General features: G+C 39.2%; 1 protein-coding gene across 2 annotated transcripts; it reads left to right on the forward strand.

Moving 5' to 3' along the window:
* Window positions 1–29,660: 29,660 nt before the first annotated feature.
* On the forward strand, window positions 29,661–55,648 carry LOC149160531 (mediator of RNA polymerase II transcription subunit 33A-like). Of its 2 annotated transcripts, none has more exons than XM_089436717.1 (9): window positions 29,661–30,012; window positions 30,299–30,390; window positions 30,507–30,885; window positions 31,131–31,335; window positions 31,543–31,657; window positions 31,923–32,084; window positions 32,249–32,996; window positions 53,351–53,554; window positions 53,678–55,648. In XM_089436717.1, the coding sequence occupies exons 1-9, from the start codon at window positions 29,676–29,678 to the stop codon at window positions 54,790–54,792; spliced, it is 3,357 nt and encodes a 1,118-aa protein (XP_089292843.1). In that variant the 5' UTR covers window positions 29,661–29,675; the 3' UTR covers window positions 54,793–55,648. The 2 variants fall into 2 exon arrangements, with proteins under 2 accessions (XP_089292843.1, XP_089292844.1); XM_089436718.1 differs by having other exon boundaries at window positions 53,681–55,648.
* The last annotated feature ends 16,441 nt before the right edge of the window (window positions 55,649–72,089 follow it).

Consider the following 72,089-nt stretch of genomic DNA (forward strand, 5'->3'; position numbering starts at 1 on the left):
TACAAATCTTCAAGCCTAGCCACAAGGGTTTTTAGGCCTCTCCTAGTTAGGCCGCAAGCTTTAAAAGATTGAAATTTATTGTTATAACTATCCATCTAACCCTTGCCTGTTTTGTAGAGGATTTATATCTTTTTTGAAGAAAGGTTTATCTTTTGTTCTTTGAGGGAGTTCCTTGTTTTATTTGCTAGATCCGAGAGCCATTTTGGGATGCTTATTTCCATTATTACCGTGAGCCTAAAGGGATATTTCTTTCTCTAGTGCGAGGGCTCTTAGGGTCTTAAAATCTGATCTATTTTCCCAAAATCTTTGAAGGCTGAGAGCCTTGAACCTTATTGAATTTCCTTAAATTTTTTTAATAAAATTTAAGCCATTATTAGGAGCTAGTCGTAAGCATATTTAGACCTATTGCTCCTCTGGCCTTGATCATTTGTCTCTGGTGCAAGGTGTTTGGAGGCTAACCTTTTGTTGTTTGGCAGGAGTTTTTTCACTGAAGTTTGGATCATTATATTGTAGAATCTCTCCATATGTATTAGGAGCTTGAAATTCACATGTGTCTGTGGTTTTTGTCTCCTAGGCTGAGAGCCAAAAGAGATGCCCCGACTCCTTGCCTCCTTTGACTGCTGGTGCTTAATTAGTGAATTGGAGCAAGAACTTTAGCGCCATTCATTTGTAGCTCCTTATTGTTTTGTCGTCTCTTAGAGAGGCTCCTCCTATTGTGTGTTTTGGTCTATCTCTTCGAAGATCTTTAGAGCCCTTCTTTTTGTCAAAGGGTCTCTCTTGTAAACTTTTATTAATAAAAGTCTTCTTGTCTTGAGGGAGCTTGGAATTTCATTCCAAGGCATCTTTTTGTTGAAAAGTGTAGCTAGGTTTAGTCTTCATAATTGTTAGAAAATCAGAAAGGCAGAAAGATTTTCTTATATAGATAATTACTTGTGATTCTTTTATCTATATGTTCTTCTTTTATCTTTTAGTTCAACAAAAATTACCAAAATAATAAGACAAGGAAAACAGATGTAGGTGGACAGCTAGGGCAAAACCCGACAGCTAGGGAAAAACCCCTATTTAGGGGAAAACCTAGTGAACAATTCTTCCTTAAATAGTTTCTCGAGATAATTCAAGACCCCTGACCTAGACAAAGACTTCCTCCACACCAAGTCAACCCTAAATCCTTCTTGTAGATGATGACCATTCAATAGCAAGTTCGACTTAGCAGCATCAACTTGCAGTAGCAACTTCGACACAACAACGGCTACAACAACTTCGACTAGACAAAGAAAACTTCGATCTGCCTAGGTACTCCTTAGAAGTGAGAGTTAGATGGCCCAAAATTTTGTTGGAATTTCTAAGTCTAACTGTTAGAAATCCTTCTTGTACTTTCTGATTTATTTCTTCCTACTTGTTCTGTTAATTAACAAGTTATTTACCATGTAAATACTGAAAATAAATACAAGTACAGTCTCAACACATACAGATCATCAACTGAAGGAAAAACAAGCACACAAGTGACACCATTATTTTTGGACTAATGTCCTCGAAAAAACCCAATGCGGGAAAACCGATGCAACTATCTGAGGGTTTTATTATTAAGTAGTTTTAGAATACAATCTGGGTGCCAGAAATGGCTCACCCAACAGAGAATGCCCTTGGCAATAGTACCTCTCAGTCGGAGACAGATATCAGCCCCAATCTGCCCCACGGAATCTCCCTGCATCAACCTTTAGGGTCTGTGTCAGCCTCTCTGGCCCATTGTTAACCTCTCTAGCCCAGCGTCAGCCTTTCATAGCCAATGAGAAGAAGGAATGAAGAGCGAAGTTCTTTGGATCTATTTTTAGCGTTATTTTACTATCACACATGCGAAGGAGAGAGGAATCATTTGCTGTAGGAAAGGCTGGAAATATTGCAGATCTCTAAGGCAACCAAATTCAAGAAGAAGTCAAGCCAAAAGGTAGCCGAGCTAAAGGAAGATAAAGGGTCAAAGTTGGTCAAACACATGTGCTAGGGTTTCTGAAATAGACATAAGGGGTGCAGTACTGAACCAAGGACCAAAAATCTGAAGTATAACCGTGGTACAAAGGAAGGCAAGCGGCTGGATCAAGTATTGACCCGGGCACGAAAGAAAAGCTGCGAAAGAGAACTTGTGTCTTGGTCTTGGAGTGGCAAATAGGTCAAGGGTCATGGTCTTGGTATTCGTCAATTAAAGTCTCTATAAGAAGAAGAATTTGTTCGGTTTTCCTCTCAAGTGTGAGAGGTTTTGGCCCTGGTTGATAACCTATATTATGTGTCTCTTGTCTCTTTATGGTATATGGATTGATAGCTGTTTGATGAAGAATAACACTATAATAACATAAGTAAAAGAAGATCCTAATCTAAGAAGTAAAAAGCATTCACAAGATGTTATCAATAGAAGAGAAATCACCTAACTGTTATGCCCTAGATTTTGCAACATGGAATTAGAGCAAAGGTGACAAAGTCCAGGAAGGGCATCTTATCAAGGGACACTCAAGGATCAAATCTCGAGGAAGGCATCAAAGCGAATTTAGAAGATCATCTTGAAGTCAAAGGAAGTATCAAAACCCCAGATCAAAGAAAGTCTACACCAAAAGAAGTATTGGGATCATCGTCAAGAAAAGAAAGCCAGAACCCTACATCTATTCAAGTTAAAGAGATCTATGAATCAAGGTAAGCTTGGAGCTCATTCATCCAATGGAAGCATTTCAAGATCAAGATCATATCATCATCAATCAAAGAAGCATTCCTAGGATCCACTCTCAATCATTTTGAAGTATTTTGAAAACTATTCATCCAAAGGAAGCTAAATTAAAAGGCGTTGTCATCAAGATTCTAAGGTGACCTCTCTTTCGTTGAAGCAAGTTCCTTACCGTTGAAGACATCACGAAGAAGTCTTCATTGATCTTCATCAACAAGGACATCACCATCAAAGGATCCAAAGGGTTCTCCCTCTGTGGGATCAAGGCTCATTATTGACGAAAACTACCTTTATCAAGGAGAAGTTTTCTATCTTCTATATCATCATCAACATCAAGGAAGCAACAAGAAGAAGGAGCATCCTATCAAGTAAGTATATTTATGTCCACATCTGAATCTGTCAAAATGTCTTTTTGCAAGGAAAGCAACAAATTGGTTGGGGCTTCAAACTATCTTGCATGGAAGAAAAGGACAGATTTGAATCTCATTGAAAATGAGGTTATGGAACATGTCAAAGGATCTATCACAAAATCAGGAAAGGAAGATGCTCAAGCTCTTGCAAATTATATGAAAGGGGAAGTTAGGGCTCAAAGGATTCTCATAGAATCCATCAAGGATCCCCTCATCCCATATGTATCCAAACTCGAAACTTCAAAAGAAATCTATGACAAACTGGTAGAGTTGTATTCTGTAAGCACTGTTGGAGAAGTCATCTCATTAAGGAAAGAACTCTACAAGTTGAAGATGTCAAGGGAAGATGGAATAACCTCATACTTTATGAGGATATCTGAGATCCAAGATCAACTTCAAGATCTGGGAGAAGTCATGTATGGCAGAGAAATAGCTATAGTTGTACTAGATGCACTACCAGAGGAGTGGGGTAACTTTACTTCAAGTATTTATGGGAGAAAGAAGCTACTCCATTCTAGGATCTATGGTCGCTGTGCAAATTGAAGAATCTAGACTAAAGGCCAAATCTGATGTGGGAGCAGGTGAGCAAAATCAAGCTTATGCTACAATGACAAGAAGAAAGGGAAAATTTGGAAAGTCTGGTTCTCAGAAAAAGAAAAGGGACATGGCTAAGATTCAATGCTATGGGTGTCAATGTTGATTTGTGGTAGCACCGGATGTGCTCTAGCCACGAAAATTGGTGGAGAGGCTAAGGCACATAAGATCTCCAAGACTCAGAAATCGTTTGGAGAAATTCTACCCAGATGAGGAGATATTAAAATAATTAATATTTTTAATGAGGCCCTAAGTATAAACTTAGGAAAATTAAAATATTAATGTGTATTAATATAATTTTGGGTTAGAAGATTCCAAGAGACGAGGATCAAGCCAAATCTAATCTTAGCCATTGATTAGCGACCTAATCTTGGTCGTTGAAGACTCAACAGGAAAAGTATAAGAGGAGGCTTGAAATGGGCCCATACTTGTGTTGCAAAAAACATAGTTGTGTAATGAGTTAGCTCAATAAATTCCATCCAACTTTCAAATTCTAAAGTGATAAACAATTTAACAAAATAAGAATTTGAAAATTGAACTTGTTTAAACTTTACCTGACTCATCTACTTCTGTTGCAATCCTTGTTAGGTTCTTGCCAAAGGTACCTATGGCTCTACTGAAGCAAGTGATCTGTCGGTGTATCTCCAGTTGGTCACTCTTCTTATGGACCATGCACTCAAGGCACTCAATCAATCCATCTCTAACCTCCCCAATCAAAGCTTCTACCTCCAGAGCTTTATAATGATACCTTGGGTTTAGAAAAAACCCAGCTGCATGTATAGGGCGATGGAGTTGATTGTTCCATCTTTGATCAATGATTTCCCAAATGGGCCCATACTTAGCCACTCTATCCTTGTATGCTTCCTTTATTTGCTCCTTTGCTTGATCCATAGCCTCATAAATGAAGACCATAACCAATATTCCCCCATCCACCAACCACACCACCTTAGCTATTGGCTCAACAACCTTCACAATCTCTGTTGCATTTTTCCAAAATATTTCTTCATTAACTTTTTTTCCCACATTTTTGCCATCTTGTTTGTGAGCCCATTAACGTTCATTCCATTCATCATTGGAAAACATCCTTTGCAAGTTTCTATGCTGGGAAAGCATAGATTGCAATGTAAAAAAATGAGTTGCACAACTAATGATGGCAGGCCTAACAATATCCTTCGCCCCTGTGTCTTTCCTCATCAGGTTCAAAATCCATGACTGATTGTAGATATATTTTGTTATGCTTTTGGCATGCTCTATAGTGTTCTTGACTCAATCTATTTTACCAATATCCTCAAGCATGAGGTCTATGCAATGGGCAACACATGGGGTCCAAAAGATGGTTTTATGTTTTTCCTCAAACATTTTACCAACAAGAACATAGTTAGAGGAATTAATTTATGATGATATGAACAACATTAGCCACCCCACCTCTTTAACAACTTTGTCCAAAAGCTGAAACAACAAGTGTGCATCTTTCACATTATCAGATGCATCAACTGATTTTAGAAACATGGTTCCCTGTGGGCAAAAGATAAGAAAATTTATGATGGTACGGTTCCTTTGATCAGTCCATCCATCTAACATGATGGTACATCCTGTTTTCGCCTATGAGCTTTTGAAATCTTTCAAATATTCATCAATTTACAAAACCTCTTTTCACAAAAGAGATCTCCTTAACTCATGCATAGTAGGGCCTTTGAAGCCCTTTCTAGAAGCAAATATGTCATCAAAAATAGGTTTCATAATATGGTGAACGAGAAGCATTGAAGGGGATATCAACATCATACCACCATCTAGCTATGTAATCATAGACAATTTCTCTCAATTCTTTCTTCCAATGGTCATCTAAAGTAGGCTGCATTTGACCTCTATTAGCTTGAGGACCATGTGCACTATCAAAGGGAGAGGAGGGTGTGAATGTGAAATAAATTTTGATATCACCCCTCTTTTTAATTTTACCCTTGCCCTTTTCTTGAATAGACTACAAAGAGGGAGGAACATAGCAAAAGGGGTTGGATGCATTAGCACAAGGGATAGATGAAGAACCTTCATAATCAAAATTGGGGTTGGTAGCCATCATGTCTTTTATACTCCTCTTCCTCCCAATTTCAGCCTCTATTTCTTTTTGCCTAGATTTTTCTTCCACAAACTTCTCAATTTTTTCTAGCAACTCCTTCCTAATATCCCTAATTTGTTTTGTTGGTGTTGCACATGGAACAATTTGGCCTCTAATACCAGCCAAGTGTTGTTTCAGCCTATGAATGCCCCCTCCACCTCCCTTAATTCTTTTATGACAAAATTTGCAATGCATTTGATTATCAATTATCTCAGCATATGCCCAAGCAACATCTTTCATTCTAGGAGCCACTTTCTGATATTTGGACTTGGAAATGAATAGACAAAAATCTGAAAATAAAAGGAAAAGAAAACAACTCTTCGATGTTCATTTCTTTTACAAAAATTACTCTTTTCAATTTCTAGATTTGCAAAAAAAAAAACAAGCAAAGGCAGATTTGAGAAGTGAAAAAAAGAATACCTCTAGGCTCTAGCCTTCTCAATGTTGCTCCAACGACTACCTAAGAAGCTCCTCACTGCTGTTCCAATGATTGCCCAAGAGACTTCTCACTACTGCTCCAATGATTGCCCAAGAGACTTCTCACTGCTGCTCCAGAAACCAATTCCAACTCTTCACTGTGTCGTGCTTGTTCTGGTATTTTGCATTGCGTTATGTAATGCTGGTCAAAACGTTGGTTCAATTCGAATTGTGTTAAGACTGTGGTGCAAGTTGTATGTTAAAACTCTAGTGTTGTTTGTGAATTAAGACTGCGGTGCATCCTTGTATGTTAAAACTCTGGCGTTGTCTGGTTAATATGCTGCCTCTGTTGTTAATGCTCCAGGTTAATACACTGCCTCTGTTGTTAATGCTCTAGGTTAATACACTGCCTCTGTTGTTCATTACACTCTCACATGTAATACTGCTCGACAGCCACGGTTAATGCTGTAGTTAATACTCTCTGGCATCCATAATTAATAGTCTCCCACGTTTACTTCACGGTTAATACTCTCCCAATTGTTGTGCGCACTTTGCTCTTCTATCCATAGTGGTCTCCATCCCACGCATTTAATCTTTCGAGCTGTCTTCACTTAATTTTGCCTTCCATGCGTATCTGGTAAATTGATGGTTTGGGTATAGAAACCTTACATCTCATTTCAATTGCGCGCTGCTCCGTTCTGGCATGTATTCTAGGGGAGACAATACCACATTACCCCTCATTTCAATTGCACGCTGCTTTGATACTATTACTGCCCAGAGCCTATGTGTGAGAGCCTCCTCTCTTGCGCGAATCTTTTAACACATTTTTTTTGCCAGGAGAAGTATTTTTTCTCTCAGCAAAAGTATTTTTTCTATCAGCAGAAGTATTTTTACAGCACTCAGATTTTACAATGCATTCAATCATATCTATTGTGGGAATAGTTCTCACTGGCAAGGAGAACTATCCTGAGTGGTCCCGGATGATAAAACACACACCCTCATTTTCAATGAGTTGTGGAAAGGAGTATGTGTTGGAGATGGAGACAAAGAGCCAGAACAACCTACCTTAGACAAAGAGTTTTCCATTTGGGAAAATAAGAACAACAAAGCCTATGCATTAATTGCAGCATCTGTAAGTGAAGAGGTGAGTCGCCATATTTTGCCATTTTCAACTACTTTCGAAGCCTTACAAAAGCTGAAAGAACTCTATGACTCACATTCTGCACTTGAAGTTGTTCAACTCATGATTAAACTCTTCACTCTTGAATTACAAAATAATGATCCTCTTGCTCTTGCATCCGAAGTAAAATCTATAATGCATGATATCAAAGCCACTAAAGTTGAATTGGATATTCCTCTTATCGCTTTTCCCAAGGCACTTTATCCTACTTACTCCAATTATCTTAGTTCATTGCAAGCAAATGGAAATCTCAAAGATATTACCTTTGACTCTCTTGTGAAAAAAATCGCTGAAAGAGAGAGAGCTTTTGGAAACAAGACAACCCCTGAATCTTCTGAAGAGGTTGTGTGCCTTGCTCATAAGGAAAAAAATCTTGCCCAACATTCTTCCAGAGGAAGAGGTGGTCGAAGAGGAAGAGGAAGATATTTTAGAGGCAGGGGGGGCAGACACTCTCAAGGAGAAAAGTAAGATTTGCACTGCATACGCTGCAAAAGAAATGGATCACATGATGCCTCCACATGCAAGTTACTTTGGGACAAAATTGAGCAGCAAAGAAACCAACCCAAAGGTAAAACTAATGACACAGACAAAGGTAAAGCACCCGAATCCGCTCATTATGCTGTAGCATAATGTAATATTGGAGTAAATGAAGATTTATTTAATGCTTCACTTGCTTCTTGGAAAAATGATTGGTTGCTTGATTCTGGAGCAACTTGCTACATGACTCATTAGAAAGATTTTTTTGAAGAATTTACTGACAATGTTGATGGAGCAGTATACTTTGCAGACCAATCAAAACTCAAGCCATCAGAACTTGGCACAATCAGGCTTAAATTGCCTGGTCTTCCAGACTTTCTTCTGCATCATGTTCTATATCTCCCACAATTGAAGAGAAATTTGCTGTCCTTGGTCTACATCCGCCAACAAGGTCACTCCATTCATATGTTTGATGGCAAGCTTGAGGTGAGAAAAGCATCTGACCACTCACTTGTCATGAGGGGGAATAGAAGAAGAAAGGCTTCTCAAGCTGCAGGGTACACTTCCATCAAGTTTATTATGGCATGCTAGATTTGGACATTTGAACTGTGACAGGCCGCTTGTTGAAGAAAAATGGTGTTACTAGTTTGCCTACAATTCCTAGGAAACTTAAGCAATGTGATGCTTGCATTCTAGGAAAGCATAGCAAACAATCTTTTCATGATTCACATTCAAGAGCACATAGAAAACTTGAACTCATTCATTCAGATTTATGTGGTCCAATGCCCGTTCCTTTTGCAAATGGAAATAAATATATGATGACATTTATTGATGACTACACCAAAATGTGTTGGGTTTATTTATTGAAGAACAAATCTGATGCTTTTCAAACATTCAAGAACTTTCATGCATGGATTGAAAATGATGCACAATCTCATATTGGCTCTATTCGCACTGATAATGGAAAAGAATACACTTCAAATGAATTTGAAAACTATCTTCGCCAACATGGGATCAAACATCAAACAACTGTGCCTTATAATCCCCAACAGAATGGTGTAGCTGAAAGAATGAATAGGACAATTTTAAATATGGTGCGCTCCATGATGTTTTTCAAAAATGTAAAATTGATGTTTTGGGCTGATGTAGTTCTATGTGCTGTATATATAAAGAATAGATGCCCATCTAATGCTATTAGAAACAAGACTCCCTATGAAATGTGGTATGGGCACATTCCTTTAGTAAAGCATCTTAGGGTCTTTGGTTCCACCTATTATGCCTTGATACCAAAGGTATATAGAAACAAACTTGGTGCAAGAAGTCATAAGTGTATCTTCCTGGGGTATTCAAACACCTCCAAAGCATACCATCTCTATGATGAAGTCAATAAAAAGTTTGTTGTATCTAGAGATGTAATCTTTCTTGAAACATCCAAAACTGACAATGTTGTTGAGCGGAAACTTGATCGCTTGGATAGATTCGCAAATGCAAAATCATTTCAAGAATTTGATAATTAGATTCCACATCTTGGAGGGGGGATTCGTATACTAGATCAACCTGTGGAATCTTCTTCTGAAGCACTCTCTCCCTTGCATGAAACTCCAACAACGGATGATACTTTAAGTGATGTGGTTGATAGAATTGGGAGACTCAATTTTGATACAGTCCCAACTCAATCAACGGAGCAGCCTGGACCATCTGAGAAAGGTATCCCAAAGTCGCTAACAAAGACACTTGAAAGTGTTCATCCTGATGAGGTTGGAAAGACAGGAACTAGAAATTCAAATCAACAAAATGGAGGTGATGTAGATGACTCTGATTCACCTGTTGATATGGATGTTTCTTATGATTGTGAATTGAATTTGTCTACAAATTTCGAACCAACTTCCTTCAAAGAAGCTGCTTCTCATGATGAATGGAAAGAAGCGATGCAAAAGGAGTATGATGCCCTCATAAAGAATGGCACTTGGAAGCTAGTCGATTCTCCATTAGGAACCAATCCAATTGGCTGCAAGTGGGTCTACAAGAACAAGTATAAATCTGATGGCTCACTTGACAAGCATAAAGCCAGGCTTGTGGCAAAAGGTTTTGCGTAGAAGGAAGGGGTCGATTATGAGGAGACTTTTGCCCCCCACAGCGAAGTGGGCTACCATCCGGACACTCTTTGCCCTAGCAGCTGAGAACGGTTGGAAAGTCCATCAAATGGATGTAAAAACTGCTTTCTAGAATGGAGATCTAAAAGAAAATGTTTTTATGTCCCAGCCTGAAGGATTTGCTGTGAAAGGACATGAACATAAAGTATGCAAACTTGTGAAATCCTTGTATGGCCTCAAACAAGCACCGCGAGCCTGGTATGAAAAACTAACTTTCAAACATTATGATTTTGATGATGCAACTTTGTTTGTCAAGAAGGTTGGCAAAATAGTTGTATATCTTGTGGTATATGTAGATGATCTTTTGATGACAGGGAACAATGAAAGCTACATTGCATCCATAAAGAAGGAATTGAAGAAAGGTTTTGAAATGACTGATTTGGGCTATGTTCATTACTATCATGGTATTGAAGTAACTCAACATCCGAAATCCATATTCCTTTCTCAAAAGAAACACATTGTAGATCTGTTGAACATGTTTGGCATGACAGAATGCAATCCTCTTACTACTCCAATGGAACAAAACATAATGCTCACATCCATTGAAGGAAAAGAATTGAGGATGCAACAAAATATAGATAGCTTGTAGGAAGTCTCAACTACCTAACTACTACCAAACCAGACATTTCATTTGCTGTTGGAATCCTCTGCAGGTTTATGCAAAAGCCTTGTGAGGGACATTAGTCTGCTGCAAAAAGAGTTCTAAGGTACTTGAAGGGAACTCAAGACTTTGGAATCAAGTATACACAGGTGGACAACTTCAGCTTGATTGGATACTCTGATTCAGACTTTCATGGAGACAAAGAAACTGGGGTAACTACTTCAGATTATGCTATGAGTCTTGGATCAGGAGCTGTTTCCTGGAGATCACGCAAACAATCAGTTCCAACAGATTCCACAACAGAGGCAGAATATGTGGTAGCAGCCGAGGCAACAAAAGAAATTGTGTGGCTCAGGAAATTTTTTGAAGATTTGCAGGTAAAACAAGTACAATCGACTCCACTCATGATTGACAATACCTCGGCAATAAAGTTGGCCAAGAACCCAAAGTTCCATGATTGAACGAAGCACATCAATACTAAATATCATCTGATTCAACATCATGTTGAGGCCAAAACAATCCATCTCTGCCATTGTTCCACTAATGAGCAAATTGCAGACATCTTCAGCAAAGCGCTTGGAAGAGAAAAGCTTGAAAGATTTAGAATGATGCTTGGACTCACGAACATCCCTTCAGATTAAGGGGGGGAATGTTGACACCAAATCATTAGGATTGGGTGAATAAGTGTAACTGATGTAAATAAATAATAGAAAATATGAAAAGTCACCGGGAGATGGAATGAACAGTCTCTCCTTAATGTATATAATGAAGACCCTGAATGAATATAATGAATTGATTTGAAGAGTTACCTCTTGGTTTGACAGATATCTTCCACCATTGTGTTGAAGGAAGTGTAACTAGGTTCTGTTTTCATAAATGTACTTTTGATATTTGTATTTATTCAAGAAAAGAAATATTATTTTTATAATGTATGTCAATGAGTTTCTTGTTCATTGAAGTAGGTCTAGCACACGTCAAAGTGCTATAGGTGAGTCAAATAGTCAAGAGAAAAATATTGAAGGCCTTAAGGGCATGTTACACTAGGTATAAATATATTAAAGTCAAAGGGAAAACCTCCAAGCAAAGTCAAGTCTACTTCTATGCAATGACACTTCCAAGAAGCTCCCTCAAGCATGCTACACCACCATGGAAGATGTGTGAAGTCTTCCTAGCAAATCAGCCACCAAACTGCCCCCAAGTCAGCCTACAAACAACCCTCCATGTCGGCCTGCTAACAGTCAATCAAGTCGGTCTATAAGTCGGCTTAAATGGAGGGACAATCCTCTATTTATAGAGGTTGTCCACTCCAAATGAAACGCACAACTTGGGCTCTGAAATCCGCAAGAAATAGAGGATAAGAAGAACAACAAAAAGCCAAGGAAAAGGTCTACTAAGGCAGCGAGGTTAGGAGGAAGAACAACGAAGTCTAAGGGACTGTTTTCAAGTGTATACACAGCCACACGTGCGAGAAAGTGAAGGGATGTCTGCGGCCATATCAGAAGTAAAATCACAGTTGCATGATCTTCATTGTTTTGGGCTAGAAACTAGGCCTACAAGGCCTCCTACTCCAGCGTAAAAGGAAGACACTCAAGCGAAGGAAAGAAGAGCATATGAACCTAGTAATCCTCCCACACGTGCAAGAATCTAGGGCAACAGAACAACAACACTGTCATAGTCTCATATCTCAATAAGAATCTCGGTTGGTCATCGTTGAAGTCCACTTGTGCAAGGGCTAGAAGGTCTATCTCTAGACAAGATTCATAGTAAGAGAACGAAGTGCAGGAAGAAGGAAGATGAAGTGTCGAAGAACAAAGTGCCGGAAGAAGGAAGATGAATTGTCGAAGAACAAAGTGCCGGAAGAAGTGTCGGGGAATAAGGTGCAAAAAGAAGGAAAGTCTTGACTTGTGCTTGGAGGATCTCTTTTTCAAAGGTCTAGGGTTTGGCATTGATCAATAGAAGCTTCAATAAGAGAAATTCACTAAGGGTTTTCCTCTCAAGAGAAGAGAGGTTTTGGCCCTGGCAGAGAGCCAACATCTTGTGTTCTTGTTCTTATGTTTTGGTAGAAATTTGATGAAGTACAAACACATGCATTAATAAGAATAATAAGAAGATCAAGCTAATAAGAAAAGTAAAAAGACTCCACAAATTGTTATCAAGTAACGAAGAATCACACTACACTACTTTGCCCTAGATTCTTCAACACACTGATGCCTGTGTAGTAGGATGAAAGATCCTTGAGGAGACATGGCATGAAGAAGGCAACATGGTATGAAAGGAAGGCCAGATATGAATTGATGGATCACTTTTTGATGATGAGACTGACTCATGGATGAATGTGATGGATGGTCTGTGCTCTAATATGAAGTTCCAAAACATGAAGACTTCTGAATAATGAAAATAAGTTCATGACATCGTGAGGAGGAGTTCTTTAAGCAACTGGTTGTCCATCATCTCCACCTGAGGAGAAGCTGTAGGTCCCTAATTAAGAGGGAGCTTGGAAACAAGTTTCTCACTTGGAAGAAACTTAGAAGCAAAATTCCTAAGCCAAGAGGGGCTTAGGTACATTCCTTTATTGGAATAGATATGTCCTCCCTAATTAGGAGGGAGAGATAGACACATCATTCTTGTCGTCACTTGGGAAGACATAAGGGGCATTGGGTAAATATCTGGCATTCAATACTCTTTGAGGATGAATTAGGGCATCCAACATAAGAGTAGTCATAGAGGATCGATATTCTTTGAGGACGGGGAAGCCAAGATAAGAATAGTCCTGTTGGAACACACCTCGAGAACTCAGGTAGGGTATGTTCCGAGAGAGACAATGATGAGGGTGTTTATACATCATTGGTCTTGCCAGCATTGTGCTAAGATCTTGTGGAGAAATAGAGCTGTTAGTCAAGGCCTTGTTATGTGATGATGCTAGTTGATATGATGCTAAACAAATGGGTTACCAATCCGACTCTTCTTATGAGAATTCTTCAGATTGAGAATGGCCAAGTACCAATATGAGTACCTCCATAGTTAAGAGGGAGTGTTGAAAAGTGTAACTAGGTTCGGTCTTCATAATAACGTGTAATTGTGATTTTATGTAATTGATGTAAAGAAGAAAAATAAAATTATTTTTGTAATGCTTGTCTCATAGGCTTCATGAGCAAGGAATTTTATTTTTAGTAATGGTTCCCATTATGAGCCCTTAGGATTGGTCATAAAGTCAAATTGAGTCAATGTCATGTATGAAGGACCCTTCTTGGGCATGTTACATTTTTATATGAGTCAATGAATAAGTAAAATAGCCCTCCAAGACCAAGCTCAAGAAACTCCTTCAAGTCGGCCTCAAATAAAATAATGAATTTGCTCCTAAAGTCATGTCGGCTCACCCTCAGTTCAAGTCAGCTTATTATGGAGGCTCCAACGACTATAAATAGGGCAGCTCGGCCTCATTTCAGTCACAAGCAATTCGGTCAAGGTCTGAAGTAGGAAGAAGTGCGAAAATCACCAAGAAAGAAGTCTCATAACCAGCGAGAAGAAGGAAGGAAGAGAAAAGTTCTTTGGATCTGTTTTTAGGGCTGTTTTACTGTCACACGTGCGAAGGAGAGAGGCATCATCTGCTGCAGGAAAGGCCGAAAATATTGCAGACCTCTAAGGCAACCAAATTCAGGAAGAAGTCAAGCCAAAAGGTAGCCGAGTTGAAGGAAGAAAGTCTCCTTCTAGAGCGAGGAAGATAAAGGGTCAAAGTTGGTCAAACACATGTGCTAGGGTTTCTGAAATAGAGACAAGGAGTGCAGTGTTGAACCAAGGACCGAAAATCTGAAGTATAACCGTGGTACAAACGAAGGAAAGCAGTTGGATCAAGTGTTGACTTGAGCACGAAAGAAAAGTAGTGAAAGAGAACTTGTTCTTGGTCTTGGGGTGGAAAATAGGTCAAGGGTCTTGGTCTTGGTATTCGTCGATTGAAGTCTCTGTAAGAAGAATAATTTGTTCGGGGTTTCTTCTCTAGTGGCAGAGGTTTTGGCCCTGGCTAATAGCCTATATTCTATGTCTCTTGTCTCTTTATGGTTTATGCATTGGTAGTTGTTTGATGAAGAATAACACTATAATAACATAAGTAAAAGAAGATCCTAATCTAAGAATTAAAAAGCATTCACAAGTAGCTATCAATAGAGGAGAAATCTCCTAATTGCTATGCCCTAGATTTCTCAACACCTTTCTCCTTAATATAAAGGGAGAATTGATTAACTTGCTAACTCACTAACTTAGATCTAGTTACTAATTCCCCTCTTGTATTTTTAATTATTGCATTGCATCTTAACTTTGATCTAAATTGCATTTTGAAATACTTGTCTTCTTTCACTTGCTATTATTGATATTAAGTGTTTTTGCTATTTCTTTGTTAGCAATCTCATCTGCCATTCTATTATTTGTGTTTACAACATATATTATCACTTATTTCCTTGTCTAAACTAAGTGAAGATTGTGAAAATTATTTAAACCCGAGAATCCCTACTGTAGCAACTAATGATATTTCTCCTACTTGTTAGATTTACATGAACAAGTTATTTACAGTTTCCTACTGCAAACATCAAAATACGTACACTGCAGCCTACACCATTTAAATAATATGCCAAAACAAGAAACTGAATAAGAGAAAGATAGAACCCAAATGACACAGTTGTTTTTGGACAAAAGTCCCTGAAAAAACCCAATGCAGGAAAATCGGTGCAGTAGATCAGAGCGTTTTTATTATTAAGCTGAAGTATTTTTGAATACAACTTCTAGATTTCTGAATACAACTTCTGGATGCCTTCTCGACAATCCAGTTATAGAGAATATCACTCGGAAGAAATTAGTGAGATTACCTCACTCTACACTGCAAGTCTCGACTGGTTCGGCAGCTGAACCAACAAGTTCCCCGATTACTTTTGTGCTAGCCCTGCGTGGACCCTGCGTCAACTCAACTGGGAATCGATTTTCCCTCTAAAGCCTTTTCCAGCCCTCTGCGCTGCTTCCTCTGTGTGTCTCTCTGCCTCTTTGCTGAGTATTCTTGGTTCTGGAGATCCTCCAGCCAAAACTCCCTCTGCCCCTCTCTGCGTGATCACTACAAATCACTGCGTTGCCTCTAGCTTCAACAATTTGATCTGACTAATCAACTCTCTGTGTGTCTTCCAAATGACCCTCAAGCCTCCTTAAATAATCTTCTCGTTGACATTCAACGACCTAGATTAGAAGCTAATCAATGGCTAAGATCATTTCTGCTTGATCCTCTTCTTCTTCTAGAAGTTACACCCATAGTTAGATTAATACTCATTAATTATTTTAATTTCCTAAGTTTAGACTTAGGGACCCATTAAAAATAATTAATTATTTTAATAAAACTGTCTTTGAGTGGAATTTCCCAAAACGCTTTATGGGTTCTTTGGAATACATGTGCCCAAGCCTCCCTGCAAAATTTGAGACTTAGAGCACATCTGATGCTACCAGAAATCAACACTCCCTCTTAGCGAGGAATGTGCTCTAGCAATGCCTCCCACTGAAGCATCACCTTGACTTCATAACATCGTCCTCTGCGCTGCTGATGTCTGACATGCTGTCCACCAACTACTGTGCTGCTGCTGACACTACCACTGTCAACACTACATCCATACTACAACTCCCTCTGACTACATCCATACTAGAACTCCCTCTGACTACATCCATACTAGAACTCCCTCTGAATTTCTGCATCCACACTACTGCTAGCACTGCTACTGCCAACTGCCCCTGCACTGCAAATTGCTGCTGCTACTGCATCAACAACGGAAAAACATCCCAAATTATTGAACAAGTGTTCAGCATAGATGCATCTTGATGTTGAAGATCTGATTGTTGCTAGTCCCACGCTATCCTTTTGAAGCCACTGCGCTGCTGCTGCTACTGCATTGTGCCTCCTTGCACTGCTGCAACTCTGCACTACACTGCTTAGACTTGGCGTTCTAGCCACTGCATCTGTCGCTCCAACACTCCTCTGCACCATCTGACACTTAGTCCATCCTGCTACTACTGATCTAGGCTCCCGTAGCAAGGAATTGATTCGAGAGGTGGGTTCCTCAAGGATCCTGCCCATTTGTAGCTCTTTCGAACTACAACTCCAAATCAGCCCACCTCCCTCCTGGAGGTATCTCAGCTGTCATGGCAAACTCCTCCTTGATCTTCGTGGGTGCAGCCTTTAGATCGTGCTTCTCATCTTTGTCCTTCTTCCTGAGAGGACATTGTGTTGCGTAGTGACCCATTTCACCACACCTGAAGCATTTGATCTTCAAGATGTCCTTCTTCCGCCTCTGCTGCTCCTGCTGCCCCTTCGATGCAAGGGCTGCATTCTCATCCTCCTCCTTGGGCTTTGACCCACTACTACTGCTGCTTCCGTCAAGTTTACACTTGACCAAGTCTCTCCTCAGCTCCTCATGCTTGAGAGCTGCCCACATCTCATCCCAATTTGGCAAAGTCGCCCTGCCCAAGATACTCTGGACAAAGACTTGCTACTCATCTGAGACTGAATTGAGGGCTAGTCTAACCAACTCGGACCCTTGAGGCGTAGACCCCACAACTGCTAACTCATCATAGGTCTCCTGAAGCTTCGTGAGGAACGGATCTATGCGCTCCCCCTTCTGCATCTGTGCAGATCTCAATTTCTGCTCTAAGTACATCTTCCACTGCTAGGAAGATCCCTGATACAATGTAGACAATGCATCCCACATCTCCTTAGGCTTTAGCAGTCCCTTTGCTAGCGACGTGACAGACTACAAGATCCTTCACTTCGTCGAGGATCATTCTCTTTGCCTTCGCCATTTCTGCCCTGTACTTCTTTAGCGGAGCTGGATCTGCAGGCTCAGTCACCACGCTGTCGACATAGGTCTTGAGAGAACGCTCATCTAGAAGGAATGAAATTCTTGCCTTCCAGATGACGTAGTTGGATGCTATGTCACAGGCTTCGCTGAATTTGAAGGTTCAGGTTCGAAATTCGGCGAACCTCAAAAAAATTTTGAAATTCGTTCAGGTTCGCTAAACCTGAAATTCGAACTCGAAGGCGAACCTAATTGAATTTGAACATGAACGAACCTATTCGAACCTGAACGAATTTTAATGCACCTGAATGCGAATTTAATCGAATTTTTTTAAGGTTCGATTTAGGGTTCGCCCGTTTTTTGACGGTTTTATTTGGCTGTTTACGAGAAAAACCATGGGCTGCATACTTCTTTTCTGCAATGCTTCCCGCCAAATATTTCTTTATAAACGATGGCTCTCTAAGGTTTTGGCACAAGTTGTCGGGAGTATTGAGCAGAGTTGTGCGTTTGATTGCGTTGTGCAGTCACGCAGTGTGAGCAGTGAGCCTTGAGGAGATCGGTGTGGTCCTACAGCATTGAAGTGAGGAGATCGGTGTGGTCATGAGTCGTAGGCTGTGCAGTCACGCAGTGTGAATCTTGATTTGCTGCACGCACCTCTGTTCGATTTGCTGCACGCTTTGAGCTTCAGCGTTGAAAGTTGACTACAGTGTGCACGCAACACGACTAGAACACGTTACACCGACACGTAACATAGAACCCATCACCCAGGTACCGTCGACTCAGAAGTTATAAGTTTTCTCTTATCACCGATATTTTCAGGAGATTTTGTGAATGCGTTTGTTCCCTGGCCTTAATTTTCAATTTTTTTCGGACATACTCTGTAGAAACATTAACATACAATAGATATTTCATATTATTTGTGTATTATTTGCACTGTGATATCACGGGATGTAGGGCTTGTATACCATATGTAATTTCCCCCCTTTCTATTGAACTTCGAAACCCAACAATGAATCAACATAGGATTTCCCCGGCCCAACCATATAGCTTTTAGATACTTGGTTTTATATTCTGATGAGCCTCTGCATGACCTGCTGTCCAAAATCATTCATCCAATGCCCATTTGTGGCCAACATACAATATCTTGGACTTTATCTGCAAATGATATACTATTATAGCTGTCTAAATAAGACACTCACATCATTAAATCTATAATCCGTTCGTCATCTTTATATCATTTCATTTTTGAAACAGGAGCACAGCTATCCGCTTAATTGTGTGCTCATTGATTTAGTGTTGTCCACCATTAGTTGTAATAAGCCTTTCAGACTTGATCATTGTTTACGGGTGATGGAAAATTGCAATGGATTGACAGCCTAAGCTAGGTTTCTATCCAAACTGAGAAGCAATTCACGATTCACGGCTAAGGTTCTCCAAAGTCCAAACTTATAGCCTGCGCCGAAAACCTCCCCAGTTATTCAGCTCCCATATAACTGACCACCTTGCCCTATATTGAGTTCTAATTATTAGCAGTGCAACGGAATTGGAAGCACCAGATAACTACCTTAAATTCTAGATTTCACTTACCTTATTTAGATATCAAAATGTAGGTGTAAGTTACAGTTACATGATATATACATCAGCAAACTTTGCATATTCGATGTCCAATGATTTGGTTTTACACAATGATGTACATAAATCATTAAATGTATAATCTTTTTATTAAAATTTGAGTATTTTATGCATTGTTTATAATATATATGACTGTTTTTCCCCAGCTGCAATACAGTTCCAGTTTTGATAACTTCTATATGCTTGTAATAAGATTTAGAAGTGATCAATATTAAAAGATAAGTAAAACACCCTATCAGGGTTCTAGCCTAATAAAGACAGGGTTTCTGTTCCAGTTTACTGTTGAGATACAGTTCTTAACCCATTAAAAATTAGGGAAATAATTAAGAAATTTAGGCAACCTACAGGCTACACATGCCACGATCTATCTTCCAAGTTCCATATGACGAAAGTTTTAGATAGACAGCTCTTCATCTTGGAGATGTCATTCCAAATTTTCTTCATCCATATTTCATTTCTCATCTTTTAAAAAGGCATTTTAATGTCTAATTTCCGATATCTGATGGGTATCTATTGTTCTCTAATGATTTAATCTGATCCCTACACGCAGTTTCCTAAATTTCAGAGTGAAAACCATTACTATTTGTCTCAGAATCAAATACAGTCTTTCTGTGAATGAGCACTGAAGTGAGCCTTCTCTTAGAAACACAATGGCAATCCAGTCAATAACAAAATAATTTGCAAACCCTCTGTTCATGGATTTTTAATGGATTTTTCATGCATCAGCTGCACTGTATTGTACTCAGGAGCAAAGCATTAGTATTTAGCAGAGCTTGTAGTTTTAAATTTTAGTGTCTAATTAATTTCAGTTCTTTTTGTGTCATAGTATGACAGTCATACAGTATAATTCCTCTCTCAAATTTTGCTAGAGCCTTTTATAATAAAAATATTCACTAGTGATTGTGAAAAAAATATAGGAGGAAGATTTAAAATTTGTCTAAACTCAAATTAGAATTTATATTAAAAAAACATATTGTTAGGCTGAAGTTATGTCACTTTCACCTTGATCAGAAAATAAGCTTATCTCCTTGAATATTTCATGCATCTCCATTTGCATAGTGAACATTGTGGGTTTGAGAGTTGGCTGCTATTGAACTTAATGATTGCTTGAGGATTGACATTCAATCTCACTAAATAGAGACTGAGAAGTAAAAGAAAATTGTGCTTGCTTGAGGATTGGCATTCAATCTCACTAAATAGAGAATGAGAAGTAAAAGAAAATTGTGCAAAACCATGTATCCTAGGACCTAGTATGATTCAATAGATTTTTTTACTTCTTACTTTTTAATCAAAATATCAAGTTTTATTTGTATTTGAATTTCACTATTTTATCATTTATTTAAATTTTAATCTTAATATGCCATTGCCAACAAAAATGTAGACATATTTGTCATGGCACCTCCAAAGTCAACGGTAGAAGGATGGAAATATGTGGAGAAATTGGACGGGCCTCATGGGAGGCATTTGAAATGCAAGCTATGTAATAATGAGTTTTTTGGATTTTTAACTAGAGTCATGGGCCACTTACTTTCTGTCACTAATGGCAAAGGAGGTGGTGTTGAAGGTTGCAAGAATGTGTCTGTAGAGCTCAAGGAGACACTTCAAAAAGATTATGACAATATACAAAAGGCTAAGAAAATGAATGAAAACAAAAGACAACGTGTTCAAACAAAAATTACAATGAATTACAATTCATTTTCTGCACTTTCTTCAAGCATGGTTGGTGTTGGGAGTTTATCTCAGTCAAAGATCGGTAAATCAAGTGGGACAACTACATTAAATTCTATTTGGAAGCCCATGCAGAAACAAGAAGTTGATGATGCTGTAGCTGATATGTTTTTTGAATCTGCAATTCCATTTAATGTGGCAAGAAGCCCTTACTTCATCAATGCGTGTAAGATGATGGCAGGGTTTGGTAAAGGATATGTCCCTCCTAGTTCTGAGACTATAAGGATCACCCTTTTGAAGAGGTCAAAACAAAGAGTTACAAACAATTTGCAGAAGATCAAAGGCTCTTGGAAGGAAACAGGTTGCACATTTTTATGAGATCGTTGGTCAGATATGAATCATAGACCTCTTACTAATGTGTTGGTTTATTGCGCTAAAGGGGTACTTTTTTTGAAAGTAGTTGATGCATCAGGGAATAAGAAGACCTCTGAATTTATTTTCAAGATTTTAGAGGAAGCTATTCTTGAGGTTGGAGAAGAAAATGTGGTCCAAGTTATAACTGATAGTGCTTCAAATTGTGTCGGAGCAGGAAAAATGATCATGGATAAATACAAAAAAATATATTGGACACCTTGTGGTGCTCATTGTCTTGACTTATTGTTACATGACTTGGCAAAGTTTCCATGGATTAACGAGACAGTTCGGAGGGGGAAACAAATTTCTCACTTCTTATTTAACTATCAACTCACATTGAGCTTGTACAGGAATAATGGATCTAGAGAGTTGCTCAGGCCTTGTGACACTAGGTTTGCGACATATTATATTACTATCAAAAGGCTAGTTGAAGAAAAAGGGAGTATAAGATGTGTTTTTTGCAACAATGAGTGGGAAAAGTTTCATCTTTCAAAGGAAGTTAAAGGAAAGGAGTTGGAACAGGTGATTTTAGGGAATGCTTTTTGGGACAATGCTCAGAAGGTCTTAAAACTTTGTGAACCATTGTTGATATGCTTCGCATGGTTGAAAGTGATACCCCTTCCATAGGTTTTGTTTATGAGGGTATGGATCATGCTAAAGAAGCCATTGCAAAATATTTTAATAATGAGGAAAATGAGTACATTGCAATATGGGAGATGATTGATGAAAGATGGAAGATGTTGCATAGTCCTTTACATGCAGCAACTTGTTATTTGGATCCTAGACTCTTTGGGATAGAAAGAACAAATGATGCAGAAGTCATGAATGGCCTTTATGATGCAGTTGAATGGTTGGTCCCTGATCTAGAAGAATGCATGAGAATTAGAGAGCAACTTCAAGCATACAGGTTGGAAGAGGGAATATTGCAAGGTCTAGTGCAGTACAAGATAGGCCCAATATTCCTCCAGGGAGATGGTGGCAGTTTTATGGATCAGAGACTCCTGAATTGCAACGTTTTGCAATTCGTATTTTGAGCCAGGGTTTCAAGTGCCTCTGCTTGTGAAAGGAATTGGTGTAGCTTTAACCATATCTAGTCTAAGAAAAGAAACAAATTATTGTCTACAAGGTTGGAAGACCTTGTTTATGTTCGCAGTAATTTGAAGTTGGCCTTGAGTAGTGTGGCCAAAGATGCATCTAGTTCCTCCCAACCATTGTTTGATGCTGATCTAAAGCCAGAAGAAGATGATATTAGCACTAATGGTGACTCACTAGATGAGCCAAATGTTGGAATTCCATCTATTGATGACTTTGATGATCACCATTCTAGTGCCTTTACTATGCCATCTGCACATGATGATTTAGAGCTTTTTGATCATACTAGTAGGCCATAAGTATAAATTATCTATGTTTTTTAAATTTCCTAGAACAATTTTATGGATTGTAACTACTTGGCAATGGTCCTTATGACTTCCTTATTATATTAGCATTGATGGTGACTCACTAGATGAGCAAAATGATGGAATTCCATGTGTTGATGACTTTGATGATATTTAAAATTTTGAAATTTGAAGATGTCCTACAATGAGTTCTTAATATAGTTGTATTGTAATGTGTATGTTTAAATTTTGATCATGTTTTGATTATGTGATTTTTTAAAAGATTACTAGTATTTGACATTCATTTAAATTTTGAAGAATGAAAATTATGTCATTTCTTTTTGCAAACTACTATTGTGTATGTTTACATTTAACTAGATGTTAGAATGATTACATTATTCATGTATGTTTACTAATAAGAATTTGTATTCATTTGTTTATGGATCCATTTTGAATTTTCTATTATTTTGTCATATATATATTTATTGAAAAATAAATATAGTCGAACCTAATGTTGAACCTCATTTGAACCTGATCGGAAAATTCGAATTTGAATCGAACTTAATCATTGTCGAACTCGAACCTGTGACATAGGTTGGATGCCCCATCCAACCTATCCTGGTATCTCAACTCGCTAGTTGACATCTCTGCCATGAAAATGTCGAACTTCTCCTCTCTTCTTCTTACTATTGTTGCAATAAGAAAACGAACTTCTTGTTTGGAAGTCTACTGAGTAAAAATTCCCTCACTGTGCTTTTCTTCTCATCTGACGTCTTTTTGCCCAGCAAAACAACTTGCAGAAAAACTGCGTACCACCAGCTCTTCCTCATGTTGAGGCCTAGTGTTGCTCCCTCTGCCACGACAAAATTTCGCTTTGGAAGCCCTTCCTCTTTGTCGACTCATTGAGAGAGAGACTGCCTCCAAAATTTAGGCCTCCTTGCTCGGATCGCGCAAACCCCTCTGGGGATTCGAACTACTACTTCCTGTAGCTATTTTGATCTCCTTTTCTGTTTTCTGCTCAGCATTGGGTTCTCTGACACTGTTCTTCTTGCTTCACCTGTACTGCTCTGATACCATGTGAAAATTCCTTAAACCCGGGAATCCCTACTGCAGCAACTAGTGATATTTCTCTTACTTCTTAGGTTTACATGAACAAGTTATTTGCTGTTTCCTACTGCAAACATCAAAATACATACACTGTAGCCTACACCATTTAAATAATATGCCGAAACAAGAAATTGAATAAGAGAAAGATACAACACAAATGACATAGTTGTTTTTGGACAAACTTCCCCGGAAAAACCCAATGTGGGAAAACTAGTGCAACAGATTTGAGGGCTTTTATTATTAAGCTGAAGTACTTTTGAATACAACTTCTGGATGCCTTCTTGACAATCTAATTGCAAAGAATATCACTTGACAAAAGAAATTAGTGAGATTACCTCACTGTACACTACAAGTTCCGACTGTCCGATAGTTGAACCAATGAGTTCCACGACTATTTCTGTGCTGCCCCTGCATGGGCCCTGCGTCAGGTCAACTGGGAATTGATTTTCCCTCATAAGCCTTTCCTAGCCCTCTGTGCTGCCTCCTCTGTGTGTCTCTCTGCCTCTTTGCTGAGTATTCTTGGCTTTAGAGAAGATCGTCCAGCCAAAACTTCCTTTGCCCCTCTCTACATGATCACTACAAATCACTTTGCTGCCTCTAGCTTCAGCAATTCGATTTTACGGATCAACTCTCTGCGTGTCTTCCAAATGACCCTCAAGGCTCCTTAAATAATCTTTTTCGTTGACATTCAATGACCCAGATTAGAAGCTAATCAATGGCTAAGATGATTTCTGCTTGATTCTCGTCTTCTTTTAGAAGTTACACCCACAGTTAGATTAATACCCATTAAATATTTTAATTTCCTAAGTTTAGTCTTAGGGACCCATTAAAAATAATTAATTATTTTAATAAAATTGTCTCCGGGTGGAATTTCCCAAAACGTTTTCTAGGTTCTTTGGAATACATGTGCCAAAGCCTCCTTGCAAAATTTGAGACTTAGACCACATCTGATGCTACCAGACCTCCCTGCAAAATTTGAGACTTAGAGCACATCCGATGCTATTAGAAATCAACAAAGATCATCTTAAATAAGCACTCTAAAGCAGTGTTGTTAAAATCGCGATAAAATCGCGATTTAATGAAAAAATCGCGATTTTTTCAGCTTGCCGATTTAATCGCGATTTTTATACGAAAAAATCGCCTATTTTTTTTTTGCTGATTTTTATTGAAAAAATCGCGTTTTTTTTCAAAAAATCGCGATTTTTTCGAAAAAATCGCGATTTTTAACGAAAAAATCGCGGGGGATTGGGACAGCGCGATTTTATAATTTTTTTTTTTGGTTTTTCATTTGGTCATTTGGGTTTTTTCATGCAATTTTTTTTGAAAGAAACAAATAATTTTTGAGTGGGGCAGCTTAATGATAAAGTCTAGGCCCTAGTATGGATATGCTATTCATGGTAATGTTAAATTCTTAAAGTAAAAGTGACATTCTCCTTAATCTTCATTTTCATCCTTTTACTTAAATTTTTAACATTACCATGAAATGACTCAGGATGTTTGAGAGTGGTTCCAGCCTCATTGGATTTCATATGGAGAAAGTAGAATTTTAGATTTCATTTAAAATCCAGCAGACTTATCAGTTTTTCAGGATTTCAGGATTGGGAGATTGTAATGTTTCCAGGTGACACCACCTGCTCGGGCTACCCCTGCCACCAGTAGAGGACGTGGTCTATCTCCTATAGCTCCTACTTCTAGTTCTTCAGCTTCTAGAGCACATCAGACTCCACTGCCATCTCCACCAGCACAGGCACCAACATCTACATCTAGAGGGAAAGGGAAAGCTGTGGCATTTTCTCGCAAGAGGGGCAGAGGAAATCAATAGGATTAGACTTCATTTTATTGTCTATGACATTATGACATGATGAGATACATTATCATATTTTTTGTTGATATTTTGAGGCTGAGTTGGGACTCAGGAGTCAGGACTTACTATTCAGGACATGATTCAATGTTATGTGTGATTTTAGCGCTAGAAATGATATTAAACATCTTATATATTAGTTTTTTTATCATATTTATGTGTCAATGTATTTATTTTATGTTGTAGATGGTTTAGATATTAAAAAAATTGAAAAAAAATGAATATTTTTGTACCAAACGATTTTTTCCCGTTTTTTTTTTTTCCGATTTTTTCCCGATTTTTCCGATTTTTTCCGATTTGTTCCCCGCGCCGATTTAATCCCGATCGCGCTTTTCACAACATTGCTCTAAAGGCATTGTGGGATTTTTGCTCTAACTCATTTGATCTAATTATCATCTTTGCTCTTGTTTCATTGGGTTATCATTACATGTTTCATTGATCCTTGTATAAGTTAATCTTGTGCTCTAAGTGTTTATCATAACCTTGTGGATTGGCATCTATTTCTTTGAAGCATCTTGACATCATTGTATCTCATTGAAGCATTTCATCTTGCATTTGCATCTTAGATTTTAGATCTTGCATCCTTAAAATCCACCTCCAAGCATAAGCTTGGTTGAATAGAAAGTTAGGAAAACCTTCTCCACTATTCAATCTAAGAGCTAGACCCTTACTCAATGGTTAAAATAGGTGACCTTGCAGTTCTCTTGTGGGCAATCCCTTGTAGGAACAGAGGCACTTGGGTCGTTAGAAGTCCTGGGTAGGTATCGTTAATGAGGCCTTAGCCTCCTTCCCCAACACTTCTTTCTACAACCTTGTTTAAGACTAGTTTCTGACAATTGAGGAGAAGGCCTTCACCTTAGACTAAGCATCCTAATTAAAATTAACCAAGATCTCTTGCATTTCACATAGTTAGATCTTGCATTCATCTTGCATTCTCATTTGGTTATTGTAACTAGAATTGTGGGCTAGTTTATTGTTAAAATTTGAAAATTCTATGTAGAAACTTTAAAATTGTTTGCAGAAACTTGAAAGTACTTTGCAGAAAGTTGAATCTACTTTGTGGAAAACTGGATGTTCTATGTTGTTACAACTTACAATTATTTAGAATGCAGATTTCTTCTTCAAAATGTTTTAGATCAACAATTGTAGATAAAACATAAACTTAAGGATCATATGAAGACAAACAAACACAAATATGAGACACTGAGATTTAGGCCCATTGACCGGAGCAAAACCCCTCAAGGGGGAAAATCCAAATGATTATACTTCTATTATATCTCTTCATTTGTTTAGGAGAGAGAGAGAGAGCGAGAGAGAGAGAGAGAGAGAGAGAGAATGAATAAAGTCAGCAATGTCTGATCAACTTGTAGCTGAAGTGCTCTTGCTCTTTGTTTGAAGATCTCCTCCTACACTTGCTCTTTCTCTTCCCTTGCTCTTCATTTACTCTCACACTTCTTTTGCACACACTCAACACTTGCTCTCCTTCTTCACAATGAACATTCTACTTTCAACTCTAACTTGCTCTTATTTAAATATATGATAAATTATAAGAGTTACAAAATGAATTCATGCCTTGAGCCAACAATAGGAGAATCGAATTCCATGAGGGAGGATTTACTTGAGGAGAAGTGTAACTCATCCCAAGAATAGAGAGAGGTACACTTGTCTTGAGGAGTTACAATTCGAATTAGGGAGAGAGAGAGTTACACTTAGACATGAGAGAATATTTGGTGAGAGTTACAAATCAAATTGAGTGAGGGAGTTACAAGTGCATTTAATGAGGAGGATTTACACTTTTTCCATACATTGAATTAGTGAGGGAGAGTTACATTCTCTTAAATGCGGAGTTACTATTTTATTCCAAGAGAGAGGTTCGGGTTTCCAAGTAAGAGATTCCCAATTCAATTGACTTATTCCATGAGACTATTGAGAATTTGTTTTTATTAATCCATTAAAGGTAAATGCCTTTAGACTAATTTATAAATAATAATATCATAATAATATTACTAGTAAGGATAAAATATTAATTATTGATTTGTATAATCATGATTGATTTGATTTTAAAGTGGATTCCATATGTCAAGATCATCTTTGATCATTTAAATTTTAGATATGACTTTCTATTTTTGGATAGTCACTTTTGAATTGAGATGTAACTTACTATTTTTGGAAAGTCATATTAATATTGTTAGGAATGAAATTTTATTATTGGTGGTTTGAACATAATTGAAAGATATGATTTTTTTCTAAGAGAAATTCATCCTTGAGCTGCCAAATTTTAACATTTATTTACTTACAAGCTTTCTTTACATTCTTGTACTTGTTAATTTCATGCCTATTGTATCTTGAATGCTATATCATTGTTGAACATCTTTCTTTAAAGTACAAGTTATCTTTTCTTGCATGTTGCATTTAAATTTCATTGCTCATATTTCTAGATTTCTTGTACTAACATTCTTTCTTGCAGCATTATCGCTGTTGTAATTTGAGATATCTATCTGCCTGCAAGTATCTTGATTTACATTGAACATTGTTTTAGGGAACTGGTCTATCACCTTTGTATTTCATGTTTGCCTCATTGATCTTAATTGAATCCATTTCATGCACATTTCTCATAAATAATCACACTTGCTCTAGTTAATAATCAAGTTACATTAATAATAATTGCCTTGCCCTTAGAAAGTTAGATCTCCTAGACTTGTTGTTCCAACAAGTTTTTTCTTTAGTTTCTTCCTTTAGGGACTACCCCCCTTAGCTTGCCTAGGAGATAGCTTAAACAAAGTGATTAGGGAATAGGTGACAGGCCCTACTCTGACGGTTGCGCCTCCAAAATTACACCTGGTGGGATTAGAATTTTGCCCACATTGAGGTGTACATTTTCGGCGACAACAGGCCCATTTCTCAATGCGATATGGGTGTCAATAGATCTGGAGGATAGGTGGGTACTTAACAAGACTTAAAATAGGAGGCTTAGTCAAAGATGTATGATGTTTTTATTTGATATTTGTACATCTAAGCTACCTCAAATATCATTGCATCTTGCCTAACCCTTCATAAGAGACAGTCAAAGATGATGTCTCTAAGTTTTCTTCAAATATTTTCCGCATACCACTTTTGTACTCCTATATATAATTTACAGTTGTGACAGTTCTCTTCTTGCACTTTTCATCATTGTTTCCTTTGAGCACATGTCAGTGTTATCAAAGCCCGACGATTAGGCTCTTTCAGGTTTTACGCTTAGGTTGTTTTGGAGTCCCTCTAACCCAGCGCTCTCCTTTAACTCGAAAATTTCTGTGCTTTGATTTGAGTGATAAACATGTGGATAATTTCTGGAAATTGTTTGTAAGTTGTCTGTGTATCTACACTATTGATCACTAAGTATTTTCTTCTTCATGTTTGTGAAAAGTTCCTGACTTTGCCATATACTAGTAAAATTCTACCACTTTTATTAAAATTGCCAAACCTAGCAGATTATCCTTTGGAAAACTACCCAAAATCGACATAATTTCTGCAGATTCTTGGAAACCGGCAGAAGTTCTGCAGGAATAATGCTGAAACCAATGAATTCACTGGAAATTAACAAAAGCAGCAGAGTTTCCCAAGTTTATGTAAACGAGAAAAGTTCTGCTGTAAAATTTGTAACTTGCTGTTTATATATTTAGAAGTAATAATTTCTTCGAGGCCTGACTTAAAACAAATTTTCCTTACCTGTATGCTAAAGTGTCTGTTATTTTTCTGAGAAATTATAGATTTTCTCTAGAAGTTTGGTGTAACTATCCCAAATATTAATTAGCTGCTTTGAAGGTTTAGTACTTTGGTGTTTAAGTTATTCTACATGCAAATTGTACTTGAAGTATTGCTGTAAGCACTGCCCCTCAAACTAGTTCATGGCCATAGTGATGAAATAAAAATCTAGTTTGAGTCTTAGGAGATTGATAAACTTACCCTTTTATTGGGCTTGATTTAGTTCTAATGAGAAGTAAACGTTTCTGGAGAAACTGTGTTAAGAATTGCTAAATTGTCCATTTCTGGAGTTCTGTTTCATTCACAGTGCTATGAGCTTGAGTTTGTAGGAACCCACTGAAGGTTGTATGTATGTTTACAATGTTACCAGAATTTGAGGCATTTGATGTGGAACATACTACTGATGTCCTTTTGCAAATCCTGTAGGCCTGAACAATGGAGTGGGTTATTTCAACGTTTGAAATTATATGAAAGTCACTCATCTCTGTCAAATTCAAAGACAGCTACAGAATCATTTATACAATTGTCTTGCTGTATCCAACGGGGTCTAAGTCAAGAATTTCAGCCCAGTCAACACCGTACAATCAGAGCACTTATTGATACAGAATCTAGTACATCATTATTTGAACATAATCATGGAGTAGGGCGGGCTGCCTCATGGCTTCCTTTTGATATGTTTATGGAAGATGCAATGGAAGGAAAACAGCTTCCTACCACATCTGCTATTGAGATACTGGCTGGTATGTGGAAGTTTACATAACAGATTGTTTTTCATAATTTTTTTGCATGGAGGCGGGTCCTTTGTCCCACAAGCATAGGGGTCTCATATACCAATTTGGTGTCTGGTTTGGCCGTGACCTTAAAAATAGAGGATTATTATTATAAAATTATAATATAAAACTTGTTATTTTCTGAAGTTTATGCAAAATCAGAGCAATACAAAATTTTTGATTCTTTAGTTTAAGTCATGGAACTTTCCAGGAATCTGATCTGTTTACTGATATACTTTGAGCAACTGGTGTGCAGAATTGATAAAATCCCTGCAGGCTGTAAATGGTGCCAGTTGGCAGGAAACTTTCTTAGGTCTCTGGATTGCAGCTCTTCGGTTTGTTCAAAGGGTAGAGAATCGCCCACAGCTGTTTACTCTTATCTTTTGTAACATTAAATCGGTTTATTGGAATATCTGAAATAATTACTACGTCCATATGTAATTTTGGTCATATTCTATGAGCAGGAACGAGATCCCCTTGAGGGTCCTGTACCCCACTTAGATACACGGCTATCCATATTGCTTTCCATTACACCATTAGCAGTTATGAAGATCATTGAGGAAGAAGAGAGAATTCTTCAATCTGAAGGGAACATTGCACTAGGAGATTTTGCAACCATGAGCAAGCTTGATAAAGTGAGGAAAGGGTTAGGTACAAGGAGAGCAGCCTCAGTATCAAGCCTTAAGATTTTGGGACAATTTGAGGTTCTATTGGTACCTCCTCAATCTGTAGTCACTGCAGCCAATCAGGCTGCTGCCAAAGCAGCAAATCTTGTTTCTGGCCTTGATGGCAGGAATGCAAGCTTTGATGGTCTGAGCAGCAATGATAATTCAAGCAGAACAGGTGTCTCATTTGGATATTCTTCCCTGGTTTTTCTATTAGTAATGTGTTCTCATATGTATGCTCCATATTTTTCCTATAGTATTGTTGAAATTAAAAGCTAGATATATGTTTGGTTTGTTGTATTCTTAATTCGTTCTCTCCAAGTGGTTTTCTCACTATGTCTCACCATATATAATGTGCCTGTTGCATAGATATGAAGAGAACAAGTTTTGAAAATGTTAAGATAACTTTTATCTTTCTTTCAGGTGGAAACATGTGGCACCTGATTGTTGAAGCTTGCATTGCTAGAAGATTGGTTGATTCATCAGCATATATTTGGCCAGGTTATGTGGGAGAACTAGTACTGCCTCACTCAACACCAGTTGAAGCATCTCCTTGGTCTGCATTTATGGAAGGAGCCACACTCTCTGTTTCACTTAAAAACGCTCTTATTGCAACACCTGCATCGAGGTATTTTCAAGTCTTTTGGTGCAAACATTATTTTTGTCTGGCATATAAAATTCCTGGAGATCTAAAATCCAAGTTCCAATACAACAATTTAGTATTTTTAAATATCGCAGATGATCTGGGGTCTTGTTTGTATGTTAAGGTTTTTGCTTGGACTCTCTAGTTTTGTCAAAGAGAATGTCATTGAACTCTTCACTGCTTTGATGGAAGTTTAGCAGAGCTTGAGAAATTTTATCAAATAGCAATCAATGGGTCAGACGAGGAAAGGATTGCTGCAGCCAGTATTTTGTGTGGTGCATCTCTTATTCGTGGATGGAATGTTCAGGTGACATAGATTTCCAAAAAGTTGTGGTTTGAAAGCTTAAATAAATCCTTGTTTCAATATTCAGACACTGAAACTTTGATTACCTGGCCATTCAAAGATATGTAGCTGTGTACAATCTTGATAGATTATATCAGATTGCCAGATGCCTGAAAATGATTTCTTAGCAAAAAATATATTATTGAGTGCTGGAAAAAATTCTGAGCAAAAGTCTCTCCTTGTTTAAAATTTTCTTGTTAAGGTTCTTATTATTCAGCTTACCTTACAGGAACACACAGTACGCTTGGTAGTAAAGTTGCTTTCACCTCCTGCCCCTCCAGAGTATCATGGGTCCGGAAGTCATTTAGTAGCTTGTGCGCCATTATTATACACTGTTCTCCTAGGAGTGACAACTACTGATACTGTTCATGTTCTTTCATTGTATGGCTTGGTATGTTTATTTCACTTGAATTATTCCAATTATCCTCGTCGTATCAAATTTCTGTTGGGCATGTTTAATCTAATTTGTCCTTTTAAAGTTGCATGGTCCACATTTCATCTACTGCTGCAATTAATCCTAATTTTTATAGTTTCCCATCATAAACCAATTTGCAGTTTCCTGAAGTTGCAGTTGCATTGATGCCAATTTGTGAAATATTTGGATCCATCTCTCCGACAGTTCCACAGGCATTAAATTCAGGGGAGGATATTTCAGTTTACATGGTATTCTCATGTGCTTTTCTTCTGTTGCTAAGATTGTGGAAATTTTATCGACCTCCTCATGAACATTGCCTTTTAGGAAAGGGGGCTCCTGTTGCTTCAGAACTTGCTCTTGAATACCTATTGCTGTTGCGCAATAATCATCTGGCTTCCTCCTTTAACACAACTTCAGAAAACAGTACCAAGGAAAATAATCAGTATCTGGTTGAAAGGCCATCTGTTTTAGGCTCCAATTTGCCTGAAGCAAAGATTCCAGTGAAATGCCAAATTCCTGGAACTTCATCATCTACCCAACCAGTGTTTATTGACTCATTTCCAAAATTTAAAGCTTGGTACTGCCAGCACAAAGCTTGCATAGCATCGACTCTTTCAGGACTTGTTCGTGGTAATCCTGTGCATCAAATTGCAGATAGACTTCTGAATATGATGTATCGGAAAACAAGTAAAGGGGGGACTCTGGTGTCTACACCTGGGGCCTCTACCAGTAGCAGTCTAACCAGCTCTTCAGGAAGTGTAGGCGAGGAGGCATCTCTGAGACCTTTGCTACCTGCATGGGATATTTTGGGAGCTGTCCCATTTGTGGTGGATGCTGTCTTGACTGCGTGTGCACATGAACGGCTGTTACCTCGGGAACTTACAACAGGTTGGTAATGACTAATTGATTTAAAAGATAGTAAGCTTTTATGGTATAGATGCTTCATTTAAATCTTTCTGGGTCCATTTTCAGAATACTGGGAAGTCAAAATGACAAAATGCTTTAATATTATATTTTGTTTCCTGTTATTGTTTTAAGTTAATTAGAAAAAATCTTCCTCTTTCAAACAAATAGACGTAACTTCACATCTTTCTTGAGCTAGAGATTGGAGTTTTCCTTTTTGCCTTCTGTGAAATGGTCCACTTGCTTTTATCGATGTTTCATTTTGGTCTCTACCTATTCTCCTCCAAACCCACATAGAACCTGTCTACTCGTATTGAACCTGTGAAGACCCGCATGTGACCCGCATAGGACCCGTGGACCCACTCAAAATTCATATTTTTTTAATAGTTTTTTTTTGGGAGATCATATTTTTTTTAACGTTTTTTTGTATTTTGTCGAGTCTTATACGAGTCTTATACGGGTTGCCGAGTCAATAGCCAGATAAGTCTTATTCGAGTTACGAGTCGTGCAACATTGGTATATTCTTTCCAGAAAACTCCCAAAAATATACAGACTCGAAAGACCATACAATTTATTCATGAAGAGGTTAAACACCTGATACAACACCCAGTTCCACATTCTCCCCTGGAAGATTCAAGTTGGGCATAAATGGCAGAGGGGAATTCGCTGTAATACTGTCAGAGGATGGATATGATTTTTGCTGTTCAAGAGAAGCTTGCAGATCCTCTACTTTCTGCCGAATGGCACAGATTTCGTCATCAAATCTTTGAAACATGGTTTTATGTTCAATTAGAAGTTCCATTGTGGTGGTCAAACTGGACACCATTTGGTTATGATTGGTCTGTGGAGCGAGTATTTCGTCTTTCATGACTGGGGAATTGGAAAGTGAGTCAAGAACCATATCAAAATCTCTCTTGATAACGATTGATACCACACATGTCACAGACTAATAGCCAGACAGCATCGATAAACCCAGAGAGCTGGAACCTGAATAGGTGGAAAGGAGGCCAATATTCTGCATCTACAAACATCAAAATATGCCCCAGCTGCAGTAATATAGGAAGGCAGAGGAAGCCAGACTGAACAGAAAAATACACCCTGAAACTGGTTTTGAAACTGCTTCCACAGAAAAATAGCCATGCCCAGGTGCACACAGTTTCCACTAACAGCGACTATAAATTGATTACTGTGCAAGTAACTCTGAGAACCAAACCCAAATGTGGCAATAATAAAATGAAGACAGTTAAACCTGTACCAATTGAAAAGGTGGATGCTGGAATCCCACCAAGCCAACTCCAGAGAGAATGAGGTGTGCTATGTTGACCGGGGTCCCAACACCACACCCCTGCATGATTTCGCCACCACAGACAGAACCAATTCTCACCAGGAGGAAGCTGAACAAGGAGTTACCCTTCACGGCTAAATTTATAGGAGAAAAGCCATTGAATTTCCAAATTGGAATTAGAAATTACCCTGATCCTCCCATGCTGATTTGAGCTAGGAATCATTAGGAGGTATGAATCACAGGCCACAAAATGCTCCATAACCATTGAATTTGCTAAATCCTGTGGAGCACTGCGATACTTCTCATGCAGCTGCATGATGTAAACCCAATGTCACACCGCAACCCTCAATCTACTTAGCACCCTCTCTTCAATCTGCCACCTTGAATCATCATGGCAATTAATTGACAAGTGCCATACTGTTAATGCCCTGTACCTTTCTTAGTACCACAATCTGGAGCTGAATGAACAGAGAAGAGACTGATTATGATGCTGATGCACCCACCAAGCACTCAACGAAACCAACTGCTCCTCAATGCCATCACCAAAACATAACCCTTCCAGACTATACCAGTACATTGTTGGAAAATATTGAGCGGGGGGGGGGAGGGGCGGGGGGGGGTGAATCAATATTCCTTAGCAATTAGCACTTTTAAATCTTTTTAGAGCATTAGTTAATCTTCAATTATCATTAATGTTTATGTAGTAACAACAATGAATAAAAGAACACAGAAGGCACAAAAATTTTAGGTGGAAAACCCCCTCCGGGTCAAAAACCACCGAACGCTTTTCTAATAATTCTTTAATATTCAACTCCAATTGAAAAGAAAGCTCCAACTTCCTAGAATCTAGAAAATCATTCTTCTCCAACTCCCATTGGATGGACACTCCAACGCCCGAGATCCTTTAGTAGTCAACTGAACGGATGCCCCAACACCTAATGAGCTACAACTCACCCTAGCACCACCCTACCACCTTGAAGTTTTCACAGGCTTGAACCTGTTGGTGACTTCATGCACCAGCCTAGCACCACCCTACCACCCTATAGAAGAATAAAAGAAGAATGGACTCCCGTACCAGGGAAAATGGTCCACTTTACAATGATATAGAATGATGTAGAAGCAGAAGACACTCTAGACCATAACCCCAACTATGACACAACCACCTAATGATGATCCTAGACCTCTCGACATTGCCTTTTCAACTCTTGGCAGATAGACACTTTTACAACTTTTACAAAGATGCTTTTACAATGACTCTGTAAAATGATACTTTTACAATGTTTGTATGCAGTGCTGCCCACTTGAAGACTTCATGTGGTGAACTTCTTGCTGCTGTTCTGCACCTTGATTGCTTCTCTTGTCATGCTACCCTTTCTCATTCTTTAGAACATTAGATTATGCATTGAGTCTTCTCTTGATGAATATATAATACCTGCAAAAAGTCTTCAAGGAAATACCCATGACATGATAATAGCAAAACTTACCTCATCCTGCAGAGCATATGTCAGTGCTAAACAAAAACAACAAATTAGAATACAAAGAACCTAATGCAATTAAGAGATGAACATGCATATACAGAAGATACTTACCTGTAGCTTACCTTTGCTGCATCATTTTGCTGCACCTTGCTCTTTGCTGCCCTAGAAAGTCTAGTCCTTTGCACCCCTTGACAACACTTGATCTAGTTTTTCTTGCCTTCTAGGAGCACAATATTTAATCTGATGTATCTTTGCGATTTCAGATCCCCAACATGTGATCTTTGGTCTTGTAGAAGCCCTCTAAGTCTTCTTTCCAATGCCACAGGTCTGACCCGATTTGGACTCTTCAAGGCAAAGTTATGCCCAATCTCTCACAATGACCTAATTATGGACTAGTTCAGTAGAGCGAACTTGTACGACGTGCCACGTGTCACTGTTTCCTCCTTCAGCTCTGAAATTGATACACAGAAAACTACAGTCCGTGCACTATTTGCCACTTTTTACAGAATTCCAATCCTCTTCTTAGAGAGAGAGTTATGATGATTTTCCCAAGGTCACTTCTTTGAGATGAAATTCGGCAGCCTGCAAAAACCCTAACTTCCACAGATCATATCTCCAAAAATATAGCGAAACAAGATCTGAAATTCGGTCACGACGTTCATCAGGATTGCGAATCAAATGGGTTTTAATTTGAGAATCTAAGACTTGTCAGAAATGAAGTTATAGTGAAAATGCCATGCTCACACCCTTTTGGAGGATATATGAGATTTCTTTTTATAGAGTTGAGAGGGGCTTCTATAGAGAATGTTGGAGGGATTTTAGGAGCTTAAAAAATTATTAATTATTGATTATTCAATGAAAAAAACCAATTATGAGTGCCATGCCACAACCCCATAGGGTTTTAGCCCACTAACTAGGGTTACTAACTTCAAACATGAATATCTCTCAAACCGTGAAGAATTACTTGGCGTGCCATATATCAATGGAAACATCTCGACAAGTAGAATCCATCTAGAAGATCCTTGACTCAAAATAGAGTAAGTTGTCAAGTCAAAATTCCCTTGCAAGATCAGGGTAGCCCTGGTGTTGCTTGTGTTGACATCAATGACAACCTCAGATCATCTTTAGATCAACATACATAACTTCCAGATGCAAATAATCCGTCATGCTGTGACATAGACTAGATGCAGAGGAGTGGGAGGGGTGAAATGACCCACCCGTCACCCCAATTATAACCCACATCTTTGCATGGCCGCTGACATGTTGCTGCCACGTTCTCCATATGTGATGGGTAATTAAACAATAATTCTCATACCTTCTTAACAAGGATTCCATTGTGAAGAAAAGGGACCATATTGATAATATAATATAATGTCATTCTGAAGATCAAGGTAAAGGGTGAAATTGCCGTTTACAATTAATCACCAGATCACCTAGATTCAAGGCGGTTCCTTTATTTGACATGCTATTAGCCTCTTCATCATTAGATCTTAGAATATGGAGAAATTTTATGGAAGGAGGGGGGAGGGTTCTAATTCTTTTGACTACATTTATCAACTTACTTTCACAAGGCAGATGATGACCCACTAAACACTAAATGATCAGCTGAGAATCCCCCAGCAAAATCAAAGACCGCAAGTTTTTTCCCTTTGCTAATAATAAACCTTAAAAAGAGCATATGCCTTTACTAAATTATTATTCTGAGATCCCAATCCCTACGCAAAGTCCAGTTCTTTGTTTCCTTTGGGGCAAAAGATCACCCCCCGATCCTGCGTCCTCTGGGTTATTTTTAGCAATACCATCAAAACATAGGATATATTCTGAGTGAGTGTTGGTTCAGATGGTGAATTCTTCTTTAGAGATATGCAATTTCCAGGGTTCCTTTCCAGAAAAAGAAGAAAAAGGGGATGGAGAGGAGATAGAAAAAAAGAATGCACTTTTCTGTATCCAGGCCGATTCCAAATCATCCAAAGTGAGAAAGATCGGTGATGGATTTTATAAGACCAAAATTCCTTGCATAAAGACAGCATTAACAGCGACACTTTGAGGGAGGAACTTTTGATCTTGGAAGATACATTTATTTCGAGCTAACCGAACTTTCCAACATAATGAATTTGGGTAAGGCCACCCAACTGTCCTTCAAAGGAGTTTTACCCTGAAGACTTCCTGAATAATGATGATCCCATGAGTCAAAATATTCATTGATAGCATATGGCCAAATGATTCTCTCTTCCAAGGGGAAAGAAAAAACTTCCATACTGAATGCATAAAGGTACATTCCAAAAATAGGTGTGTAATGGACTCCTGAGAAGATCATAGAGGGCACTGGGATGGCACCAATATACCCCTCTTCTTCAAATTTTCAGCTGTCAATATTTTCTGATGGGATAATGTCCAACAAAAGGTGTTAATTTTGGGAGGGTTGTTTGGGATCCAAATGTTTGCCCATATCTTAGATCCGGGAGGGATTCCTTAAGCAAAAAGAAGCTGCAAATATCCTTGCTTGACAGTGGGATCTGAAGCTTGCCAGCCTCTTGAATCATCTTCCTCTTCAAGTCCAGGAGCACAACTAGTTAGATAAATTTCAAGTTCCCTATCTACCTCTTGCAAAGTTGGAGGCACATTATTCTGAAGATTCCATCCCAACCAGCTATCATCACTTGCCTAGCAAGAGATATCACAATTGTAGATTTTCCCTGTGAGGTCAGCCACACACGCAGGGGTCTAAGCTCCACAATTCAGGCCAAAGGAGCGTTGAAATTTGGTACTAGAGGACAGGTGGTTCCCTAAGGCTTTGATCTTTGGCCTAGGGAAAAGTGTCCAAAAGAATTTAATTTTTCTTCTAAAGTGACTTTGTAATTTTTTTATAAAGTTAAATCTAATTTAAAAGTGACTTTAAGTGATAAAGTTATTAAGTCTAATTTTAAAGTGACTTTTATAAAGTCAATGAAAATTAGAAAGGAAAAGTGACTTTGGAAATAAATGACTAAGTGGGTCTTTATTAAAGTGGGGTGAATTAAAAAATGAAAAGTGAGATTTAAATGAGCATTTAATCTCAGCCTTAGATCTCAATCTATTTCAGCCATTGGATTTAGGGATCACCCAAAAGTCACTTGGATCACCCAAAAGTCACTTGGGGTTAGATTAAAGGAGGAAAAGGAGGAAAAGGTCATTCATTCTTTCATGAGCAGATTGGGAGAAGGAGAGCAAGAGAGCAAGAGAGATTTCTGAGCAGGGAGGAGAAGGAGACAACAGCTTGGTACACATTCCAAGGCAGCAGTTGAGCATATTTGTACAGCTGATTCAGCACACAGTGAAAGGCAGATTTTGGCACGATTTTCGAGGAGTGGTTTGCACAAAAATCGAGGAGCAGTTTGCTGATTTTTCTGCACGCAAAACGAGGGCCGTACAATGCATTTATTGTAGTCCGTACAATGCATTTAATGCTGAAAGTGGGCACGAAAATCGAGGCGACCGTACAACATTTATTGCTGTCCTGTTTGTTGTAATTTCTAGTTTGCTATGAGGCATGGGAAAAGAGATAAGTTGTAAATTTGCTTGCTGATTTTTTGCTGAATATTTCTCACTGTAAAAAGGCAATTTTCAGAAATAAAGAAGAGCTCTCAAACTGGTTTTCCCCAAGAGTTGTAGGGGGTTTTTCCAGGGTCAAGTTGACCAAAAATCTCAGTGTTTAAATGTGTTTTAATGGCTGTTTATTACTATTGATTTTTATTTCTGCAATTTCCAGCATTCTCTAAAATTTCCAGAATTTGTGTTTTCAACAATATTTATTTTTTCAGCTTGTTAAATGTATGGTTATGGGAAAGGGCATTTAACTACATGGGAGAAATAAGGTGAAACTGAAAACCGGGGTGGGAAAACAGAAATTTCTACATGGTATCATAGCTTGAGTGCTGAAGGGCAGTTTGGGACAGCAAAAGGAAAAATTACAGCTGCTGATTTTTCACTCAGAAAATTCCAGCAAGCTGATTTTTCATAAACAACAGTTTTATCTTTACTACAGCAGTGCTATTTTCAGTTTTAGGACAGCAGGATGTCATTGGGATTGAGGGTGGAGGATAGGTTGGATGGGCATACAAATTACAACGTTTGGAAGGAGAGAATGCAGAGTATCTTTGAGGAGACAGAAGTCTGGGATATCATGGTGCATACCACACAGAACCCTGTTGTTGTGCCTACTGATGCTACTGAGTTGACAACTTATAATAAAAAGAACAACAAGGGTAAGAGGCTGATTCTAGACGGAATCAAAGACCATTGCATTCCTCATGTGAGAGGAAAGAGCAATGCCCATGAGATGTGGACAACATTGTCCAATCTCTACCAGAGTACCAATGAGAACCGGAAGATGGTCCTGAAGGAGAAGCTGAAGAACATTAAGATGGGTAATGATAGTGCAGCTGAATATCTCACAAAGATTACTAATGTGAGAGATGAGTTGGCAACGATTGGAGAGGCCATTCCACCCACTGAGTTGGTGCAGATTGCAGTGAATGGCCTCCCCCGTTCATGGTTGAACTTTGCTGATGGGGTTTGTGCATGTGAGACCCTTCCCACATGGGAGAGGTTTTGGGATGATTGCATTCAGACAGAGATCAGGAAAGGTCAGCTTGGGGTAGCCAAGCCAGTTGAGCAGGATGAGGATGTAGCACTGGTGGCAGGAGGCAAGAAAGGCAAAGGGAAGAAGCAGGCTTCCACAAGCAGTGGTGGGGGCAAAGGCAAAGGTAAAGGTAAACAGGGTAACACACAGAAGGACTATTCCAAGGTGAAGTGTTGGAATTGTCAAAAGATGGGACACTATGCAGTTGTGTGTCCGGAGAAGAAGAAGAAGAAGGGGAAGAACCAGGACGTGGTAGCTTCAGCAGAGATTGAGGACTTTGCAGGTCGTTTTGATCGGGAGATTGCGTTCACTACGTGTGAGTCCTCTAGTGCAGGATCACCTGCCACACAGGTTCAGAGGGAGCATGCTTTTCCCTCAATTAGCGGAGCATCTTCAGGGATCTGGTATGTGGACAGTGGGGCTTCACGTCACATGACAGGAGTCCGTGAGTACTTCTCAGAGCTTTCAGAGAGTGGCACTGATATAGAGGTAGTACTCGGTGATGACAGAGTTGTTAGAGCAGTCGGGGTGGGGACACTGACATTTCAGAGGGAGTCCAAACCTCCCTTGAAAGTGTTAGATGTTCTTTATGTGCCAGGGATGAGGAAGAACCTCATATCTGTCTCAGCTTTGGAGGACAGAGGATATGAGGTACTGTTTAGGGGAGGACAGGTGTTGATGTATCCCAGGGGCACTCCAGCTGATTCAGCTAGAGTGATAGGTGTACGCCATGCAAAGGTGTACAAGTTTGCATTCCAGCCCCTTTTGGCATTGAGTAGTAGTATTGACAGCAGAGCTAGCAGTTCTGAGCTGTGTGAGATTTGGCACCGCAGGATGGGACATATGTATCATGGAGCCTTGAGGACATTGCGGGAGATCACTACAGGTGTGCCAGATTTCAGTACTGATCACTTTGATACTTGCAGAGGTTGTGCGATGGGCAAGTTTGCCAAATCCCCTTTTCCCAGTAATGATAGCAGAGCAACTGGGATACTTGATTTGATTCATTCTGATGTGAGCGGTTGGATGTCTCATGTTTCCTTGAGTGGATATGAGTACTATGTTTTATTCATTGATGATCACTCCAGGAGGACCTGGATTTATTTCTTGAAGACCAAGAGTGAGGTCTTCAAGCGGTTTCAGGAGTTCAGAGCTCTTGTGGAGACACAGACAGGTCGGAAGATCAAGTCCCTGAGGTCGGACAATGGAGGAGAGTACACCCTTGGAGAGTTTGTTGATTATTGTGCGGAGGCAGGCATTAGGAGGGAGTTCACTGTTCCTTACAACCCCCAGCAAAACGGGGTTGCGGAGAGGAAGAACAGATCCATCATAGGGGCTGCCAAAGCCATGTTACATGATCAGGGGTTGCCATTGTTCTTGTGGGCAGAGGCCTGCAACACAGCTGTTTACTTGCAGAACATGAGTCCGCATCGTGCCTTGGGGCACATGACTCCGGACGAGGCTTTCTCTGGGAAGAAGCCTGATATTGGTCATCTTCATATCTTTGGATACATTACATACTCCTATATACCTAAGGAGAAGAGGACCAAACTAGAGTCCATCGCAGAGAAGGGTATCTTTGTGGGCTACAGTCAGACCTCAAAGGCCTTTCGGATTTACATTCCTGCACAGAGGAGAGTTGTTGTCAGACGGGATGTGAAGTTCGAGGAGGTCAGGGCCTTTAGGAGGTCACGGGAGTTAGAGTATCTGGATCAGCCAGACCCTCAGCAGCAGTTGAGTCAGTCGCAGGGATCCAGTGGGCAGGGATCAGGAGGATCCAGAGGTACATCTATGAGGATGTCAGGTCCGTCAGTGAGCAGTGGCTTGCCGAGCCAGAGGGGTGGTGCTCTGAGCATCATGCAGAGTAGTTCACAGAGCAGTTCACTAGGGAGTCCATTGATGGACAGTTCACACGGTACCTCAGCTTCTACAAGTTCAGGTGCAGGCAGGAGGACAACAGACAGACAGTCAGGAGTTCAGGCTACTGATGGTGATGAGGAGGAGGAGTTTCATTCTCCTATGGGACAAGCATGCTCAGGGAAGAGAAAGCCCAAGTGGCTTCAGGACACCTTGAGAGATGCCACATCTGTTGCTGAGCCGAAGAGGCCGGTCAAAGAGAGTAGACCACCTGAGAGGTTTTGTAGCTATATGGCGATGGTTACCAGCATCCTTGACTCTGAGCCTTCTAGCTATGAGGAGGCAGCTAGCCAGCAGGTCTGGAGAGAGGCCATGCAGGAGGAGTATTCTTCTATCATGAAGAATGATGTTTGGGAGGTGGTGCCGAGGCCTAAGGGCAAATCCGTGGTTACTTCCAGATGGCTTTACAAGGTAAAGCATGCTGCAGATGGCAGCATTGAGAAATTCAAAGCAAGGTTTGTGGCTACAGGGTTCTCCCAGGTAGAGGGAGTTGATTATGAGGAGACCTTCGCTCCCCTGGCTCGATATACTTCGATCCGCTCCATTATATCGATAGCAGCAGAGATGGGTTGGAAGATCCACCAGATGGATGTGAAGACCGCATTTCTCAATGGCTTCATACAGGAGGAGGTGTACATTGAGCAGCCACAGGGCTTTGAGGTGCATGGGAAGGAGTCCCATGTGTGCAGACTGAAGAAGGCCCTATGGCCTGAAACAAGCTCCCAGAGCTTGGTACTCCAGGATAGATACATATTTGCAGGGGATGGGTTTCACAAAGAGTGAGGCAGATCCGAACCTTTATTTTATTGTGATAGGTGAGGAGCCTCTCATTCTGGTGCTGTATGTGGATGACTTGGTCATTACAGGTGCAGAGAGACTCATAGAGCACTGCAAGAGAGATCTTGCGACGGAGTTTGAGACGAAGGACATCGGCTTGATGCATTACCTTTTGGGCTTGGAGGTGTGGCAGGAGGAGGGGCATTTCTTCCTGGGGCAGGGGAAGTATATTGTGGACATCCTTAGCAGATTCCACATGGAGGATTGTAGACCCATGTCGACACCGATGATCTGCAACTGGAAGAAGCTTCATGCTTTGGATTCCGAGTTGGTGGATCCCACATTGTACAGGCAGCTGATTGGTTCCTTGATGTATTTGGTCAACACTAGACCAGATATCTGTTTTGCAGTCAACACGATGAGTCAGTTTATGTGTGAGCCTAGGAAGGTTCACTGGGTGGCTGCAAAACACATTTTGCGATACTTGCAGGGGATAGTGGATTATGGTCTGGACTACAGGCAGGGAGATGGAGTGAGATTGGCAGGATACACTGATTCTGATTGGGCAGGTTGTGCTTCTGATAGGAAGAGCACTTCAGGGTGTTGTTTTGGGTTGGGTTCAGCAGTAGTGTCATGGTTCAACTGGAAGCAGCAGTCAGTAGCACTGAGTTCAGCGGAAGCAGAGTATATGGCAGCCAGTCTAACTAGTTGTGAGGCTATCTGGCTTCGCAAGATGTTGTTTGACTTATTTGGTCAGCCGTTGAGACCTTTAGTGATTTACTGTGATAATCAGAGTTGCATTAAACTCACGGAGAATCCAGTTTTTCATGACAGGTCAAAGCATATTGGGATCATATATCATTTCATCAGAGACTATGTTAAGAAGGGAGCTGTGAAACTTGAGTATATTTCCATTGATGAGCAGGTTGCAGATATTCTTACCAAAGCCTTACCATGGGGCAAGCATGTCTACTTCAGAGACAAGATGGGTGTGGTGAGGAACACCTTCCTCGGTAAGAGGGAGTGTTGAAATTTGGTATCAGGGGACAGATGGTTCCCTAAGGCTTTGATCTTTGGCCTAGGGAAAAGTGTCCAAAAGAATTTAATTTTTGTCCTAAAGTGACTTTGTAATTTTTTTTTATAAAGTTAAATCTAATTTAAAAGTGACTTTAAGTGATAAAATTACTAAGTCTAATTTTAAAGTGACTTTTATAAAGTCAATGAAAAATTAGAAAGGAAAAGTGACTTTGGAAATAAATGACTAAGTGGGTCTTTATTAAAGTGGGGTGAATTAAAAAATAAAAAGTGAGATTTAAATGAGCATTTAATCTCAGCCTTAGATCTCAATTTATTTCAGCCATTGGATTTAGGGATCACCCAAAAGTCACTTGGATCACCCAAAAGTCACTTGGGGTTAGATTAAAGGAGGAAAAGGAGGAAAAGGTCATTCATTCTTTCATGAGCAGATTGGGAGAAGGAGAGCAAGAGAGATTTCTGAGCAGGGAGGAGAAGGAGACAGCAGCTTGGCACACATTCCAAGGCAGCAGTTGAGCAGATTTGTACAGCTGATTCAGCACACAGTGAAAGGCAGATTTTGGCACGATTTTCGAGGAGTGGTTTGCACAAAAATCGAGGAGCAGTTTGCTGATTTTTCTGCATGCAAAACGAGGGCCGTACAATGCATTTATTGCAGTCCATACAACGCATTTAATGCTGGCCGTACAACAGCATTTAATGTTGAAAGTGGGCACGAAAATCGAGGCGACCATACAACATTTATTGCTGTCCTGTTTGCTGTAATTTCTAGTTTGCTGTGAGGCATGGGAAAAGAGATAAGTTGTAAATTTGCTTGCTGATTTTTTGCTGAATATTTCTCACTGTAAAAAGGCAATTTTCAAAAATAAAGAAGAGCTCTCAAACTGGTTTTCCCCAAGAGTTGTAGGGGGTTTTTCCAGGGTCAAGTTGACCAAAAATCTCAGTGTTTAAATGTGTTTTAATGGCTGTTTATTACTGCTGATTTTTATTTCTGCAATTTCCAGCATTCTCTAAAATTTCCAGAATTTGTGTTTTCAGCAATATTTATTTTTTCAGCTTGTTAAATGTATGGTTATGGGAAAGGGCATTTAACTACATGGGAGAAATAAGGTGAAACTGAAAACCGGGGTGGGAAAACAGAAATTTCTACAAGGAGGATTGCCTAGGATCCCACTGTCCCATAAATTGATCCTTTTGCCATTGCCTGGAATCCAAGTGAGGTGTTCTTTAATAAGAAAACTGGCTGAGGAAATGAGCTTCCAGATGGAGAAGCCTCCTCTTTCACAGGAGGGAGAATCCAAACATCAAAGTCGATCTCCTAAGAAGTATTTAAATTTAATGGATTTTTTCCACCAATCCTCCATTTGAGATACCAATCTCCATAATAATTTTGCTCCAATTGTAATATTTGCAAGAGTTGGATCTCAAATATTGAGACCACCATGCAATTTTGGGGTACGGATAGTAACCCACTTAATCAAATGGAATGTTTTTGCATTAGACTTACCCCCTGGCCAGAGGAGCTTCCGAATTTCTTGTGACATTTGATTTTGGACCCCCAACAGAGCTAAAAGAAGAGAAAATTGGTACAAAGGAAGCGCTGATAAAAGTGCTTGGATGAGAACAAGACACCCAGCAGGATTTAGCCAATGGACTCTGAGTCCCCACTGCTCAAATTTTGATTTAAATTTGGAGATAATTGGAGCCCAGGAGTTTGAATTGTGGGATTTCAGACATGGGAATGCCCAACTACTTAAATTCTTGCTATTGATCAGCTGTTGAAAAGCCCAATATCCTCTTTATTTGTCCCAATAAGATTTTATTGACATTCTATGAGTAGATTTGGCTCTTTCCTTTGTTAATCATTCCACTAGTGGCTTGAACATAGAGGACCAAAACCGAATGAAATCTGGTGGCAGTGATGACTGAAGCTCCCCCAAGCAGTAAAGTGTCTTTCACAAACTGAGCATGATTAATGTTTTTGATTCCTTGCCCAAAGTGAATTCCAGGAAGTCGCTCACTCCACAGTTCATAGTTGAACTTTCAACTTAGGGACTCTACCCTAATGATGAATAGGATTGGAGAAAGGGGGTACCCTTGGTTCAAGCTTCTTGGAGCTTTGAAATATCCAACAGGCCTACTATTCACCAGGGGGGAGATCCATGGGATAGATATGCGGACTGAGTCCCACTGTACAACCTGTTCTTCAAATCCAAATTTCCTCATAACTGCAAAAATAAATTAATGGTGGACTCGATCAAAGGCAGTGGCCATGTCTAATTTGATGGCCATTCCTTTTTCTCCGTGGGATTTGCTTAACTGGTTGGCTTCTTGAACTAGGATGATGTTGTCCATGATTTGTTGGCTATTCACAAAGCCTCCATGTTCTTCTGATATTAATTTTGTGAGAAGAGGCTTAATTTAAAGAGCTAAAATTTTCGAAATCAGCTTATAGGACATATTGCAGAGTGAATTTGGCTTGAAGTAAGAGGAGGATGGATTAAGTTCCTTAGGAACCAGAGCTAAAAAGGATGAATTAATTCCACCACCTATGTACTTATGCCTGATTGAATAGTCTATCATTTGGCATAAATCAAGTTTTATAATATCCTAGCCTTTCTGATAAAAATGGGCTGAAAATCCATCTGGGCTAGGGGCTTTATCTGGATTGAAAGAGCTTAGCACACTCCATACCTCTTCTTCTGTAATTGGCCGCAATAATGAGTCATGGTTTTGATTTGAAATCAGATGAGGGATGCTTTCCAACATATCAGTCTCAACTTCCTCCATTGAACAATCAGCTTTGTCTTAAAGGGATTTAAAGTGAAGAACAACCTCCTCTTTGATTCTCAAAAAGTCTGTAATATTTGCCCCTCCCACTTTGAAGAGATGTTTTCCAATTCTGCAATTTGGCCCTGATTATGGGAAAAAATTGTATTTTTATCCCCTGCTTGAAGCCAAATACTGTGTGATTTTAAGCACCATTCTTCTTCCTCTTCTCGGAGTTTCTTATGGTATTTTTGGAAGGTGATCTTTTCCTCCAAGTTGCTAGTTACTATGGAGTCTGGACTGCTCCATTTGATTTTGGATTGCATCCAACTTGTCTTTATGAACACTAATTGAATGATGATTGTCCAAAGCATGATTTTTTGCCCATTGTTTTAAAACCACTTTTAATTCCTTGATTTTCTATTCCCAAATATAAATTGGTGAACCAGAAATCCATTTCCCCTAAGCATGCTGTACTATGTTCCTGAAATCAGGCTTATCCAACCACATTGGATTGAAACGAAATGGTAGCGGGCTGAAGTCTACACCAGCCTCAATTCCTATGTAAACGGGCCAATGATCAGAGTTGCTCCATTACAAAATTTTAAAAAAGACCAGTATATTGTGACATAAAAAGGAACTTGCTACAGGGAACCTGTCCAACTGCACTGCTATGTGTCCAGGACCAACTTGTTGATTGCTCCAGGTAAACTCATTGGCCAGAGGCTTGATATCAATGAGATCAAATTTATCAATCAGATCTTCCATCTGTTCTTGAAAGGGTTCCCAGACCAACGACTCCTTTCTTTTCCCACTGATGCAAGGGTGGTATTGAAGTCACTGAAAATTCCACAAACTGGGGAATTCCCTACTGTAGCACTAATGATATTTCTCCTACTTGTTAGATTTACACGAACAAGTTATTTGCAGTTTCCTACGGCAAACATCAAAATACATACACTGCAGCCTACACCAATTAAATTATATGTTGAAACAAGAACAAAACAATAGAGAAAGATACACACAAGTGACACAGACGTTTTTGGACAAATGTCCGGGAAAATCCAATGCGGTAAAACTGGTGCAACAAATTTGAGGGTTTTTATTATTATGTAGTAGTTTTCTGAATACAACTCTGGATGCCCTCCCGAAAATCCAATTATAGAGAAATATGATTGGCAGAAGAAATTTGTGAGATTACCTCACTCTACTTGGCAAGTTCCAGCTGATCCGGCAGCTAAACCAACATGTCCTTGTCTATTTCTACGTTGCCTCTGCATGGGCCTAGCGTCAGCCTCAAAGGCTCTGCGTCATTAGCTCAACTGGGAATTGATTTTCCTTATGGAGCAGTTTCCAACTCTCTCGGCTCAGAAATGTCAGCTCCCTCAGCAAATTCGGACTTCTGCTTGGAGAATTGCGCTGCTTTTGCGTGAGCCCTTCTCACTCAACGTCAACCTCTGCTTGAGCCCTTGTGGCTCAGCGTCAACCCCTCCCGGGACCTATGTTGCCTCCTTCTGGTGTCTCTTTGCTTCTCTACTGCGTATCTTGGGTTTTGGAGAAGATACCTCAACCCAACTATCTCTGCCCCTCACTGCCCAAGCTTACTATCGATATTCTCCCAGCAGCTGCTCTGCTTCAAAAAATTGAACTTCTGAACTCTGTGTGTTTTCCAAATGACCCTCAAGCCTCGTTAAAAAATCTTTTCGTTGACATTCAATGGCCCATATTAGAGGCTAATCAATGGCTAAGATCATTTATGCTTGCTCCTCGTCTTCTTCTAGAAGTTACACGCATAGTTAGATTAATACCCATTAATTATTTTATTTTCCTAAGTTTAGACTTAGGGTCCCATAAAAAATAATTAATTATTTTAATAAAACTGTTTTTGGGTGGAATTTCCCAAAACACTTTTTGGGTTCTTTGGAATACATGTGCCCAAGCCTCTCTGCAAAATTTGAGACTTAGAGTACATCCAATGCTACTAGAAATCAACACTCCCTTTTAGCGAGGAATGTGCTCTAGCAATGCAACTTGTTGAAGCATCTCCCTCTGCGCTGCTGATATCTGACATGCTATCCACCAACCACTGCGCAAATGATGCATCTGTACTGCTGCTAACCTTGCCACTGTCAACACTGCATCCGTACTGCAACTCCCTCTGAATTTCTCCATTTGTGTTGCTGCTGGCATTGGCACTGCCCCTGCACTACAAACTGTTGTTGCTACTGCATCAACAACAGAAAAACATCCCAAATTACTGAACTAACTGTGTTTAGTATGATACATTTGAATGCTGGAACCTGATTGCTGCTAGTCTTTGCGCTGACCCTCTGAATCGATTGCGCTGCTGCTGACCTCTGCTCTATGCCATCTGCACTGCTGCCAACCCTGCTTTGCGTTGTTCAGTCTCTGGCGCTCCTAGCCACCGCAACTCTCTTCGACACTTCTCGACACCATACGACACTAGTTCATCCTGCTACTTCTAATCTGGGCTCCTGTAGCAAGGATTTGATCCGAGAGGTGGGCTCCTCAAGGATCCCTCCCATCTGTAGCTCTTTCGAACTACAACTCCAAATCAACCCACCTCCCTCTTGGAGGTATCTCGGCTATCATGGCAAACTTCTCCTCCTCGATCTTCGTGGGTGCAACCTTTAGATCGTGCTTCTCATCTTTGTCCTTCTTCCTGAGAGGACACTATGTTGCGTAGTGACCCATTTCACCACACCTGAAGCACTTTATCTTCAAGACGTCCTTACGTCTCCGCTACCCCTTCGATGCAAGGGCTGCATTCTCCTCCTCCTCCTTGGGCTTTGACCCACTGCTGTTGTTTTTGTCAAGCTTACACTTGGTTAGATCTCTCTTCAACTCCTCTTGCTTAAGAGTTGCCCACATCTCATCCCAATTCGGCAAAGTCACCCTGCCCAGGATACTCTGGACAAAGACTTGCCACTCATCTGAGAAAGAATTGAGGGCCAGTCTAACCAACTCAGAATCTTGAGGCGTAGACCCCACAACTGATAATTCATCTCGGGTCTCTTGAAGCTTTGTGAGGAACAGATCCACACGCTCCCCCTTCTGCATCTTGTGCAGATCTCAGTTTCTGCTCAAGGTACATCTTCCGCTGCTTGGAAGATCCCTGATATAGTGTAGACAACACATTCCACATCTCCTTAGTAGTCCCTCTGCTAGCGATGTGATAGATTACATGATCCTTCACTCCATCGAGGATCATTCTCTTTGCCTTCGCCATTTCTGCCTTGTACTTTTTCAGCAGATCTGCATCTGCAGGCACAACTACCACGCTGTCAACATATGTCTTGAGGGCATGCTCATCTAGAAGGAATGACATTCTTTCCACCTAGATGAGATAGTTGGATGCTTCGTCCAATCTATCCTGATCCCTCAAGCCACTGGTTTCCATCTCTACTTCAAAAATGTTGAGCTGCTCCTCTCTGCTTCTTACTACTACTACTCAGCCAATAAGAAAACAAACTTCTTGGCTAGAAGTCTACCGAGGAAAAATTCTCTCATTGTGCTTCTCTTCTCTTCTGACGTCTTTTTGCCCAACAAAATGACTTGCAGAAAAACTGCGTCACACCAGCTCCTCCTCACGCTGAGGCTTCAGCGTTGCTCCCTTTGCCACGACAAGAATTTGATCTAGAAGCCCTTCTTTCTGTTGACTCACCTAGAGAGAGACTGCCTCGAAATTTTGCCCTTCTGACTTGGACTGCGCAAACCCTCTGGGGTTTTGAACTGTTGCCTCCTGCATCTTTTTCAACCTGCTTTTTTGCTCAACGTTGGGTTCTCAGGCACTGTTCTTTTTGCTTCACCTGCACTAGTTCTGATACCATTTGAAAATTTTGCAAATCGGGGAATTACCTATTGCAAAATTGATGTTATTTCTCCTACTTGTTAGATTTACATGAACAAGTTATTTGCAGTTTCCTACAGCAAACATCGAAACACATACATTGTAGCCTACACCAATTAAATTATATGCCGAAATAAGAACAAAACAATAGAGAAAGATACACACAAGTGATACAATTGTTTTTGGACAAATGTCTCCAGAAAAACCCAATGCGGGAATCTAAGAGTTTTTATTATTATGCAGTAGTTTTCTGAATACAACTTTGGATGCCTTCCCAGCTCAGAAATGTTAGCTTCCTCAGCAAATTCAGACTTCTGCTTGGAGAACTGCACTGCTTCTGCGTGAGCCCTTTTGGCTCAGTGTCAACCTCTGCTTGAGCCCTTCTGGTTCAGCATAAACCCCTCCTGGGTCCTGCACTGCCTCCTTCTGGTGTCTCTTTCCCTCTTTGCTGTGTATCCAGGGTTCTGGAGAAGATACTCCAACCCAACTATCCCTGCCCCTCACTGCACAAGCTCACTATCGATATTCTCCCGGCAGCTGCTCTATTTCAGAAAATCGAACTTCTGAATTCACTTTGTGTGTTTTTCAAATGACCCTCAAGCCTCCTTAAATAATTTTCTTGTTGAGATTCAATGGCCCAGATTAGAAGCTAATCAATGGCTAAGATCATTTTTGCTTGATCCTCGTCTTTTTCTAGAAGTTACACCCACAGTTAGATTAATACCTATTAATTATTTTATTTTCTGAAGTTTAGACTTAGGGTCCCATAAAAAATAATAATTATTTTGATAAAACTGTTTATGGGTGGAATTTCTTAAAATGCTTTCTCGGTTATTTGGAATACATGTGCCCAAGCCTCCTTGCAAAATTTGAGACTATAGCACATCCGATGCTACCAGAGATCAACAGTCACCACCCATGATACATTCTTGATTGAAAAAGATGTCCTCTAAACAAAGCAGAGAAGACCAACTCGCAATTTTTCCATGATGATGAACGGGCATATAAACATTTAATAAAAAACATACCTTTCCAGATTGAAGATTCAAAAGACAAACGACTATCCAATAGACAGTAAAATGGCAGGAAAGGAGGCAAAATTGGAGGAGGACCACACTGCATAATCCACCTGAAGCTCCACACGAAGGGACTGCCCTCATTTCACAACCTTTCCACAAATTTGAACATTTTTGAAGAACTTCTTGTTCTCCTAACCTAGTCTCCTGGAGGAGGATTAAAAGTCTTTCTTTTTTTACCAAGCACTTGACTTCTGCCATTCTTTTATCTGAACTTAATACTCTGCAGTTCCAGGAGAGGATTTTCATTACTTGTGAATTTAGAGCCCCCATACACGGACAGAGCCACTACCTTTTCAAGCTTGTTTAGGGGCCTTCTGAAAGGGCACTTCCAGCAACCTTTGAAATCCCAGTTCTTTATCCTTCTCTGTGTGGGCACTTCTAACCTTTCTATTAGTGTGATAACCTACTTTCATATGTGGTTTCCCAAGGTTTTCCTTTTCACCTTCTGATTTTTCATTTGCAGATTTATAAACAGAAGATCCCTGTTGATTCCTTGTAATTCTAGGAGAATGAAATACCTCTTCCTCCTCTGATTCAGCCTCTTCCTCTGTGATTAGGTTATCTTGGACCCGAACATCTTCTAGTGGTGGCATATCCACATTTTGGCCTTAAGAGCTCTTGACCTGCTGGATCTCTTGTTGGATGGGGTCTGGGATTTCTCCTTCCTCATCTACCTGATTAAGAGCTGCAAATTTATTTCCTCCTGAACCTTTGTTTTTAAGGGAGGAGGTTCCATCACCTGTGTCGGCAATTTTTTTAGGAGGAGGTCCTTTGGGCCCCGATCCATTGCCTTCTAGTGGTTTTGCAGCAATATATTGCTGGAGGGCACCCTTTCTTCTTTTTGGTTGCTGCCATTTGCTTGCCTTTTTTCGGGGTTTCTTCTGCTTTTGGGCATCTATGGGAAAAATTCCCATTTGCATGATAGTTCTTGCATTTGAATGGAAACTGATCATAATCCACTTCCTGATAATGGATCCAGTTGTCAAGCTGCAGATTGATGGCTGTTGGGAGTCCCTTATTGAGATCTATTTCAACGCATATCCTGGCACAATATTGCATACCTTCTTGTGGTTCAGCCCAATCGATATAGCGATCTATTGCGTTTACAATGTTCCTGCAAGTGTCGTCATTCCATTAGTGAAAGGAAAAATATGGCGGTTTTATCCATACAGGAACAGCTGATGGGAAAATTGGCTCCTACATTGACTTATAGTATTCTGCTCACAAATTGATGACGATAGGTTGCTTCAACAAACAGTTTTTTGGTGTAAAAGTAGCTAGTCAATGTTATAATTATAATAGCATCATTGAGCAACTTATGTTGATGGGTTTGTGAATGGTTAATAACCCTACATTTAAACTTACGTACTTTTGTATTCTAATTGCCTATAAAAATGGAGATAGGATGAAAAAAATTAAAAGATAATGCTGCATCACAAAAATTTATGAAGAGAATAGACCTTTTGTAAAGCCCTAAAAAGCATTGGTAATATGTTTGAATGTGCAGGCCTCAGAGACCTTGTGGATTTTCTTCCTGCTTCCCTTGCAGCAATTGTCAGCTACTTCACCGCAGAAGTAACTCGTGGTGTTTGGAAACCTGCTTCAATGAATGGAACAGACTGGCCAAGTCCTGCAGCAAATCTTCAGAATATTGAAGCTGAGATAAAAGAGGTTGTGGCTGCTACTGGTGTTCATGTACCGAGTCTCATGGGTATGCCATTTTCCATTTTCGATTTTGTGAGATCATTGCCTTTAACTGTACTTGGTTGTATATACTATAGCCTGGAGCAGTACCTATAAAATGCTTATGGATTTCTTCAATGCCAATGTTTAGTAGGTGGAAATGCACCAGCGACTCTTCCTTTACCTTTAGCAGCTCTTGTGAGCCTCACAATAACATTCAAGCTGGATAAAGCATCAGAGTTTCTTCATGGTGTTGCTGGACCAGCATTGGAAAGTACCGCAGCTGGAAGACCATGGCCTAGTACACCCATTGTTGCAGCACTCTGGGCTCAAAAAGTGCGCAAGTGGCATGATTACATTGTGTTTTTTAGTTCACGCACTGTATTCAAGCAAGATAAGCATGCCGTTGTTCAGCTTCTGAGGAGTTGTTTTGCTGCTGCTCTTGGTTCTTCAAACTCTCTGATGTCAAAGCTGACAGTTCATGGTGGGGTGGGAGCACTCCTTGGCCATGGCTTTCGTTCACATTTGGCTCCTGGTGGTATGTCTCCTGTGGCACCAGGATTCCTTTATATGCGAACTAACAGAGCAATTTATGACATAATGTTTATAACTGAAGAAATTCTATCACTTGTGGTTGAAGCAGCAAGAGACTTGTCCACTATGGGAATGAATGAACATTGTGGCCAAACTGGTAAATCTGCATATCGTTTGAAATCTTGTCAACTGTCACTGGCAACTGCCATGGCAAAAGTTAAGCAGGCATCTACATTGGGAGCTTCCTTACTGTGTGTCACAGGTGGATCTGGATTGGTTCAAATGCTATATCAAGAAACATTGCCAACTTGGTTTCTATCTGGAAATGGAACCAAACCCAAAAGTGGGAGCAGTCTTTCTATTCTGGAGGGCTATGCAATAGCTCATTTTTCCATTCTTTGTGGAGCTTGTGCGTGGGGCATAAACAACTCATCTCTTTCTAAGAAAAGAGCACAAATTATAAATTATCATATGGAGTTTATGGTAAGTGCATTGCAGGAAAAGATTTCTGTTGGATGTGAACATGCGACATGGAGAACATATGTATTAGGCTTCCTGTCAATGATGATTACTTGTGCCCCCAACTGGATTTCTGATATTAATTTAGAGACCCTGAGAAAACTGGCAACTGGTTTGAGAAGGTGGCGTGAGCCTGAACTTGCTCTTGCCCTATTAGAGAGGGGAGGGCGTACAGCCATGAGTGCAGCTGCTGAATTTGTGATGAGTTTCTAGTTTTTTTTGTATAACAAATACTTGTTCGAGTCAGCCATTTTGTCTATTGTGCACCCATGAATGCAGTTCGAATTTGTATTCATGTTATTTACTTTGAGAAGCAGTAAGGGTAGAAAGGTGCTCTTTTTGTACGTATAGAAAAGGAAAGAGGCAGGAAAAGGGGTTTTGCAGTCATCTGTTAGGCAGTACTAAAACCTAATAGGTTTTCTGATCGACTGGGAGAGAATTAGTTTTTTTTTCCTGTCTTTGACATGCATATGTATATTACAAATCACCTATGTTCTCTGTTGGAGTTGGGGACGACGTCCCCTCCATACAAGGTACAGGGAACAGCTTCTCCTGGTACAGTCCCAGATGTCTGATACTGATCTTTATTGGTTAATTTTTTTTAAAACTTGTATACAACACAAAACGATTAACCCGATTTCTAGTCTACAGTTTGATAGCAGAAAGGAATTTAACCCATCCTACTAACAAAATAAAAGAGTTGCCTGCCCATAAACAGTCAAAAAGACATGGCAGCTTGGGAGGACTGATGTTTCACCAAACACCACTGATTTTCAGCTTTGGACAGATTTAATTTTGGGAGAGATTCAGAGAGGAGCTATTGTTAATTTCAGCTTGGGAGAAGTGATACAAACAGAGATTTTTTCACTTTGGAATATTAGACTTCGATTTCATCTTATAGAGGCACTCATTTGTTCCCATTCCAGGAGGAGACAGTGATAATGATCATGGTTTAAGCTGTTAAGTCCAAGGATTTCTTGAATGCCTCAGAGGAAGAGGATAGAGCAAATGGCTTATGGGTTATTTTTGTCAATTGATATATATGTTGTTACTCGTACTTCAATTGATATGTATGATATCTAATTGTCATTTATGATTTACTTGATGAGTTCAATTCACCTTTGTGTATGGATGAAATTGGCATATCACTATATCTTTTTTCCACATTCCAACAGAAAACCAATGGCTCATCCGTTATGATACTTTAGCTGTAATTTCTTAATTACCTAATTTGTTTTTTCATGCATTTTAATTATTGGTTTTATTAAATTAGATTCTAGATCTTTAAAATTTTATTTCTATATATTTTTTAAAGCTTTTAAAGTTATTAGATGTTATTATTTATTTTTATTTTTGCTGCTTCCATCAATTGGGAATTCCTTTCTCAGCATTAAAGGGAGTCTCGGATGAACAATGAAAACAAATAATGCATCGATTTAACATCTAGTTTAGGCATGTGACACTAGAGGACTTGCTACTATGCTTAACATTTTTTTGCATTTAATGCTATGCATAGCTATCTGAACAAATGGTTCATTGATAAGTATTGGATTTTACAGTGGGAGTTTCAAATGTACATTTCTTGCCATTGTAATGGCCTAGGATAATTATTAACAAAATATAGAGGGTTTTACATAAATTTACAATTGTACATAATTCCTTGAACAATCCAACAAATTAAACAACCCTTAATAGTGCAACATAAAGGTAAACAATATAAGTTCCAATATCCAAGTGCACTGTCCCCACATAAACCGCACATGAACTATTCACCAAACATATTATGTTATGAGGTTTTGATATGCAGTTGTTATGACAACGCACTATCCTGACACTGACTATTCACTGAATAACCACAAGTCCTTAAATAATTTTTGCCACATATTCTTTATGCATTTGTAATAATACCAACTTATTATTAACCCCGAACTTTAGATGCCTCAGCGATTGAATATGACCATATATTGTTGGACATTGGATAAACCAACGCCCCCATGTGTTTTGTGACATGGACTAACTGCCTCTCATGGATCCTTATATCTGGCGATGTGATCGTTGACTAACACTTGTGGATTTTGGTCTAACGACAATCGTGATTCCCAACAAGTGGTATCAGAGCATAGGTCACGAGTTCGATACACACCCGACTCCTGTTGGGGGGAGATTGTTGGACACTGGATAAACTGATGCTTTTCGTGTGTTTCGTGACATGGACTAATTGCTTCTCGTGGATCCTTATCTCTGGTGATGCGATCGTTGACTAGCACTTGTGGGTTTTGGTCTAACGACAATTGTGATTCCCAACATATACCTTATAGGCCAAGGGTTAAGAAACCCTGATCATTGTTTACTGATCGCTCCAAAGAAGTTGTGGTCGTAGTCTTGGCTTAAGTTCACGACGTCTCGGGAATCCAACAAGACCAATTATGAACAATTTCGTGATCCTCCCTCAGCTGCGATTCTTGCTATGCTATATGAAAAAGCCCATTGAACCTCCACACAAACTCAGAATTTTTGCAAATTTCTTCCTTATTTCATTACAGGGACTTGCATGCGTTCTCGAATTTAGGTATGTGCTCTACCCAAGTCCTTCACACAAAGTGCTAGAAAGACACAAACCTTTGTAGACACAGGAGACGTCTATGTATATTGTAATCCCTCGTTGTTTAAGAAAATATTTCCTGTCCTCAGCAAGTCTTGGATTCCATAGGGTCAAGATCGTTATAGAGGCTTCCTATCCCGGGAATGAAGCATCGATGACTCGTTGACTTAGGAAATGATGCCCAGATGAACTCACTATCTGAAGAGTGAAACAGAAATGACTTGTTGACCCAAGAAATGATGCCTAGATGACTCGTTGCAGAAGGTCATACGTAGGGGTCACACTGTTATAGAAAGACGTCAAAAACCCACTCGTTGCCCCATTAATGACTACGAATTGTGCAAAAGTGAAGAGAGAGTTCTCTAACCCATATGCGAACTTTTCAACACAGGAAACCAGGCTTAGACAATTTGTCTACCCTTCAAAAGCTTCTTGCAACAAAACAAAGATGAAAAGAGAAGTAAAGCCAAATTAGGGTGTGTTGATTTGAGGTAGCATCGAATGTGCTCTAGCCACGAAATTTGGTGGAGAGGTTGGGGCACATGATATCTTCAAGACTCATAAAGGGTTTGGGCAGATTCTAAACAAATTATGAAATTTTAAAATAATTAATGTTTTCAATGGAGTCCCTAAGTCTAAACTTAGGGAAAATAAAATATTAATGTGTATTAATATGAATCTGTGTTAGAATGGTTCAAAAGACATGGATCAAGCGAAATCTAATTTTAGCCGTTGATTAGGGACTTAATCTTGGCCATTGAGATGTCAACAGAAAAAGTATAAAAGGAGGCTTGAGGGGCACTTGGAGTGCACACTGAGGGAGATTAGTCAGTTCAATTTTTGGAGCGGGGTTTGCTGAGAAATTGAACCAGTGGTCTAGAGAGCAGTTAGGAGGCAGGGAGTACGAAACAGAGAGATGAGAAATCAACACAGAAGAGGCAGACACAGAGCCAGAGGAAGCCACGTAGAGGCAACATAGATTGCGCAGAGCTAGAAGGGCCCACTCATCCACGCAGAGGCTGCAGGGTGACACAGAAGCCCAGAGAGGCTGCACAGAGCCTCAGTAGGCTAATGCAGAGGGTTTTAGGCTGACGTAGAGGGTTTAAGGCTGTAGCAGAGGTCAGTAGGGTCTACGCTGGGTTTAGGAAAGTGTTGGAAGTTTGTCTATCTGTGGGTAAGCTAGTTTGGCACCCTGTTGTACAAAAAAATTGCTAAATAATAAAATCCTCCCTTGCTGCACCGGTTTTCCCACATTGGGTTTTTCCAAGGACATTAGTCCAAAATAACTGTGTCAATGTGTGCATATTTTTGTTTCTGTATTACAATGTGATATCTGCAGCAATATTTATTTTAATGTTTGTTGAAGTAATTTCATGAATAACTTATGATGATGTAAGTAGGAAAAGTAAATCAATTGCTGCAGTGATAGAATTTTCACATGGTATCAGAGGAAGTAATCAGAGACAGAAAGGGAAAATCAGTTATGGGTCGAGACCAGGATGCAGAGGCATCCACTTCAGGGGACTCACGAAGATTTTCAGAAGATTGCACAAGAGAGAGATTTCAATTTCTCTATGTTGGCTTCCAAGTTGGAAGAAGTGGCATGCATGACAAGTGTTGCATCATCAGAAGTATGGTATATAGACAATGGAGCCTCGTGGCATATGATGGGAATCAATGAGTGTTTCTTAGAATATCGAGAAGAGAAGATGAACTTTCAGATCACCACGGGGAACAAGGCAAAGTGTACTCCAGTAGGAAAGGGTACCATAGTTTTTCAGATAGAATCGGGAGAACAGTTCTGTGCCACAAATGTGCTGCATGTGCTAGGATTGGGGATGAACTTACTTTTCGTGTCACAACTACAAGGCAAGGGCTATGACATCTACTTCATCAAGGAAAAGATATACGCCAAACACCCGAGCTAGAAAAAGAAAGCGCAGATTGGGATCAAAAGTAATCGGTTGTACATATTACAACTAAAACCTCCAATGGCACTAATAGGAAGTCATGGAGACAAAGACTTGAACAAACTATGGCACAAAATGATGGGTCACTTGCACCATGGAGCTCTGAGAATTCTCAGGAGCATTGTAACAAGAGTTTCGGATCTGAGTACAGAATGAGATGATGTATGCAGGGGGTGTGCTCTAGGAAAGTATGCCAAGGCGACATTTCCTAGGAGCAACCACAGGGCCAAGAGTGTACTAGGATTGATGCACTTAGATATCTGCGGACCTATGTCCATCAAAGCTCTTAGTGGTGCCAAGTATTTCCTTACTTTCATTGATAACCACTCAAGGAAAACTTGGATCTATTTTTTGAAAACCAAGGATGAGGTTTTTGTCGATTCAAGGAGTTCAAGGCTCTAGTGGAGAATCTGACAGGTAAGAAAATAAAAGTCTTGCGCTTAGATAATGGTGGAGAATATGTCAATAAGGACTTCACTGATTTTTGCACTAAGGAGGGCATCGGAAGAGAGTGGACAACTCCCTACAATTTGGAGTAGAACGGGGTGGCAGAAAGGAAAAGCAGGGCTATTGTAGAAGCAGTGAGGGCCATGTTGTATGATCAGGATATGCCAAAATTCCTGTGGGTAGAAGCATGCAACACAACTGTCTACGTTCAGAACAAGACTCCTCATCGGGCATTGGGCAAGATTACTCCAGAGAAAGTCTTCACTGAGAAGACACTTGAAGTCAGTCATTTCAAGATATTTGAGAGTTTGCCATATTGTCACATACTCAAAGAAAAGATGAAGACTTTGGATTAAACTGCAGAAAAGGGGTATCTGGCAGGATATAGCGAGAACGCTAAGGCGTACATGATCTATCTTCTAGGGAGCAGGAAGGTAGTAGTATGACGAGATGTAAAGTTCATGGAGGACAGAGCTTTCAGAAGATCTCACGAAATGCCTTTCAAGGAGCAGCTGAAAGAGGATTCGTTGGTCATGCCTCTTCAACCAACAGAAGTAAAGAATCCTTCCTCAGATCAAGAAAATTCTTAGGATGAAGAAGAGGAGCAAACATAAGCACCTGTTGGCAGAGAAAGAACTAGTGGGGAACTTCGTCAGATTCTGCGTGATGTAGAGAACTTCATCGGAGAGCCAAGGAATAGTAAAAGGGAGCGAAAACAACCAGATAGGTATCAGACATTAGTAGCTCAGGATGGAGAACCTGCTAGCTTCAAGGAGGCAGTTTAACATCAAGTTTGGCTAGATGTGATGGTGGAGGAGTATAACTCCATAATGGTAAACGATGTTTGGGAGGTGGTGTCAAGGCCTCATGACAGATCTGTGGTAGGATCAAGATGTATCTACAAGATCAAATATGTTGCGGACAACAGTATTAAAAAATACAAGGCCAGGTTTGTGGCTAAGGGGTATGCTCAAAAGGAAGGGATTGACTATGAGGAAACCTTCGTCATGGTAGCCAGGTATACATCTATTAGGACCGTGATATCTCTTGCAACCCAGATGGGATGGGAGATCCATCAGATGTATGTCAAGACGAAATTTTGAACGGGTAATAGAAGAAATATACATTGAACAACCAGAGGGCTTTGAAACTCATGAGAATAAGTCTCATGTATGCAGAATGAAGAAAGCCTTGTATGGGTTGAAGCAGGCACCAAGAGCGTGGTATGGTCGAATAGATGGCTACTTGCAGAAGATGGGGTTTGTCAAGAGTGACACGGATTCGAATCTCTACTATCTGGTTGTAGAGAGAGCCACTTATCTTAGTATTATATGTGGATGATCTCTTCTTGACAGGATCATCCAGACTCATTGAAGACTGCAAGAAGAATCTAGCCACAGAGTTCGATATGAAGAATTTGGGACGAATGCACTATTTTCTAGGGTTGGAAGTTTGGCAACATAGAGGATAAATCTTCCTTGGGCAAGGAAGGTATGCTACAGAAATTTTGAAAAGGTTCGGGATGGGTGACTGTAGACCTATGGATACGCCAATGATCACCAACTGGAAGAAGATTGATGCATCAGAAGACAAGGATGTCGATCCCACCCTATATCGACAGCTCATAGGGTCCTTGATGTATTTAGTCAATACCAGGCCAGATATTTGCTATGCTGTCAACGCCCTCAGTCAGTTCATGGTGGAACCAAAGAGGGCTCACTGGGCAGCAACCAAGCGCGTTCTCAGGTATTTACAGGGAACAATTGATTATGGGCTCTTGTACAAAAAGGGGAAGGATATCAAGTTGAGTGGATTTACTGACGCAGATTAGGCAGGAAGTTCATTGGATCGGAAAAGTACCTGTGGGTACTGTTTCAACATTGGATCAGGAATAACCCCTTGGTGCAGTAGGAAACAAAAGTCTGTGGCTCTGAGCTCATCTGAGGCAGAATATATGGTAGCAAGCACAACTTCGTGTGAGGCCATATGGCTTAGAAAACTATTGGTAAACCTATTCAGAAGAAATATGGAGGCGACTAGGATCATGTGTGATAATCAGAGTTGCATCAACTTCTCTGAGAATCCAGTATTTCATGATAGGTCAAAGCATGTTGATATATGGTGTCACTTTGTCAGAGATTGTGTCCAATGTGGAGCTGTACAGTTGAGATACACTCCTACAGGGGAACAAGTGGCAGATATCCTGACCAAGGCCCTTGGAAAGTCAAAATTTGACTACTTCAGAGAAAAGATGGGGATGGTAAAGAACCCCTTTTAGAAGTAGTGTGTTAGTAGCACGAATAAAGAGGGAATTGCAGTGCGAATGTAGTGTTGGGAGAAAGGACCAACAACAGTACAGATGTAGAGGGAGTTGCAGTGCAGATGTAGTGTTGGGAGAAAGGACCATCAACAACACAGATGCAGAGGAAGGTGTAGTGTGGATGCAGTGTTGGAAAAAAGGACCAGCAACAACACCGATGCAAAGGGAGCTATCATATAGATGCAATAGTGGTAGTGGCAGAACCATGGGCAGTAGTACAAGATGCATCAGTGCAGAGGATGTTGCGCAAGGAGACCTAGCATCAGCACAGGTACTGATGACGGATGATCAGAGTAATACTCAGTGAGGAGTATGGCTAGAGCACAATCCTCGCTAAAAGGGAGTGTTGATTTGGGGTAGCGTCGGATGTGCTCTAGCCACAAAATTTGGTGGAGAGGTTGGGGCGCATGAGATGTCCAATACCCAGAAAGGGTTTGGGCAGATTCTAAACAGATTAAGAGATTTTAAAATAATTAATATTTTTAATGGAGTCTCTAAGTCTAAACTTAGGGAAAATAAAATATTAATGTGTATTAATATGAATCTATGTTAGAATGGTCCAAAAGACATGGATCAAGCCAAATCTAATTTTAGATGTTGATTAGGGATTTAATCTCGGCCGTTGAGATGTCAACAGAAAAAATATAAGAGGAGGCTTGAGGGGCACTTGGAGAACACATTGAGGGAGACTAGTCAGTTCAATTTTTGGAGCGGGGGTGGTCTCGAGAGCAGTACGGAGGTAGCAAGTACGGAACAAAGAGATGAGATATTAGTGCAGAAGAGGTAGACGCAGAGCCAGAGGAAGCTACATAGAGGCAACAGAGACTGCGTAGAGCCAGAAGGCCCTGCGCCATCCATGTAGACGTTGAAGGAGTGACGCAAAAGCCCAGAGAGGCTGCGCAGAGCCTCAGTGGGATGACGCATAGGGTTTCAGAGTGACATAGAGGGTTTTAGGTTGTAGTAGAGGTTAGTAGGGCCTACGTTGGGTTTAGGAAAGTGCTAGAAGTTTGTCTCTATGGGTAAGCTAGTTTGGCACCCTATTGTACAAGACAATTGCTGAATAATAAAAGCCTCCCTTGTTGCACCTGTTTTCCCACATTGGGTTTTTCCGAGGACATTAGCCCAAAATAAATATGTCAATGTGTGCATATTTTTGTTTCTGTATTACAATGTGATATCTACAACAATATTTATTTTAATGTTTGTTGAAGTAATTTCATGAATAACTTATGATGAAATAAGTAGGAAAAGTAAATCAGTTGTTGCAATGATAGAATTTTCTTAGGGTGGAATGTTTCACTACCAAAATTGACAAGGGTAAATTGGTCTTAAAACCCTCAAAGCCAAATCTCAAAACGAATGAAGTGATCCACACTTGATGTCCCCAAATGCCTAGATGAACTCGCTATCTGAAGAGTGAAACATAGATGACTCACTGACTCAGGAAACGATGCCCACATGACTCGCTGTTGCAGAAGGTCGTACCTAGGGGTCACACTGTTACATAAAGATGTCAAAAACCCACTCGTTGTCTCAGGAAGGACTCTGTAAATTTTGCAAAAGTGAAGAGAGAGTTCTCTAACCCATACACAAACTTTTCAACAGAGGAAGCCAAGCTTAGAGAATTCGTTTACTCTTCCAAGACTTCCTGCAATAGAACAAAGATGATTTCACCACTAAAATTCACGAGTAAAGGGATCTTAAAACCCTCAAAGCCAAATCTAAAAAACGGATGAAGTGATCCACACTTAATGCCTCCAAATGAATCCAAACCTCCTTAATTTATAGACTTCTATGAAGGGTCTCACTTTCTTAAGTGGTTGAGTGTGTCATACTCAAAGCCCCGATTTTGGGTTTTTTGCCCAACTTACCCAAAAATCGCCTACAATGGGGCTTTTGGGGGTTTATCCCTTTTTTGGAGGTCTATAGCCTACGGGGACAAATAGGCTACTAAGTCCTTTGGTCCTCAATTTGTGAGGACATCACAGTCCCCCCGCTTGAAATTGCTTGCCCTTAAGCAATTGCAAATTCGGGTGCTGCAAAATCTGTTCTCCTTCCCATGTCGCGTCCTCCTCTCATAAATTCTTCCATTTGCTGTGGTACTTCGGAATTATCCTTCCCCTTAACTTCTTTTCTCGAACGTCCATGATCGTTTCTAGAATCAATTCCAATTATCCTTCCTCATCTAATGGTGGCAACTCAACATAAGTGGTGACCTGCTGGCCTATAGTCTTCTTGAGACACAATACATGAAATACATTGTGGATTTTGCTATCACTCAGTAGCTTGAACCCATACGTCACTTCACCCACTCTTTAAAGAATTTTGTAAGGTCTATAAAACCTTGGCTTAAGCTTCTCTGCACTGCTCTTCTTGAGCATAGAATGTCAATAAGGTTGCAGTTGTAGGAAAGCAAAATCTCCTACTTCAAAACTGCGCTATGTCCAGTGTTGGTTTGCATACATCTTTTGCCGATTCTAAGTAACTTGAATATTCTCCTTGAGTGCCTTAAGAATGTCTTGACTCTCCCGTATCCAATCCTTGACAAGAGGTGCCTTGCTGTCTCTGAAGATTCTATCGATGAAGGAGGGTGCATCATACCCATATAGAGTCTTGAAGGGTGTCATTCCAATGGATAGGTGGTAGGTGGTGTTCTAGCAATGCTACCCGAGGTCCAACCACTTGATCCATAGTTGCACAAATACCCTTCAATCCATTTATTTACAATTTTTGTTTAGCCGTTAGTTTGCGGGTGATAGCTAGTGCTAGGGATTAATTCAGTTCCAAAACATAGTTACTAATCAAACAAGAACTTTACCAATTACCTGTTTTTTTGAAGTAGCAAAAAAATAATCTAATTTTAAAAGTTTTCATTCAGAATACACCCTTTTTTTTGGAGCATATTTTTGACACTTAACTTTTCTTATGTATAAGTATGAACATATTTTTTTAAATGTTAATGATTTTTATGGTGATATGAAGAGCGTTGATGCATCATCAACCTCTTTTTTTAGAGGGCTTATTTTGACACTTTAAATTTTCTGATGTCTCGACTATACACAATTTTTTTTAAAATGTTGATTATTTAACTATTTTTCAAGTTGTTTTATTCTTCTTCTTTTTCATCGTAAGATGTTTGTTTTTTTAATGGTTTTCGAAACATGTGTTTTTTGTTTTTCTTTCCAATGTTTTTTATAATGAAATTTTTATTTTGTTTTGCAAAGTTAAAAAAAAATGACGACATCAATATTTTGAGGGCAAGTGTTTTTATAAATTTATATATTGTTAATTAATATTTCAATACACATAAAATAATTATCATTAAAAAATAATAATTCTAAATACACAATTTGCATATAGATATAATTAAAGAAATATGCATTTCAAAACCTTTCCGCTAAAAAAGACATGTTAAATAGAAGTTTTTTTAATTAAAAATTGAATCAAATGAGTTGAAAAAGTAGCAAATTTTATTAATTTTATATCCAAATATGATGACATTTGAAGTTTTATTTAAAAAAAAAAATCCAAATAAAATTACAAATAAAAATAACAAAAATAATTATTTAAAAAAAATAAAACATGCAAAAAAATAAAAAAATAAGAACTTTAGGAATATAAATTAAAAACATAGAAAATTAAAAATAAAAATACAACTGAATAAAAAAAATTAAACTAAAAACATATTTAAAAATAAAAATAAAAAATATTAAAAAAACACATTAAAAGCTAATAAAAAGACATTAAAAAATTAAATAACATAAAAAAAAAACTAACACACATATATATTAATTATAAAAAATTCAAATTTTAAAAATAATTAAAAAAATTAAATTTAAAAAAAATAATAATTAAAATTAAAAAAATTTGGCGGCACTTGGCCCCCATTTGGCTAGAGTCGATTCCGGAATTGGACCCGACTAGGTGGGGGCTTGAGGGTTGTTGCAAGGATGATGGAGGGGCCTCGCCAGGCCAGAGCCGTGCACCAACCTTGTGACGACCCTCAAATTATTTAAAATATATATATATATTTTATTTTTAATTTAATTTCTTTAGTTGTTTTTTAAATTATCTTTAAATTGCAATTTTTTAATTAATTATATATATATATATATATATTTTAGTTTTTTTTTTTTTTTTAATTATTATATATATATTTTATTATTTTTTTTTTTAACATGTTGTTTGTTTGTTTTTTTTTTGTTTAATTTGGTTGTATTCTTTATTTTTAGTGTTATTTTTTGTTCTTTATTTAAATTATCTATTTATTTTGAAATATTTTTTTTGTTTTTTCATATATATATATATATATATATATATATATATAATGATTTTTATGTTTGATTTTTTTTTTTTGGGTTTTTTTTTTTTATTTTTATTTTTTATATATATTGTCAGGCGATGAGGTAACTCCATGAATTTGAATTATGCTTTGCATTAAGATGAAACATGGATATGTACATGGAGAGGGAGACTATTGGGTTGCATCTCCTAATGTCTCTTTGTCTTCCAATTCTCTTTATTTTTCTATTTACAATATTTACATGGATTTACCTAATCCTAAAGATTAGGTGTCAATATTCCGCCCCTTAATCTGAAGGGATGTTGGTGAGTCCAAGCATCATTCTGAATCTTTCACACTTTTCTCTTCTAAGCGCTTTAGTGAAGATGTCTGCAATCTACTCATTTGTGGAACAATGTTGTAGGTGGATTATCTTGGCCTTAACATGATGTCAGATCAAATGGTATTTTATATTGATGTGCTTTGTTCGATCATGGAACTTTGGGTTCTTGGCCAACTTTGTTGCAGAAGTGTTGTCAATCAAAAGAGGAGTTGAATGCACTTGTTTCTCTTGCAAATCTTCCAGAATTTTCTTGAGCCATACAATTTCCTTTGTTGCTTCAGCCGTTGCCACATATTTTGTGTTAGTTGTGGAATTTACTGGAACTGATCGTTTGCGTGACCTCCAGGAGACAACTCCTGATCCAAGACTCATAACATAGCCTAATGTAGATAACACAATTTCTTTATCTCCATCAAAGTCTAAATCAGAGTATCCAATCAAGCTGAAGTCACCCACCTGTGTATATTTAAATCCAACGTCTTGAGTTCTCTTCAAGTATTTTAGAACTCTTTTTGCAGAAGAGCAATGACTCTCACAAGGATTTTGCATAAACCTGGAGAGGATTTCAACAACAAATGAAATGTCTGGTCTGGTAGTAGTCAGGTAGTTGAGACTTCCTATGAGTTGTCTATACTTCATTGCATCCTCAAATTCTTTTCTTTCAGTGGATGTGAGCTTTAAGTTTTGTTCCATTGAAGTAGTCAAAGGATTGCACTCAACCATGCCAAACCTGTTCAAGAGATCCCCAATGTACTTCTTCTGAGAGAGGAATATAGACTTCAGATGCTTAGTTACTTCAATACCAAGATAGTAGTGAACATAGCCCAAATCTGTCATTTGAAAACCTTTCTGTAATTCATTTTTTATGGATGCAATGTAGCTCTCATTGTTCTCTGTCATCATAAGATCATCTACATACACCACAAGATATACAACTATTTTTCCAGCTTTCTTGACAAACAAATCATCAAGATCATAATGTTTGAAGTTGAGTTTTAGAAGATGCGTAGTTAACTTCTCGTACCAGGCTCGTGGTGCTTGCTTGAGGCCATACAAGGATTTTACAAGCTTGCATACTTTGTGTTCCTAAACCTTCACAACAAATCTTTCTGGTTGGGACATAAAAACATTCTCTTTTAGATATCCATTCAATAAATCAATTTTTACATCCATTTGATGGTATTCCCAATCATTCTGTGCTGCTAAGACAAAGAGAGTTCATATGGTAGCCCATTTTGTTCTTGGGGCAAAAGTCTCCTCATAGCCGACCTCTTCCTTCTGTGAAAAACCTTTTGCTAGAAGCCTGACTTTATGCTTGTCAAGTGAGATGTCTTCTTTATACTTGTTTTTGAAGACCAACTTGTAGCCAATTGGTTTGGTTCCCAATGGAGGATCAACCAGCTTCCAGGTTACATTCTTTATCAAAGCATCATATTCTTTCTGCATCGCTTCTTTCCATTCATCATGAGAAGTGACTTCTTTGAAGGAAGTTGGTTCGAAATCTTTAGACAAATTCAATTTAGAATCATAAGAAACATTCATATCAACTGGTCAATCAAGATTGTCTACATCACCTCCATTATGTCTGGTTGAGTTTCTTGTTCCTATCTTTCCAACCTCATCAGGACAAACACTTTCAATTTTCACGACTCTCTCTTCTCAAAATACAAATCTCATTGCCCTGATGATGGACTCACCTAGCTAGTCCGAAACGTTGGTTTCATAAATTGTTCACATGTTTTTCCACTAGCATAAAACTTTCAAATGTCTTTGTCAGTCATTTTGAAGGACTTTTCTGAGATGGCCCAGGCTGCTCAGTTGATTGAGTTGGGGTTGAATCAATATTTAGTCTCCCAATTCTATCTATCACATCACTCAAAGTGCCATTAGTGGTTGGAGCTTCATGCAGGGGAGAGTGTGCTTCAGAAGAAGATTCCACAGATTGATCGACTATAGGAACCCCCCCTTCAAGATGTGGAATCTCATCGTCAAATTCTTGAAAATACTTTGCATGTCTGGATCTATCCAAGCGATCAAGATGCCACTAAGCAACGTTGCCAACCTTGGAAGATTCGAGAAAGATGACAACTCTAGATATTATAAACTTCTTATTGACTTCATCATAGAGACGATATGCTTTGGAGGTATTTGAGTACCCCAAGAAGATACATTTGCGACTCCTTGCATCAAGTTTGTTTCTCTGTTCCTTGGGTATCAAGGCATAATAGGTGGAACCAAAAACCTTGAGATGCCTCACTGAAGGAATGTGGCCATACCACATTTCGTAGGGAGTTTTATTTTTTATAACATTAGATGAACACCTATTTTTTATATACAAAACACATAGAATTGCATCAATGCAAAACATTAGTTTAACATTCTTGAAAAACATCATGGGACATACCATATTTAAGATTGTCCTATTCATTGTCTTAGTTACTCTGTTCTGTTGGGGATTATATGACATGATTGTTTGATGATTGATCCCATGCTGGCGAAGATAGTTTTCAAATTCATTTGAAGTGTATTATTTTCCATTATAAGTGCGAATAGAGCCAATACGAGGTTGTGCATCATTTTCAACCCATGCATGAAAGTTCTTAAATGTTTCAAATGCATCAGACCTGTTCTTAAATAAATAAACCCAAATTTTTTTGTGTAGTCATCAATAAATGTCATCATATATTTATTTCCATTTGCAAAAGGAACTTTCATAAGGCCACATAAATAAGAATGAATTGAGTTTAAGTTTTCTATGTGCTTTGGAATGAGAATCATGAAAAAACTATTTGTTGTGCTTTCCTAAGATACCAACATCACATTTCTTAGGTTTCCTAGGAATTGTAGGCAAACCAATAACACCTTTTTTCTTCAACAAATGAGGGCTGTCATAGTTCAAGTGTCCAAATCTCTCATGCCATAAAATACTTAATGGAAATGTAGCTTCATCATAGTGAGAACTGTATGAGAATTTACGTGCACGAGTAGAGGTTCCTTGTAGCTTCAGAAGTCATTTTTCTTCTATCCCAATCATGACAAGTGAGTGAGATTTGATGCTTTTCTGACCTCAACATTGCCATCAAATATGTGAATGGAGTGTCCTTGATAGCAGATGTGGACCAAAGACAACAAGTTTTTCCTTAGTTTCAAGAGGTATAAAACATCATGCTGAAGAAAGTCTAGAAGACCAGGCAATTTGAGCCTGATGGTGCCAAGCCTTGATTGCTCGAGTTTTGACTTGTCTACAAAGTATACTGCTCCATCAAGATTATCAGTGAATTCTTCAAAGAAATCTCTCCTCAAATTCATGTGTCAAGTTGCTCCTGAATCAAGCAACCAAGCACATTTCCATGAAGCAAGTGAAGCATTGAATAAGTCTTTAGTTACTACAATGTTGCAATGTGCCACAACATAATGAGTGGATTTGGGTGCTTTACCTTTTCCTTTGTCATGAATTTTGTCCTTTCCTGCATTTCTTTCTTGCTCAATTATGTCCCAAGGAAGCTTAAAGGTGGAAGCATCATGCCCATCTCTATTGCATCATATGCAATGAAGATCAAAATTTTCTCCGTGGAACTATTTGTCCCCCCTGCCTCTAAAATTCCTCCTTCCTCTTCCTCTTCTTCTTCGGCCACCTCTTCCTTTGGAAGAATCTTGTGCATGATTCTTCTCCTTTTGTGCAAGGCACACAACTTCTTCAAAAGATTGAGGAGTTGTCTTCTTCCCAAAGGCCTTCTCTCTTTTAGCAAATTTCTTCTCAAGGGAGTCAAAGGTGATCTCCTTAAGCTGGCCACTTGCTTGAAAAGACTCAAGATAATGTGAATAAGTAGGATATAGTGCCTTGACATAAACTATGAGAGGAATATCTATTTCAACACCGATGGCTTTTATATCCTGTATAATATATCTTACTTCTGATGCTAAGGCAAGAGGGTCATCATTTTTCAATTCAAGACTGAACAACTTGATCATCAATTGGACAACTTCAAGTTCAGAGTGTGAGTGATACAATTCCTTCAATTTTTTTAAAGCTTCAAAAGTATTTGAAAATGGAGAAATATGGTGAAACACCTCTTCATTTACGAACATTGCAATCAAGGCATCGACCTTTCTGTTCTTGTTTTCTCAAATAACAAGCTCCTTATCTGAAGTGAGATTTTCAGGTGCATTGTCTCATTCTCCTTCACAAACCCATTTCCACAACTCACTGAAAATGAGGGTGTATTTTATCTTTCAGGACCACTCAGGATAATTCTCCTTGCTAGTGAGAATTACTCCCACAATGGATATGAGTGAATGCACCATATGATTTGATTTGACCTCAAAATAATTTGAATAGTTGCAACAAAAGGTTGATGTTTTAAAAACAACATTAATCCATCATATTATAATTCATATGGCATACCATACATAACATCATACTTTCATACCAAGGAACTCAACATATTTCAACCTACTCTCATGTGACATACCAACTATTCATGCCCATGACCTTGAAAATATATATGATTCTTATCTATTATACACCATGGATTCTTTTAAAAAAAGACTCATATATACACCACTCACCATTCATATACTCCATACATAATACCAACATACTCCATTCAAACTTCATGTTCTTGAAAAACCAAAGCATATACACTCACGCACTTCATATATGTGCCAACCAAAAACTTCAATGAATTTTAAAAGTATACTGGTCTTCAAGGAGGAGATACCATGCTTGCGCTGCGCCATGTCCTGAAACAATGCATGAAATAGTGCTTATAGTTAATGCGTCTTTGTAACACCACAACTTGGCTTGTACATTCCAACACCATTCGTTATGAACAATGTTGTGCGCAGAGTAATAGTCTCCAATCAATCCAAGTCTAGGCTCTCCTAGTATTTATTGTGAAGTCGATGGTTAACCCTTCACTCGTATTGTAGATAAGTGGTGGACAGTTAAAGGAGGAACATGTCATTAGATATGCAAGACCGATGACGCATATACAAAGCATCAATGCTTGCTTCCATTTTGTCTCAAGTTGGCGTATATTGTGATTGATGAAGATGCCTCAATTGACAATTACATTGTGTTTATGCGTTGATGATGTAACCTCCTTCAACGCAATGAACAATGAGGAGATAGAGTGTTATGAATACCAAGGAGATAGAGCATTCTAAATTAAATAGGCAGAGCATTCATAGGCAAAGAATATGGCAGGGATTTGAGGAGTTACGTGGCATAAGAATGCTAAAAAAAGAGGCTGGCTATGATACTATGTCCCGCTAGGAGGCAACTCCACGAATTGAATTATGCTTTGCAGTAAGTTGGAAAGACCCCTGGTGTCCGAAGGAAGGAATATCATATGTAACATTCATAATTTTCTCCTTAAGTGTAGATTTAGGGACCATATATATCCTGTCTTTATAGTAAATGATGTCATCGACTATTTTGTACTTGTCATCTTGGATAATCCTATCGAAAAGCATATAAGCAAACTGGTTTTTAGCATATTCGGTGGAGAGATTCCCCTTCCAATCTTCCGTGAGCTCCATGA

This window comes from Pinus tabuliformis, chromosome 5_2 (genome assembly GCF_031772625.1).
Source record: "Pinus tabuliformis cultivar Carrire ecotype Pingquan chromosome 5_2, CPIR1, whole genome shotgun sequence".
Classification (NCBI taxonomy): Eukaryota; Viridiplantae; Streptophyta; class Pinopsida; order Pinales; family Pinaceae; genus Pinus; species Pinus tabuliformis.

Bases quoted from the DNA above. Each gene is read 5' to 3' on its own strand.
- LOC149160531 (XM_089436717.1), top strand. From the start codon at position 29,676: ATGTCCTTTTGCAAATCCTGTAGGCCTGAACAATGGAGTGGGTTATTT. The intron at 31,658-31,922 runs GTGACATAGATT...CTTACCTTACAG, and splicing joins TTCGTGGATGGAATGTTCAG to GAACACACAGTACGCTTGGT. The intron at 53,555-53,677 runs GTATGCCATTTT...GCCAATGTTTAG, and splicing joins TCATGTACCGAGTCTCATGG to TAGGTGGAAATGCACCAGCG.